At 38.1% G+C, this 60,948-nt stretch overlaps 2 protein-coding genes across 6 annotated transcripts; both read right to left on the bottom strand.

The window, feature by feature from the left end:
* Positions 1-3,284: 3,284 nt before the first annotated feature.
* si:dkey-4e7.3 (uncharacterized protein LOC402865 homolog) lies at positions 3,285-8,477 on the bottom strand. Of its 2 annotated transcripts, XM_059499344.1 has the most exons (7): positions 8,449-8,477; positions 8,307-8,350; positions 7,854-8,038; positions 7,152-7,331; positions 6,959-7,070; positions 5,693-5,829; positions 3,285-3,960 (listed from the first exon to the last, which is right to left on the bottom strand). In XM_059499344.1, the coding sequence occupies exons 3-7, from the start codon at positions 8,028-8,030 to the stop codon at positions 3,631-3,633; spliced, it is 936 nt and encodes a 311-aa protein (XP_059355327.1). In that variant the 5' UTR covers positions 8,031-8,038; positions 8,307-8,350; positions 8,449-8,477; the 3' UTR covers positions 3,285-3,630. The 2 variants fall into 2 exon arrangements, with proteins under 2 accessions (XP_059355327.1, XP_059355326.1); XM_059499343.1 differs by having other exon boundaries at positions 8,307-8,471.
* A 3,535-nt stretch (positions 8,478-12,012) lies between these two features.
* inpp4aa (inositol polyphosphate-4-phosphatase type I Aa) lies at positions 12,013-50,627 on the bottom strand. 4 transcript variants are annotated; one of them, XM_059499711.1, is made up of 24 exons: positions 50,481-50,627; positions 29,201-29,414; positions 26,754-26,798; positions 26,137-26,255; positions 25,895-26,011; positions 25,742-25,821; positions 25,524-25,632; positions 24,621-24,711; positions 23,918-24,065; positions 22,758-22,888; positions 22,563-22,667; positions 22,362-22,470; positions 21,347-21,364; positions 20,823-21,009; positions 17,517-17,735; positions 17,151-17,430; positions 16,803-16,835; positions 16,543-16,715; positions 15,778-15,901; positions 15,414-15,681; positions 14,496-14,593; positions 14,301-14,413; positions 13,980-14,134; positions 12,013-13,777 (listed from the first exon to the last, which is right to left on the bottom strand). In XM_059499711.1, the coding sequence occupies exons 2-24, from the start codon at positions 29,298-29,300 to the stop codon at positions 13,645-13,647; spliced, it is 2,955 nt and encodes a 984-aa protein (XP_059355694.1). In that variant the 5' UTR covers positions 29,301-29,414; positions 50,481-50,627; the 3' UTR covers positions 12,013-13,644. The 4 variants fall into 4 exon arrangements, with proteins under 4 accessions (XP_059355694.1, XP_059355696.1, XP_059355695.1 ...); XM_059499713.1 differs by having other exon boundaries at positions 17,289-17,430; XM_059499712.1 differs by lacking the exon at positions 21,347-21,364.
* Positions 50,628-60,948: the final 10,321 nt, after the last annotated feature.

Below are 60,948 nucleotides of genomic sequence, written 5' to 3'. Positions count from 1 at the left end.
AACGGTATCGCAAGCTCAAACTAGACTAACACGCAAAATAAAAGCAGCATTGCAGATAAATTAATAGATATGACCATGGAAAAAATGTATTGCAAAATAATTGCTTTCGCGCTGTTTCATTTTGTTTTGCAATTCTTAATTTTTGTTTGCAAAAAGCTAATTTATTTTCCTGAATACTTTAATTTTCGTTTGCAAAACTTTATTTTCTTTTGCAAATCGTAATTGTTTTGCGTATATATAAGGCGTTATTTTGACTCCATAGTCTTTTTATTAACTAACATTAACAGATTAATAAATGTATTGTTCCATGTTCATTTGTGTACCAAGCGCAAGGTTTATGCGCATAGTCCATGTCTTCTTCTCCTTTTTAAGTGTATCTCTGTGGCAGAATTACAGCGCCACATGCTGGTCTGGCATGTGTACTACATCGTTTTGTGGTTTCGTGTAGACGCGGATATTTCTTAAGACGAGGAAAAAAAAAAGATCGGATTGGGGTAAACTCCGTCTCCGTGTGGACGGGGGCGATGAAGAAACGGGTACTTACGGTTATGGATAGAAATGTAGCGGAGTAAAGAGTACAATATTTGCCTCTCAAATGTACTTGAGTAAAGTCATGAGTACTCCCCAAAAATGATACTCGTGTAAAGTACAGATCCCTCAAAATTGAACTTAAGTGCTGTACTCAAGTAAATGTACTCCGTTACTGTCCGGCTCTGGAAATAATTAAACTGTGTAATCCATATGCATTGAAAGCTCATTAACAGAAAGTGAACGGAATTTATTTAATCAACAACCTATTTTTTTTTTTTTTTTTTAATAACGGTCTGTTGTGTCACAGGAGGGTAAGGAGCCCAGTGTCTGAAGTAACTACCGTATTTTTCGGACTATAAGTCGCACCTGAGTATAAGTCGCATCAGTCCAAAAATATGTCATGATGAGGAAAACAACATATATAAGTCGCACTGGACTATAAGTCGCATTTATTTAGAACCAAGAACCAAGAGAAAACATTACCGTCTACAGCCGCGAGAGGGCGCTATATGCTGCTCAGTGTACAGTAGACTACAGGAGCACTGGGCAGCATCTCTGGCAGCATAGAGCGCCCTTTTGCGGCTGTAGACGGTAATGTTTTCTCTTGGTTCAGTTCTCTCGGTTCATGTCAAATTAATTTTGATAAGTCGCAGGACCAGCCAAACTATGAAAAAAAGTGCGACTTATAGTCCGGAAAATACGGCAATGGCTTTCTTTGAGAGCAAAAGATCCATGGAAGTACATCTGCTGGTCAAATTATTTTAGGTTTTTTTTTGTTTTGCCCCAGTGAAGCATTTATATTAATATAACTGATCAAGTAGTCGAACTCATTCCATATCGGCATAATAGTGTGTGATACAGAAATTCTATGTCCAAAGAACATGTTCTGAATGAATTATGTTACTGATACCTTATGATCAAATAGCAAAATAATATTAATAAACTGCAGACAAAGATTTTGAATAGTTAGGGTGGCTTGTACACTATATTGCCAGAAGTATTAGGACACCCCCTTCTAATGAACAGGTTTGACTACTTTAGTACTTTCCATGAGTACAAATCTTAATGTTTAAGCATACAATGATATTTTAGGGAATTGTGTGCTTCTGATTTTATACCAAAAGTTTGGACGGGACCCTTTTCAATTCTAACACGACAATGCTTCTGTGTAAAAGGCAAGGTTAAAATAAAAAAAAAGATTGATTCAGTCAGTTTGAAATATCTACACTTTTACTGTCATGTGACCATGTATTTTGGAACCACCCATCATATCTGCCAGATGGTGAAAAGGAGAAACACATGGGTAGAGTGGAAGGCACCCAGTTACTTTAAAAACTGTTTTTGGCTCATCAAAGTAAAATTTTAATATAACAGATGTAATGCTTGATACATAAAGGTTATTTAGCAACACATAAAACCATGCAAACCATTTAGCTAAATATTAGCCTGAACTGGTGAGCTACCGTAGTTATTTTTATTTTTTTCAAAATGGCAGCTATGGGGCGAAGTGAGCCAAATGTTGTGGGGCAAGTTGAGTCAGCATTTTAACTTATTTTTAACATATTATTTGTAGTTTATTTGATAGGCACAGTGTACAAGTGCACCAACTCCTTCTGTGATAAGAACCTTACACACTGACTCGACTCGGGTCAACTTACCCCTAACCCAGGCCAAACTGAACCATGGAAACACTTTTTTATAAGAAGCCATATTTTTTTAACCTTGTCATAGATGCATTCTGATCCTTTAAAAAAAATGCTAGGAATACATTCATTAGGATATGATAGAAGCTTTCATTGTGCTTCTGTGTCATTTTCCCTTATCTTGAGAACCACATAAGTAAAAAAAAATGGCTGATCTTTCCCCACTCTATAAGTATTAGACATTTAATTTAATATTTTGCAGCATAACTCTATATCATATACTAAGAAACGACTCATTTAGAACATTTGCATATGTTTTAACTATTTATAGGCCGTGTTTTTTATAAAATATGGTGCTGTATGGATAACTAACTACTATCAAGACAAGTGATTATAATGGGAAATATTCTTAATTACAAGAATTAAAATGTGACACTGCAAAATATTCTATATGATGATTTACCTGCTGGCTTGCTGGAGATTTGAATTTGTGTTTGCAATGTTGATCTGCCTTTAGCAGCCTCCCTTCGCTCTTTCTCTCTATTTTTTTGTGAAGGCATTTTTATTTTTTATTTTGTCCCAAAAGTGTGCCAACAATAGCCAATTTTGTGATATTTTATATTAGATCTGATAGGGTACAATTATTTGATTAGACATTCTAATTCTAAGAACATGGATATTTTGTTGTCAGCACTTTTAGAAGAGCTTTTAGATGCTCATAACTGACAGAAAAACAAAAACAAACTACTAAATAACTAATTCAGCGTATCAACCGCTGACTGTAATGTGGATTGTAATGCATCTACCTGTTAATGCAATGACCTTTCGGAGACTGTGGTCTCTATACTCTCCAGAGAGCGACACTCAGATTGTGAGTGATTCTGCAGAGCGGGTGGGAAACATGTAGTGGAATCAGTGGATCTTTAGCGGAGCAGTGATAGACCTTTTTGAGCTGGGGTGATGGGGGGATTGGTGAGAGGGGCACCTCAGCCTATGAGGGCAAAGGGGCAGTGGCTCTATCCACCCGGCCAACCCCCTGTGCACGGCCCTGCACCTATGGATACTAAATAACATGTTTTGTATAAAGATGACAAGACAGGACCTCAAATGTGTATTTATTATGCTTTTTAATCACTTGTGTTGTAAAAAATTTTTTATCATTGACTCATGATGATTATTTGGGAAGTGCATCAATACCAGAAATAAAAAACATAAAACAGATTTCTGGTTCTGAATGTTCGCTCATAAAATCAATGGATTCAAGAGATCAATATTAAGAACATTAGTAGTTTATCAAAATTAAATTTATATCTCATTCAACGGCTGACTGTTATTTCTGTATGGATGGTTTTTGGATTTGTTAAAAAAGTGAGCCAGTAGCAAACAATTTTCAGATGTTTATAAAATGGAAGATGTTTTTAAAAAAATATGCTATGCTATGGCTGCTAATGATCATTTATTTTAAAGCATTCATCATGAGCACTTTAAACCTCTCCAAGTCCACCTTCTTCAAGATGTGGACTTTGTGAGACTTCTTCAGGATTTCGAGGTGATCTACAACCATCATTCCCCGGCAGCAGTTCCCCGTAAGCTCTACAGTGACGGCTTTCTGTTCTGTTTCAATGATATATGTGTTGTCTATCGCTGCTGCCATGGCATAAGAATCACAGGAGATGAATCCCTGCCCATCTGTCACCTTCTTCATGGACTCCATGATTTTCTTAAAGATCTGTTTCATAAACCGAGCTTTATCTGTGTCCTGAGCCAGCCAACCATCACAGAACTCCTGAAACAGACATGTGCAGATATAACAAAACATATTATAGTAGTAGTTGCATTTACATTACACATAATCAACTATGTATATTCTTATTGGGACGGTTTCCTGGACAGGGTTTAAATTAAGCCAAGAGTAGGCTTAATCTAGAATAGTTAATCATACCTGCACTATGGAGTCCTGAAATAAAACTAGATTCATTTAAAACCAACTGTGGTAATCAGAATTAGCACAACAGGGGTAGCCTATAAAACATGGAAATGAACCAAGAAAAGCTTCAAATGTAACTTTTTTTTTACCTTTTGATCTTTAAAAAAAAATTTAACTTTTCACCAAAATCACATTATGAAAATATTTTTTCTCTAATACACATTGGCCACAATTATTGGTAGTTCTAGAAATTCTTATGTGTAAAATGTCTGAAGATCTATATTCATATTAATATGTATTTTTTTACTTTTCATTTTTACTATATTTACTTTTATCTTAACAGGGTGACTAGGAACATGACATTATCCTGCCATGACTTCCTGTTTCACAGGAATATACATTTGAGGAACACAAATGCCAAATTTGCTTATTCAGTAATCCAGTCTGACAAGCGGGTCTGTGATTAGCGCTGTAATGGCGAAAGGACCGGATGGCTGCTTGGCTGTGCTGGATTACCTCGACCCCCGAATTTCCATCCCCAGTTGCAAAGTCGTGTGTTTTTGCAGTACTGATTATGTGCTTTTGTTGCTGAGGTGTTTTTCCTGTTCTCACACAGTGCTCCCAAAGGAGCATAGTCTGGGTGTTGTCTTTTCTCCTCTCTTTCCTAATGCTATGCTGTATCTCTTCTTCCCCTGTACTACTGTATTTCACTGCCTTGTACCCACATGTGCAATGACAATAAAGTTGAATCTAATCTAATCTAATGTGTATTAGAGAAAAACAACTCTTTCCCTTCCATTTTACTTGTATTATTTTTACTGGAATAAAAAAATGAACATGGTTAACAGAGCAGATTAATTTTCACAGGCTTCTTTGTCTGAGGGTGCCAGTAATTTTGATATATAAAGACACAACATTAATCTGAAGTTAAAATTGCCTCCAGGTATAATTTAAGACTCGATTTTAGTCCTGAGTTTCTTCCAGAAAATCAGCCAATGAAATTCTAGATTAGGCCAAGTCTAAGACTATTTAAAACCAAGACAGAGAAAGCAGATTTATGTTAATCTGGTTTAAGGGACCATTTTAGTCTAGGATTAGGCATGAAGGGATAGTTAACCCAAATATAAAAATTCTGTCATTAATTACTCACCCTCTGCGTTCATCATTGGACACAAATTAAGATATTTATATGAAATCTGAGAGCTCTTTGACCCTCTCATAGACAACAAGGGTACTACCATGCTCAAAGTCCAGAAACGTAGCAAGGACATTAGTAAAATAGTCCATGTGGCATCAGTAGTTCAACCGTATTTTTTTAAAGAACAAGAATACTTTTTGTGTGTTGAATATAACACAAAATAACAACTTTATTCAACTATTCTTCTCCTCCTGTTGCTGTCTATGGGAGGGGATTCATCAGAAATATCTTAAATCTGTGTTCTGAAGATGAACGAAGGTCTTCTGAGTTTAGAGCGACTTGAGGGTGAGTAATTAATGACAGAATTGTTTTTTTTTGGGGGGGGGGGTGAACTATCCCTTTAATCTCTATCCAGGAAACTGCCCTATTATGTTTAAGAGATGAGGATCTCACCCAGGGGATTTTACTTCGTAAGACGAACTCCCAGGTTGCAATGTAAACTGGGCAAATGAATTCATTCAGAACAATATATGCTGCTTCAGGATCAGCCGCAAAGTTGAACTCTCCACACACAGTGATGTTCCCACGAGCTAAAGGTGGACAGGTGTTATTCTCTAACCTGGTTTAATTGCATTAGACATATTAAGAAAATAGGCAATACAGATCAGACTGATTTACACTTAGTGTACAAATTATTCTGGTTTAGGGCTGGGCAATATTGCATTGCATTGCATTAAATAAATAAAAAAATATGTCTTCTAAAGATATATAGTATGGGTCAACGTTTTTGAAAAGAGTCTCTTATGCACAGCAAGGCCATATCTAGTTGCTCAAAAATACAATAAAGATATATTTTTGTAAGTATGATTGAAAAAAGGAATTAATAATTTTATTTATGCATTAAATTGATCAAATTTTTATAATAATAAATGTTTCTTGAACAGTAAATCAGCATGATTTCTGAAAGATCATGTGACACTAGACTGGAGTAAGGATGGTGAAAATTCAGCTTTGCATTAATGAATTAAATTACATTTAAAATATATATTTAAATAGAAAACAGAAAATAGAAATATTTAGTAACGATTTAGTAACTACATTACTATTATTAGTAAATGCAGCCTTGTGGAGTGAAAGAGGCGTCTTTAAAAAACATTAAAAATATCTTAAAACCTGTGTAAAGGCAATTCAGATAAACATTTCTAAACACATTATAAATAACAGAAATGTATTGCTGAAAACATGTTAAAAATAATGTGAAATATGTAGTGCTGCATTTTAGAGTTCAGAGTTTTTCACCATTTTTGTGTTCATGATTTTTTGGGCAGGCTTCGATGACGCACTGCGGCCACTGAGCATGACACATTTTCTGTGGTGTGACAAACTCAGAATGCACATTTAATATTCCTTTACACAGACTTTCATTATTACAAATATTTGACTAATAGTTTATGTTGTATATAGTGATATACAACATAAACTATATGTTTAGTATATATTTTGAGTGATTCAATTTTAATGTGAACAATTAGATTAATATCAACGATGCTATTATTGCAGCTAAAAAGACATTAAAAGTCTTTCTTTTAGAAATCGTTAACTCATCGTTTCATCAAAATGGCCACTTTAATTCAATGAAATTATAAAACGAACATTGGATATATTGCCCAGCCATATTTGGATAAAAGAGTATGTGTAAAGTAAGTATTAGTGACTCACAATCTGTATTGCCACCCATAATGTAAAGGCCTTTGAGTCTCTTGGGAAATGAGGAGTCAAGTTTCACTGCCAAAGCCACATTTGTCAGCGGAGCAGTGGCCACTAAAGACACCTTTGAGAAACAGGAACAACACATGATAAAGTACTTGAAATTCAAGATAATTCCACTAATATTTCATATAATCATATAGACCTCTCCAGGATTCTCATTGACTATTCGGATCATGGCTGACACGGCGCCCTCTTTCTGGACCAGATCCAAACCAGGAGCATCAGGGTCCGGGGCGTCCCCGAGTCCATCTTTTCCATGAAACTCTCCACCACTGACGGTCTGTTCCAAGAGCGCTTTAGTTGCTCCACGGAATACAGGAATCTGAAGCAAATCAGACACACAATCAGGTTTTCTAATTACTGTATGCTGTAATGGCTGTCATGCACTGGACAACAATGCATTACTTTACAGCAAGTAACGTTATTCTTGGAGTTATTTAGCTCAAATTATCTCTGCAAACAGTTAGAATTATAAGAGAATACTGTACTGAACATACAGAAAACCGGATTATTCAAAACGCAATAAAAGTCTCTGATTTCTGTTATATCATGAACACAAGTTCTGTATGTTTATTGGTCCTCACTACTTCCTTCACCAGTTTTTCCAAGTGATGAAAACATTGCTCAATTCTTGCCGGAAATACTTCCTTTTCACCAACCAAAGGGTGAAAATATGTGCTTTTGGAATCAAAAAGCTTGCAATTAATTGTTTACTAAAATCGTCTACACATCTAGTATTGCAATTTCAAAATAAATTTAAATATTGTATAATGAACAATGCATCACTGCACAAAACAAAAGAAATGTCCATCTCGTTGTGATATGGCATATGGGACCATCTCACCTCCAGATGCTTGCACACTTTCAGGATGCGCAGGACGTTCTTGCAGACGTTCTCTAATGAAGTGTTGCCCTGAACGCAGGTGATCCCCAGGATCTGCACATCGGGCATTGCCAAAGCCATCATGATAGCCTGAGCATCATCCACACCACAGTCCACGTCCACAAGCAATTTCTTCATGCTGGCCTCTAAACAATGACATGAGAACAATTATATTAACAAATGTCTGGACTGATGAACGTTACATATTCAAAACCCGCAAGATTTTGGGGCATTGAGCAAGACACTTTCGGTTTCGCTTGTGATTGTCCCTATTGTAATTGCACTTCTGGATACTACGGGTAAATATGTCAGCCAAAATGACTATAATTATTAGATTAGTCACTAGTCCATGTATGAAAAAGGTGTCACTGTTTGTAGATGAGCTTGTGATGCAGACGAAGCCTTATAACTTACCGATAGTTGGTTCGACGTTTGACTTTGGATATTAGACAGATATTCTATTCAAGAAAAAAAATCAATAAATCTTAAGTGGATGAGTATAATAGTATAAAAAGTGGCTTATCTGAAAAGCATTAGAATGTAGAACCGAACACACGTCGCAGTTAATTTGTTTTACTCCTCCTCTATTTGTCGCAACGTATAAAGTCTCTATCAGAAGCAAGATTAGGCCAGACAGGGACCGTCTACAAAGTAGGCGTAAAGAATAAAACGATTAATGGAGATTGTGGATCTCTCGCTATTCTGAGGGGGAAAAACACTAGGCAACTAAACAAAATTACCTAATTTGTGAATAAATGTTTTAATGATTCACTCAATATTTATTTGTTTCATTAGTGGTTGAATCTTAGTTTTTGAAAGAATGTCTTAAATTATTCAAAGTCAAATACACTTTTTGGGGTGGGGGGGTTAAGCATTTTTCTAAAGATAGGACAGTAGAGAGAGAGAGAGCGGGATCGGCAGGACCTCAAGATGGAATTGAACTCGGGTCGCTGTGAGTGCAGCTGCTTGACGCAATAACCACGGGGCTAATGCCAGGTCCGGCCTGGCCAAAAAGGCGCAACCATGAGGACCTGCTCCTCGTCCTCCCTGATCTTGCACAACATCTGTGGAAGAAGGCTCACTGGGGAAATGCATACTTGCGTAGGCCCAGCGGCCAGCTGTGTGCCAGAGCGTCCGTGCCAAGGGTGCCCTCAGTCAGGTAGTAAAACAACTGGCAGTGGGAATTTTCTGGAGAAGCAAACAGGTATACCTGAGCGTTTCCAAAGCATTCCCAAAACAGCTGAACTGACTGGGGGTGGAGTCAGGCGAGACTGCTGACGTGAAAGCTCGTCGGCTGCACGAATGAGCCTGCCCGGGATGTGAATGGCTAGAAGTGACCTCATATGCTCCTGACTCCACAAGAGGAGATGGCGAGCGAGTTGCAACATGCCGGGGGAGCGTAGACCACCCTGACTGTTGATGTATGCTATGGTCGCAGTGTTGTCTGTATTGGACCAGAACGTGCTTGTCCTTAAGCAGGGCCCTGAAGCGGCAATTGACATGCCACTGAAGTTGGGGTCCTGTCCAGGAACCTGACACAGCATGCCCATTGCACATGGCACCCTAGCCCTTGACAGAGGCATCCTTTGACACCACAACATGTCTGGACACTGGTTCTAGGGGAATGCCAGCCCATAGAAATGAGAGGTCCAACCACGGGGTGAAGGTTCGGAGGCAGGCCGGAGTGACGGTCACTCGGAGCATGCCCTGTTGCCATGCCCATCTGACCCAGGAGCCTCTGAAACAGTTTCAGTGGAACCGCTCTCTTGCCCTCGAATTGACTTTCAACAGTGACTGCTCACGCTCATTCGTAAGCTGCGTAAACATGGCGACCGAGTCTATTTCCATAACGAGAAAAGAGATCCACTGCACAGGGGAGAGTTTGCTCTTTTCCCAGTTGACCCGAAGACCCGGAGGGGCAAGGTGTCTGAGCACCAGATCCCTGTGCTCGCACAACCGTGCTCGAGAGTGAGCTAGAATCAGCCAGTTATCGAGGTAGTTGAGGATACGGACACCTCCTTCCCTGAGAGGAGCCACGGCTCCCTCTGCGACATTCATAAAGACACGGGGAGAGAGGGCCAACCTGAATGGGAGAACCTTGTAATGATATTCCTGACCCTCGAAAGCAAACCAAAGAAACAGTCTGTGTCGAGGAAGAATGGAGACATGAAAGTATGCATCCTTCAGGTCGATTGCTGCAAACCAGTCCAACAGATGAATGTATTCGAAAATGCGCTTGGACATTAGCATCTTGAACGGAAGTCTGTGAAGAGCTCGGTTCAAGGCACGCAAGTCCAGGATTTCCACCTCCGTATTAACACCAGTAAGACAAAATGTATACTTTTTAGCAGAAAACCTGTTATTCAGACTCCACTTACAATCACCTGCATGAACGGTAAAGCTCTGGAGTATGTCAAAAAAATATAAATATCTAGGCATTTGGTTGGATTCATCCCTGTCATTCATTACACACATACATTACCTTCAAACAAAAGTCAAAGCTAGACTAGCCTTTCTTTTTCGCAATAAAGCTTCCTTTACTTATGCTACCAAATGTACCCTCGTTAAGATGACAGTACTGCCAATTTATGATTATGGCGATATTATCTACAGAATGGCATCCAACACAGCCCTAAAAAAACTTGATACAATTTATCATTCAGCCATCCGTTTTGCCACTAATGCACCCTTTCACACTCATCACTGTGACCTGTATAAACTGGGCTGGCCCTCCTTTCATACCCGGCGACTCCATAATTGGTTTCTCTTCATATACAAGACAATCCTGGGCAAGACACCTCTCTATCTGTCATCTCTTCTTCATGCCATTCATAACTCCTATTACACAAGATCAAGTAATTTGATTACATTTAGTACCCTCCCCCCACTTCTACTTCTTTTAGACGTAATGCCTTCCACTTTGCAGCAGTATATGACTGGAACATAATACAAACTACCATGAAACTTACATCTCTGATACCAATCTCCACCTTTAAACAAAACCTCCAAAATTACATAGTTGACTCTTGTTCCTGCTGACAATCATATAATCATACACACATACTTAAGCACTTTACTGTTTTTCTTTTTCTCTTTTTTCTTTGTTGTCTATCTTTTTTTTATTCAATTGCTTGTTCAATGTGTCATGTGTTTGACTATGTACAGTATGTTCCTATTTATTCCTGTAGCCTCTTGGCCAGGTCATGTTTGTAAATGAAAAGTGGTTCTCAAACAGTTTACCTGGATAAATAATAGCTAAATAAAATAAAACATAACACAACATTACTTGAGTGTCCAGATTTCTTTTCTCCATGCAAATTTGGCAAATGAAGTCAATCATGCATGTTTGCTTATGCAAGGGATTACCAGCTAGTGTTATTTTTTTTTCTTATAAACCTGCAATAATTAAATATGTTAAATAAGACAAATATAATTTGTATTTAATCCCATTTTATTAAACAATGTCTTTGCTACTGACCTTCGATTATCTAATTCAACCATTCTAATAGGCTTCTGCGTCATAGTCTTCATGCAATTTGTTTGAGCTCTACCCTCTACTCTACTTCGGCCTGAGGCGTATTGATTCCTCTTCGCTTTTACATTTGTAAAAATAACTTTTTTATATTAAAAACAAACAAGCAAGCCCTGTCCAGATTCAAAAAGTAACTCAAAAGTAATGTAACACATTACTTTCCATAAAAGTAACTAAGTAATGTAATTTACGTTAATATGTAACTTTTCCCAAAACATATATAGACACACAACTACAACAAAGTAAACATTTCAATACTTTTGCTTTTGTTTTTGTACATTGATAACACCTACAACTGCTTTCTAGTGTACAAAACCAATGCTAATTGGTGTGCTATACTTGCATGTTATTATTATTTTATTTCAATTTTTTAAGTCAGGAAACTAAGCGTTTCATCAGTATGCAAAGGTATAGGCATGACAGTCATAATGGGAAATTCCCAGATCCCAGCAGATCAAATATACTAAAAACTTGAATGGATCATTTTTAATAAATAAATAAATGTTATTTATATAATTAGCAATGGTCATAGTCCTGTATCTTATTATATGAACAAAGTAGTGAACAATGCAATGAAGTAGCTTGAAGTTTAATGTGGCATGTCATTTTATTTTTAAAGCTGTATGTTTGGAGGGAAGAGAGAGGCATTTTGTACAGCAAAGTATTTGCACATACATTAGAAAATAAAAACAGACACTGTAAGACCAATAGGGTAGCATGCTCTTAGTGCTTTAGCACTAACAATAGAGGATAAACTTACATGAAAAATTAAAATAAAATGACTTAAGTTGTAAAATAATTTAATGTACATTTATTAAAAATAATAATTAAGTGTAAACTTCAGTAACAATTGTAGCCTACCTTCCATGCAGTGCATCTGGTTTTAAAAGACTTTTAAATAATAATAATTTCAGCAGAGGTTGAGATCCATGCTCTTGTCTCCCAAGTTGCAAATACAAGCTTTCAGTTGTTCATTCTTTCAATATACAAACCAGAAATTACAGTCCATTTGTGCATTTATTTGTGCAGAGACAAAGGCTGATGATCATTACATGAAGAGTTAGTCTTAGCCTTTTATGATGCAATGCCTAACATGGTTTTCTATAACACTAAAATAAATAGTCTAAATGCATCCCTCTGCTTTACAAAAACAAAAGACTGCAGGAAATATTCTTCACATTTCTGGACCAGTTGCAGCAGTGCTCCTTTTTAGACCAGTACATATCAACCAATATAAATGTCCTACAAAGAAACACTGAAATATGAAAACATACAAACAGGCAATGAACATAATAGTGTCTTCTAACATATTTCCTTACAAAGAATGTATATTCACACAGTGTGCTCACTGTACAGAGACTAGCTGTGCTTGGAAACAGTATGAGGAAGCTTGTCCTCTTAAACTCTACGACCCGTACAATGCACAGTCAGAAGTGGAAAGGCCTGCCTTAAAGCACTAACACTTTCGTAAAGAGAGAGTCTTACTGTAAATAAATAAAACATAATCTGCCACATCACAAATAGTCATACACAGATTAGAAGTATCTACACATGTATTTTAACCAATGGAGGACTCTCTTAAGGCAGCTAGTATTGTGTACACTTTAAATGAAGTGAGGTTGAACATTGAGGTGCATATATGGATTCTCTAATTTAACAGCTTGATTTTCTTTATAAGTCCTAATACTGGACGACTTAGGAAAAAATCATCTACTTTATCACAGCACATACACATCACCTTTAACCTACTGAACTTCCAATCTAAAGGATGATAAAACACAGCTTTGCTTCAGTGCTGATAGTTCTGAAATTTGTTTTTTAGTACAAAGACCAAGTGTGGTACAGGAAAGTACTGAAAGATGTACTTATTAAATAAACACAGACGGAATGGATTAGATGATTTTAGAAATTCTCAAATTGAAATGAAATCATCAGTGATTTTTTTTTAAATATTAAGAGTAAGGGCCTTCTTACCTGCTTTCAGTGCAATAAACAAGTGAGCTACTCATTTATGTTCAAGTGATTTTCTTTCCCTATCTCCTTTCTTCTCAGAGCCAAGAGGTTGGGGATGTGGAAATATGAACATTGTCATCTGGATGATAACCAGAGCGTATTTCAGCATGACTGTGCATAATAAAACTTTCCTTCAGATATGTGGTGATTAAGTAAAGCGAACGAGGAGAAACATGCAGTTCTAGTCGCGAACGGACTGCTTTCAGTTCAAGTTTCCACTTTCCCGAAGGTGCCCTCTGGAGGTCTGTACGGTTTAGGGAAAGTCTTCAGCTGGAGGGAGTTGAAAGCGTATTTGCGACTGCCGACGTTTTTCATGGTGTTTTCTCGCCTGCAGCCCTCGCTGTGAAACAGAAAGAGAAAAGGTCCAATATTTATAACTAGTACTATCTTAGCGTCCACACTAACGAAGGTTAACATTCTGTTTATTGTAGTCTGCTTCTTTAAAATTCTGTCAAATGTTTTAAACATTCATAGTTATTGTCCTTGGTGTGATCCGGCCATAATGTGTGAATACGATCCCTAACTGTAAACTGTGGTCTCACCTGCGCATACAGTCCAAAGCCTGTGTGAAGACCTGCGGGGCCATGCAGTGCTCTTGCTGAAGGATCTGACATTGCTCCAGGGTCACTGACATGGCCGTACGGTCCTTTGCACTCTTGCAGCTGGTCACACGCACACCGTTCAGACGCCGACAAATCTAACAATTGAGAAAGATACCATCCTGGTAAGGTACATTCAAACTATTATAAAGAGTGAGAGAGTCTCAGATCGCAGCTCCATGAATCAAAAACAAACTGAATTGTGATTCCCAATGTTTCAGTATAGATGCAAGAGAACATAATAATAATGTTAGATCACTGTACCTCTGCTGCCTGCAACAGGATGTCAACATTCTTGCTCTTCCTGGCATTAACATTTTGACTGAGGAACTTGAGTAGCTCAGGTACACAGATCTGACTGCGAGAGCGGGGCAGACCTACGGATAGAGTAATTCAGCTGGTTAGGACTGACATAAACCATCTACCAACTTTCTTTCATGCAGAGAGTTTAGGACTCACAGTCTTCAGGCAGTACTTCTTTAAACTGATCATAATAGGAGGCAAGACGAGTCAGACTCTCCATATTCACTACTTCCTGCAGCGACGTGTCTCCAAACCTAAAGTAATACAAAATGAACATCAATACTAAAAAGTACATTATATATATAAAATGTATATTGTATATTGACAGTCCAATGAATTAGATTGTATGAATAACTGAAGAGGAAAATATCGGCTCTCATTCACTAAGCATGTATACGCACACATTGTGCATTAAATCTACATACAAATGACTTCTCAATCCATACATGATTCATCAATAACCTGTGTACTAAAATGTATGCTAAATTAATGAAAAAAGGAACTACTTAAACCTTCCGAATGCAATATTCACAATCACACTCTGGGTGATGCATTAAGATAAAAATGTTTCATAGATATCTTATCTTTAAACTATAAATTTAATTTTACACAATGAAAGAGAAAGAAAAGCTGTGAGGCTCCTCTCATAAAAACACAAAATTGCATGTGTAGCTACAGCTGCCTAATGAGATCTCTGTGATCTTTATTGACTTTGAACAGTTTTTTCCTTTTTAAATGCCAAACTGGGCATTGCTTGTGAATCTTGCTGCACATGTTTCAATGTGTATTTAAAGAGTCTCGTGTGTTTGCTGAGAGTGACAAATAGCTGTAAAGAAAGGGTTGAGTAGAAAGAGACCTGGCCCTAGAGATGGTCTGAGCATGCTTTATGCAAATACCTAACCTTAGGTACACAACTGTTCATTTATAATTCACTTACATTGGAATGAGATTAAGAGTGAATTTATGTGCTTAAGCAAGTTTTCCAGTGCATATAAATACTGATAATCCAGCTGAGCCAATGTGATTAAATCAGTCCATACAAAGAAACCAAGTATATTCAATTCATACACTTACTTTTCCGCTAGCGTTTGTTGCTCATTGATTCCTACATTGAATAATACCGGTTGAACTCGCAGCAGCATCCCATTTTGGATCTCCCGTGGTAACACATCAAACATCAGCCCCGCTAAAGGAACACGCACGTTAAACCCATCTCTGTTGCCCGTGATGACAGGCAGCATGTCGGGGCTAAAGCTGGAGGTCGCCTGGGTCACTTTAAAGGTGACATTCCGGAGGTCCATGACTCCTACACTCATGTCTTCCAGCATGGCGAGCTCCTCCCCTTTAAGATTAAAGAAGAGCTCAGAGTTCACACATTCAAGTAGGTTTACCTTCACACATGAGTGCAAGCTGAACTGAAATGTGTTTGTATGTTTACCGTAGGTGCTCAGGAGCCCCTCAAACTGGACCAGTAAACCGATAGTGTGGAGCTGTCGGAGGAAGCCCCTGTCACTGAGACAGTTCCTCAGTTTAATCACAAAGCCACAGATCAGGGCCGTCAGCTACAAAGAAATATGCATATTATTAGAATTGACATGAAATTTTAATTTACAGTCAGCTAGGGATATTGTATAATTAAAGTGTTTTGTAGAGTACTCTGTAAGCAGAAACATTTTCAATACGAAAAACCTGTAAAAATGATTAATGGTGTAAACCCCCATATGGCAAAAAAAAATAATAATAATAATTTATATATATAAATGCTAAATGCTTAAATGCTAAATAAATATTGTTAACAGTGCAGCTTAAGAAAATATTAAATGTAACATTTAATATTGTACATTTATGTTATAGTCTAAATGAACAAGATATGTTTTGGTACCATTTGTATACATTTGTAATATATTTTAAGTATATAAGAATTTTTTTTTGTTTAAACAGGCCTTGACAATTAATGTTTTGTTAGTTGTTATTTTTAATTAATCCCATTTTAAACATTACAAGCTGTTCCGCTGTATCTTTATTGGTAGCTGAACACAATATCAGATTAACTGTAATGTTCAACAAATTTAATGTAATGGTTGATGAGATTGACAAAATGTTATAACTGAGAAGAGTTTCTCATTTCTACAAAGCACATTCTATGTGGGCCTGGTTGGCAATAAAATGATGTTGTTTCTCTCTTTAAATAGTCTGTACTAACTGTCTGACAGAAAACCACATCTCTGCGGTACTGTAGTGACAAACTCATGGCGATAGTGGGAGCGCTGTCTTGCATCAGTAGAAACACCATCGACTTCTTGGCTTTGTCGCTCATCATTGCTACACACTCATTCAGAGTGGTCAGGAGGGGATACAGAGCTTCACTCCATTCACCTAGAGCCATAAACACAGACAGCTGAAACTGGACAGCCCACAAATATAACTACAGCTGGAACAAATAGTTTGCAGCGAGAGGCTTACCAGGAGAAGAGCCTTCAACACTGGGACTGCCATCTAAAGCCGGACAGAGAAAGAACAAGTGCTGTTCAAGACAACGGTGCCAATACTAATGACTTTTAAAGCCAACTCTTTATAAAATCTTGTGATGTCAATTTTGGTTTGTTAGCATATACATGCATATCAAAACAAAAGCAACTGCAAGCAGGCATTTTGCTGCAATCCATTGTTTAATGTTTATTAACACATACAATTTTGAATGGCATGCAGAATTATCACTTGTGCCACTAGAAGTGGATGTAAAACGGAAAGCATCTGTGCTATCTGAGCAGTTCTAAAAGGAATCAGAATGTAACACAGAGTGGAACCTACAGGAGCGAGTGTTAGGACTGGATGGGCATGCAGGGTTCAGTAAGGGTGATGAGGACTGAGCTGAAAGAGGGTGTGATGAGGTCAGGGGGGTGGAGCAGCCGTCACCAGGGTTGATCCAGAATGCATTGCCCTGGCTACCTCTCATGCTGGTGTTGGCCTGCTGGTCAGACAGGAAGACGTCTTCACTGCTGTCGCTCTGCGAGCGCTCTCTTGTCAGCAGCCTGTCCACACAGTGGATCACACACTCCAGACTCTTATCCACATTCAGCCAGATCTTTTCCTGAAGCAGAAACAGAAATAAATCAGCTTCTGCAGATTTGTAGGTAAATTCATGAGAAAAGAATAATGTCAGTCTCTGAATCTTACCCACTCTTCCTCCTGCCAGTTTAAGTTCGCGGATGCTCTGTTCCCTTTCCCGCTCCATTTGGCCTGTGGAGAGCCCTGGTCGTTCCTCAGGACCACACGCTCAGTGTCGTGGGTGGACGGAGAGCCTCTGGAGGCAATGAACTCTGGGCGGGCAGCACTCAGTGCCTGGATAGCTGTAGTTAGCAGCTTACTGTCACACACTGTCACCAGCTGCCGCGTCTGAGGGAGAGACAGAGATTGAGGGAGACACTTACTCATTAAGTGGACCTCAACAGCTTTTACTTTGTAGATCTGTAGAGCATGAGACACACTTTAACCTGTTAGCCAGCACCCCCCATTATGGGATTCACAGCTGAAAGTGCTCTAACTAACTTATAATTGTAACAGTTTCCTACTTCAGTGTGTTAAAAACATAATTTTGGTGTCTTTGGAAAGAAGACCCTTTGGGCTTTATTTTTTATCAACCAGATTTGATAATGCTCAAAAATATTAAAAGTTATAGACACTGAAGTGCCATGAATTGTTTTTTACCACACTTAATTATTTTTTTATTTGATATAAAAATACATGAAATGAGTCCTGGAGCAATCTAGAAAAGTAATGGGTTGAAAGACACGTCTCATGAGTTTCTATTTCAAATCTGAATAAAATATCATGAAAAATTAGACTCCTGCAAATATTTTTATGAGACTATGTCTACACCCACCACCCTCAAATATAAAAAGAAATATTTACCAACAGTATTGAAGGCTTCTACAAACTATTTAGTCAGTAAACATACCACTTTTTTTTCAATAATAAAACACTAGACAGAAACTTAGACATCATATAAGTGATTTATTTGAGCACTAGAAAAATACAATAAGAATAAAAACGCAGGAACAGAGTCGTAAAAACTGACACGTGCGAGTTTAGGTTGAGCACCACGTTCTAGTGCTGGCTAACAGGTTAAACAGCTTTCAATAGTGAACCCTTTTCTCATCCCTGGGGTTCTCAGAAGCACCTTTAAATAGTAAATGATAAAATGGTAAATGGAATCAACAATAAATATATTGAAATCCAAAATAGCATGAATTTCCAAAACACTTGGAAAGTGAACAGTAATGCAGAATTTGTGTTTTCTTTATTTCTAATAGTAATACATTATAAGTTATTTCGGACATAAACAATGAAAAATAACTAGTTCAATTTCTAGTTTATGTGACTCAAGCTAAACTCAGGATATCTTGGAAAGAGTTGTACTGTGTGCAGGTCTTGAAAACAGAACAAAAATTCAATCGGTTCACTCCGAGCAGAATCGATATTTTAACGTTTCTGTTCCTGCGTTCCTCTGATATTATTTCCGTTCCGAAACCGGTTCGGGTGGAAGAAATACCGGTTAATAACGTTATTTAAAAAAAATATATTATTTGCCTATAATTTGCCTAATAATAATATAATAATAATAATAATAATAATAATAAAAATAATAAAGTACAGCGTTTTCAACAGTCTCAACAGTTTAAAGACATCAAAGTATTTTTAAGATATTTAAAAATGTTTGGTGCTTTGTTAAAAAAAAAAACACTTGTATAAGATTGCATTTTGAGAGTGAAAAAAAAACAGAAGTCGCTTCTCAAGTCGTATTTTATTAGCCCTATTACTTTCAGAAATAATGAAGGCTAAAATGCCTTTAGGCTAAAGCAAAATGTTTACAAACATTATAAAAACATGTTCCCGACGTATCTGGATGCTAAAATATGATTTATTATATAGTGTTTGTACCTTCATCGACATAAAACATCATCCTTCACATCGGCTTTATCAGCACAGTGAGGCGCGGTCACGCTGAACGCAACAACTTCTGTACAACGGAGCAGTGTAACTTTTTATTTGTTTCTTTAACTGTATTTTATTTTGATAATGAACAGGCTTCAATATAGAGACCCACAACATAATTTAATATCCACTTGGGAGTGCAGTTAAACAGTTTATTAGGAACAATCAAAGCTGACTTTCAAACTGATTGTTTTGCATCATTACTCCAGTCACACAATCCTTCAGAAATCCTTTTCTACAAAAAAAAACATTCATTGTTAGTATCATCATCATCATCATTATTATTATTAATGTTGAAAAGAGGTGAGAATATTTTTTCAGGTTTTTTTTGAGGGGGGGGGCTGTTTTGTTACATTTACTTTTATTTGTTACATTTATATTATTTACATCAAGCTTTTGAATGGTATAGTATTGTATATTGTTATTTAAACTTCATAATGTTTCACTTGATTATACATTTAGTCAGGAATTATAGTTTGGAAAAAGTCTAACTAGTAAAATGTTTACACGTTATGTGAAAACTAGTATAAGTATATATATATATACTGTATAAAAAAGAGACTTACTCATGTTTATGATCTCTGCTGAATAAAGCGCTTCATTCTTTTTTTTTCTGAGGAAATCCAAATCACATCTATTTGGGGTGAATTATGTCTTATTCCTCTCATCGCGAAGCAAACTGTAAAATAAAAAAACTTGAAGAACAGTCTTTCTGTGTTGTCTCCTGTAGTGTGGGCATATTCAAGCCGCGCGCTTCAGTGAAACATTAGAATCTGAATAGCGCGTTCAGCGCGTGGGCTTGGTCACATTAGAAGATAATGGAGAGAGACGTGAAAAACAATCATCGCGTTGTTTTCATATGGATAACTATCACAGAATATTTGTTTTCGGCAGCACTTGTTTAGTTTATAAGTAGACAGGCTTTCTATAGATCTCTCTCTCATGTCATGTTGAGTATTCACTGAGTTACAGTTCATTTTAATGACGTGTGTCTAAATGAAGATCAGCGCAGACAAAGTCTGCAGACAGCACACCTTGTTTGTTATCTTTATTTTATAAATGCACAATGTTTTGTTGTTATTATATCTGTATATGAAAAAAAAGTAGTCATCCTTTACAGATTCGATTGATGTATTGCTCTTATCTTTACGATCAAAACTGAAAGTGTAATTTAAGTTCTTTTCGGGGTATACGCGTGAATCGACTCCAGAGGGTTAACAGGTTAATGGCCATTTCAAATTTTCGATTCTTTTCGGAAGTATAAAATTTGATTTAGTTTCTGTTTCTGTTCCTGTCAAAATTTCGTTTGTTTCTGGTTTTCGTTCCTTGAACTGGTTCAGAGCCCTGACTGTGTGCCCTTGTTAAGTTGTGTAAAGCCGGACAATCAGAATGGACTGTGGATTTCAGCCAGCTCTTGACAATTCTGTGTGAAATATGTATTAGATGGTCAGTGAATCGACTGTAAACAGTTCATGCAAATCCTCTCACCTTGTCTGTGAGGATAGCGAGGGTCCTCTCCAGTGCATTGGTTGAGCGCTCTTTGGCAGCGCGGGACAGCCGCTCAGTGTAGTAGCTGACCTGTGTCTTCAGAGTGTTGATATGGGAAATGATTTCTTTAGCTTTCAACACATCCTGTGGCTGGTACCGCATAGAAAGAGGAGCAGATTCCCCGGCACTGAAACGAGACAGATCATTAAAAACAAAACAACAACATATTCTCCAATTCCCCATTTGTAATTAATCACTTGTTCAGCTGCACAAGCTGTGACCAAGTTGACTATGAGATGGTGTGATATACAAGCACTCACAGAAAACGTACACAAATGCCAAGTGCACATAATTGGATGGGGTGGGAGAGCAGTTTAAACGTTAAAAACACAAATGTTGGTGCAAACAAGAAAGATCCTTCACATTTAATGGAAGTTAAGGCAAGGGCTCGATCCTGACAGATCATAAACAAGATGAAACACCACCACATATGAAAATGACTGGAAAACGACCCTGAAACTCACCTTTCACCCTCGCTTGAACTGATCGGAAAGCAAACAACGTAAAGTCAGTTGATTACAAATCGCAGTCGTGAGATAAATGTGAAATAAAATAATCATGTATAAAAAAAGTTCTGCTCTCTGGAACATTATTTCTACCAAAGAATAATAATAATAAAAAAATACCTTTTTCTCTCAATTCTGAGTTTATATCTCTCAATTCTGTCCATTTTCTTGCAATTATAATATGATTATGAGTTTTTTAGGGAAGCCCGTTTCCACCAAATAATAAAAAAATAAAAAAGGTAATCGAGATCTCACAATTCTGGCAGTTGTGAGTTTACATCTCTAAATTGCCTGATACAAACTTACAATCTTTTTTCTCAGAATTGTGGAGATGTAAATTCACAATTGTGAGAAATGAACTCAGAAAGGCGAGATATAAACTCTTGAGTTTATATTTTGCAATTCTGACTTTATATCTCGCAATTCTGACTTTATCAAAGTCGGAATTGTGAGATAAAAATTCACAATAACCTTTATTTTTTTATTCAGTGACAGAAACTGGCTTCCATACTTTATGTATCACAGTTCTGAGAAGAAAAGTATTGTGAGTCTATAACTCATGACTGCAAGATATAAACTTACAATTCTGAATAAAAATTCTGAATTGAGATACAGGCTCACAATTTTGAGAAAAAAAGGTTAGACTTTATTTTAAAGTGTCCTTGTTTCAGTGTAATTATACATTTAAGTACTGAGTTATATGAATTAACTACATGTACTTACTATACAGTATGGTTAGCTTTAGGATTAGGGTTACTTGCATGTAATTATGCATAATTTGTTGTTATTGTAATAGTAAGTAGTATTTTTTTTTTAGCTTTTTTATTTTGCAGCTAAAAAGCTTCCATACCTCTTGCTACCAAAATAATACACTAATAAAGAAAATAAAAAAGAATTAGAAAAGCCAAGAAACAAAGCAGGGCAGCAAAATGTATTCATATTCGTCACCAATTAATTAATAAAAAAATCGTACTGCTTTTTGGCTTCCTCAAATTTCTGAACGAGTTTCCTCAATCCGCTGCCCTTGAAGCCCTGGTGATGTGCCGCAGGGGCCCCAGTGGTCACCACGTCATATGTGCGATCTGTTCAGAGATGTACATTACATAAAGACCAACCCATTTCGACAAGAGGGATTTCAATGTTGAAAAGCAAATATTTGCCACAGATCTCTCACCGTAGCCTGACTCGCCCTGCACTCTCATCCTCTGAACGTGGAGGTTTGTAGGTATAAACTCCAGTTTCTTCTCTCCTTTCAGAGTGCTAGATTTGAAGGAAGGACCTGATGGATAGTAAATACAATGTTGAAGTCACCTTTAATTATATCGCTCTCACTTCCTCTTTCTGGTTGAGCAGGTGCCACAACACTCACCCTTGTATTCATGTAAATTACTGAGCGTCTCCTGATAGGTGAGGATGATAGTCTGGTACTGAGTGATGATTTGTCTCCTCAGATTCTCCCAGCAGGGGGACAACTCACCCAACTCTTCTAACTCACACACCCTGTGTGCAGACAGAAACGTGCAATAATAAAATAAAATATTATTTATAAATGAAATATTATATAAACTAATAGTGTTTCAGTCTTGCTAGTTAGAATCTTACAAATCAATCTAACTTCTGCAATGTCAAAATTCAATATGCTGCACAAAAGTGATTCTTGACCAATTCTTAATGAAACATAATGAAAATTCAGTAATGCACACCATCAGGCCATTCAAGATGCAGATGAGTTTAAAGTGTTTTCCTTATCAGAACAGATTTGGAGAAATTTAGCATTACATCACTTGCTCGCCAATGGATCCTCTGCAGTGAATGGGTGCCGTCAGAGTGAGAGTTCAACTGCTGATAAAAACATTACAGTTACCCCCAAGTAATCCACAATCAATTAATGTCTTGTTAAGTGCAAAGCTGCATGTTTGTGAGAAACAAATACACCATTAAAACATCCTTTATCCATAATATTGCTTTCTCCGGTAAAACGTTGTCTCGTCTGAATCAGGAGAGACATATGCATATACTCACAGATCCCAAAACAGTTCTAAACAAATACATTGTAGGAAAACAGGATGGACTTTTTCACCGGAGGAAGCCTTACCATGAATTATGATCTCTAACAAACACGCATATTTCATTTTACACTTTACAAGACTGAAGTTGTATGGATTACTTGTGGATTATTGTGATCAGCTGTTTGAACTCTGATTCTGACGGCACCCATTCACTGCAAAGGATATACTGGTGAGCAAGTGATGTAATATTACATTTCTCCAAATATGTTCAGATGGTGAAACAAACTAATCTCCATCTTGAATAGTGTGAAGGTGAGGAAATTTTCGGCAAATTTTCATTTTTGGGTCACCTATTCTTGATGTTTCAGAAGTGTACAAAAAATATAAATTAAAAAAAACTGGGGACTTTAAACTTTTTATTGTAGCTTGTATAAATACAAAGAAATTTAGGTTTTCCATTTCATGTCCCCTTTCAAAAGAGTCATCCTGAGCATGAGCACTAACAGTGAATTGCATTAACCTGGCAGCATCTTCCTCCAGCAGTAGTTTAACGAACTGTCTTGGTATGTGCAGGGAGAGCACGCTCTCTGCCATCTGCTCCAGGACACGCAGGTGGTTTCCGTCAGTCGTGGGAAATCGGTACATCCGTGAAATAGTGCCTCCAAACACTGCAATCAATCAGTCAATCAATCAATGGGTGTGTGCAGTAGTGAGAGGCTTGAAAAAAGAACATCAGTTGCATTTTACTGCATTCAATGAAGCATTAATTGGTGTTAATAAACGATTTAAACAAACAAACCCTTATTGTAACAGTTACCGCAATTTTTGGGTAAAATTGTGTACATGCTGGGTGATGCAACACTTTATTGAAGCAGAACTAAAGCTTTCAACCTAAACTTAAAGAACACTTACATTTGTTGCCTCAAACCACTATTTTATTCTTCAGAAAATGCTAATCTAGTCAAAGAACGCATTATCTATTCGCACAGAATATTTAACACTCTGCAAATAACCACTCTTGTGTTTTAATGGCTGCAGAAACCGTTTTCAGAACCTCTTTCAGAGCTTGTGGCATTCATGAGTCTTCACAGCAGGAAGTGAAGACTACAGCCCATTGGTTTGGTTATGAAGGGCACATTAGAAATAAACGGCTTCCTCCAGATGGAATGTAGCTGCAATAATTAAGATGGTTTTGTATATAGACATCAAAATTACACACTCACCTGCCTTTAAAAGAGCGTCTTTACATAGAGATGCTGATTTTGCTTTTACTCCCATGGATTCGGTCAGACTTTCATCAACAGGTAATACCATCTATGAGAAACACGTGAGCGATTATACAGAAGACTGTCATGCTCTACGTGACAGAGAATTACATAGACACAGTTATACAAACTAAAACAGACTCCTGTCTCTTTAACAGAAGTGCTAGATCTCTTTTTAAAAAGAAAAAAAAACTACAACTGAAAGTCACTGTTGTTATCATGGACTACAACTGATCACTAAAACTAAAACGATTAGAAAACATGAATTAACTGAAGTAAAATAAATATTTCTTGAAATTCAATTGAATATAAATACAATTATTTGTTTAGTTTCATTTAGTTTAAGTTGAAGAACTTAAAAATTAATGAAAACTATACAGACATATTTTAAAATCACAAAATTAAAAATAAATAAATAGAAACTATAAAAATAAAAAAACCATTCATAAATACTATAATATTATATGATGATACTAAAATACTATATAAGACACTATTGATACTAAAATAATAATGCCTTCGTCAATGGACAATGGATATATATATATATATATATATATATATATATATATATATATATTTGGATTAAGATTAATTTAATTTTAATTTTAATTTTTTTGTGAAAGGTCATGTATATTATCAAATCTGCATTTATTTAGATTTTTACAGTAAAAACAGTAGAATTGCAAAATTATTAACATTTAAAATTACTATTTTCTATTGTAATATATATATATATGTATATACATATACACATATATACATATAAGTAATTGAAATATTGGTTTTGGACAGTGGCCAAACCTCAAATCAGTCGAGGACTAATGTATAGTGTGAAGAGCAGCATGTGTTAGCACTCACCCTGCCATTAACGGTGTCTGAACGTGCCAGAGGAGCTCGCTGGTCTCTCCTCTCCTCTATCTGCCATCCAATGATGGTAATGTTACCCATCCGCTCGCTCTCTGCTGATCTGAGCCAATGAAATGCCCACAAATAGGTGTCAGACTACATTTACTGTAATTCCTAATAAATTCTATGGGATTACACATCAGCTTTGTGCCTATATTGATCTCACATACTGCAGAGTGAGGTGTAGCCTGTGGTGTTTGTCTTGAAGCAGCTCTTTCACTGTAAACATAGCCGAACCGAGCAGGTACATCTAATAAAACAAAGAGTTTATGAGGTTGAGCAAAACAGTGCAGAATGTTAAGAATAGCAGGTTTCTGTCTTACAGTCCCCGGTGAGCGGTCCTTCACATCGTAGACAGACAGTTTGATTTTAGTCTGCTGGGTAATCAGAGATTCCTGGAAGAAGGCAATGCTGCTCAAGAAGATTGGATTACTAGTGCCCTAGGAAAAAAGAGAAATGCATGCATTAAATTCACCTCAATATGCAAAATCTGATAATAGGGGCAGTTTTACATGCTACATGGTTCCACATGTTCCAAAACCTAGTAATATCTACTTATCCTCACCTCTATAATTTCAGTCTGTGCATGTTTGGTCCAAAACGCCTGAGGAGGGGTGGTGCAGCTCACTGCGACAAAGCTACTGGGCTTACGGTCCAGTGATGGAGTGATCAGCTCACTGCATGCTGGGAAAAGAAGACAACAATTCAGTATATTAATCATGAAAGGAGAAAAGTTAAATTACATTCGTAGTGGCATTACAATCCAGTCTTTGTAAGCAACCATATGAAATGTTTCTTGTGATGCACAGTACAAATAACCCAAGGTGGCTAACTGCCATCAGCATGACGTTTCATCATGGAAAAAGTAATATAACTGCCAAAGAGTACAGCCAAAGTCAGAAAAAACCCAATGCACCTACCACAATGGAAATATTTGATTTAAGAGCTCATAGAGAGGTTGTATAAATGTTTATTGCATGTGAGCTAAGAGACTCATAAAGAGTGTATTTCCTTCACAGATACAGCAGGCTGCATGTTGTTACTGCTGGTAGCCAAAAATATAAGGTGAAGAACTTCACTGATACACACATATCCTGATGAGTGGATATTAGCTTTGGTGAAACTTTGGTCACCTTGCTGCACCTTGATCATTTTCTGATGGACTGAACTGCTGATACTCACCCAGACTGAACTCGAGCGCTGGCTCATCAGGATCCTGACTGTTTCCTAAACACACGTGAAACACAACACAGAAACTTTTTATTAGATGTACATTATCTATTACAGTCGTGGCCAAAAGTTTTGAGAATTACATAAATATTAGTTTTCAAAAAGTTTGCTGCTAAACTGCTTTTAGATCTTTGATTCAGTTGTTTCTGTGATGTACTGAAATATAAGCACTTCATACGTTTCAAAGGCTTTTATCGACAATTACATGACATTTATGCAAAGAGTCAGTATTTGCAGTGTTGGCTCTTCTTTTTCAGGACCTCTGCAATTCGACTGGCATGCTCTCAATCAACTTCTGGGCCAAATCCTGACTGATAGCAACCCATTCTTTCATAATCACTTCTTGGAGTTTGTCAGAATTAGTGGGTTTTTGTTTGTCCACCCGCCTCTTGAGGATTGACCACAAGTTCTCAATGGGATTAAGATCTGGGGAGTTTCCAGGCCATGGACCCAAAATTTCAACATTCTGGTCCCCGAGCCACTTAGTTATCACTTTTGCCTTATGGCACGGTGCTCCATCGTGCTGGAAAATGCATTGTTCTTCACCAAACTGTTGTTGGAAGAAGTTGCTGTTGGAGGGTGTTTTGGGGCAGAATTGTGAGTGAGCCCACTCCCTTGGATGAGAAGCAACCCCACACATGAATTGTGTCAGGATGTTTTACTGTTGGCATGACACAGGACTGATGGTAGCGCTCACCTTTTCTTCTCCGGACAAGCCTTTTTCCAGATGCCCCAAACAATCGGAAAGGGGCTTCATCTGAGAATATGACTTTGCCCCAGTCCTCAGCAGTCCATTCACTATACTTTCTGCAGAAGATCAATCTGTCCCTGATGTTTTTTTTGGAGATTTTTTTCTTTGCTGCCCTTCTTGACACCAGGCCATCTTCCAAAAGTCTTCGCCTCACTGTGCGTGCAGATGTGCTCACACCTGCCTGCTGCCATTCCTGAGCAAGCTCTGCACTGGTGGCACTCCGATCCCGCAGCTGAATCCTCTTTAGGAGACGATCCTGGCGCTTGCTGGAGTTCTTGGACGCCCTGAAGCCTTCTTTACAAGAATTGAACCTCTTTCCTTGAAGTTCTTGATGATCCTATAAATTGTTGATTTAGGTGCAATCTTAGTAGCCACAATATCCTCGCCTGTGAAGCCATTTTTATGCAACGCAATGATGGCTGCATGCGTTTCTTTGCAGGTCACCATGGTTAACAATGGAAGAACAATGATTTCAAGCATCACCCTCCTTTTAACATGTCAAGTCTGCCATTCTAACCCAATCAGCCTGACATAATGATCTCCAGCCTTGTGCTCGTCAACATTCTCACCTGAGTTAACAAGACGATTACTGAAATGATCTCAGCAGGTCCTTTAATGACAGCAATGAAATGCAGTGGAAAGGTTTTTTTGGGATTAAGTTAATTTTCATGGCAAAGAAGGACTATGCAATTCATCTGATCACTCTTCATAACATTCTGGAGTATATGCAAATTGCTATTATAAAAACTTAAGCAGCAACTTTTCCAATTTCCAATATTTATGTAATTCTCAAAACTTTTGGCCACGACTGTACATGTTGAAATTAGAGGAATAATCAGAGGGCAAATCAGCATCTGGCAAAATTCTCAGTTTAAGAATCGCCTCCACGTCTCAGAGGATGTGGAATTTGAATGATAAGAGGAACTTAATGAACCGCATATCTAAGAAAAGTCAAATAGCAGGGGAATTTTAATAGTCATAACACAAATTAAAACATAAATGATAATTACATTATTGATTTAGACAAACTGTGCATCTGATTTTCAACTACTGATTAGAAATCAGTTCAATTTTGATCATCACATAATTGAAAAACATCACCCACACTGTTTTCAGACAAAAATAAACATAAATATTGACATTTATTGATAATTATGGTATTTATATTTTTGTGTGTATGATAACATGTTTGCATCTAACTCATTAAGAAAAAATGAAAAATTCATTATTAAATATCTAAGTGGTTATATGATTTGAAGAAAAAAGACTAATTTAAACTTGAATCACAAATTTAAAATAAATTATCTTCTTTTGTGTTCCTCAGAAGAAAAAAAGTCATACATGTTTGGAACAACATGAGGGTAAATAAAATATTACAGAATTAAAACCTTTCAGAATTCCTTTTGAATTCTATTTAATTTTGTGATTTAATTTTTGAGTGAACTATCCCTTAAAGGTCTATTTAGAGCACCTGTGGCATTAGCATTATTACCATAGAAAATCATATCTCATATCTTTGTTTAAAAACAAAGTAAATGATTACTACCATGTGTGCATGATTATGTGTCACTGACATAATGATCACTATGGTATAAACTTGTAAAGTTTAATGTATAGGCAAAACCCCACTTAATCATCATCATAATACCTGTTAGTGCCAACCCCATAATCTCTGAGGACAAATCAAATGTGTTGGCTTGGTACACAGACCATGGCCTGTGGCGTGGACTGCGCTCTCTTCCTGCCATCTTGGCTCCCGTTACTTCAGTGACCAATGTAACTAACTCTTACGCTCCCACTTTATCTTGCTGGTAAAGGATTTGCAGTGATCCAGGCTCTGTTTCAGTCTCAAAGTTTGTATTCTAAAAGCAGGAGAGAAAAGAGGACAAAAAGGATGAGTCAACATTTGCGTCACCATCTGTCTGGAGACTGAAGAACCAGCGGGTGCTGAGGCTGTTAACCTGAGACAACCACAGAACGAGACTTGTGCTTGATCTCAAACCACTATATGTCTCTGCATTATTCATGCTGTTTCATATGAGGACATTTATAATTGAACACAACAATAGAACTGCAATCAGAGAGAGTCAGTGCCAGAGAACTGTCTTTTGTTTATTGCTGGATAATTCATGACTTGTTTCGCGAACTGGATGCTAACAAAGGATTCCCAATAACACGCAACTTCAGGCCAACACTTTATATAGACATAGCTAAATGAAGGAGCTGCACGCCTCAAATGACACCAAACATCATATAAGACAGAATACAATCATTCTTATTGCACAATCATTTGACAAATGTAGGCCTAGGAATTTATGAACCATTTGAGTAAAGAAATGATACACTTAGGGTCAAAAATTTGGATTAAGATTAATGTTTTTGTGAAAGGTCATGTATATTATCAACAATACAGTAAAAACAGTAAAATTACAAAATTATTACCATTTAAAATTACTGTTTTCTATTGTAATATATATATATGTATATTAAAATGTAATTTATTCCTGTTATGGCAGAATCATTTTGCAGCATTATTGATCCAGTCTTCAGTGTCACATGATCCTTCAGAAATCATTCTAATATGCTGATTTGCTGCTCAACTATTATCAATAATTATTGGTACTCAATTTCTTACTGCTTATTATTTTTCTGGAAATCATAATACATACATATAATCACATTAATAGAAAGTTAACAAGAAAAGAAAACATCTATTCTACCTTGTAATAGTGTTTCACAATATTACTGTTGTGTTTTTACTAGCAAATAATACTTTTAATCAAAGTTAAACGGATAATATAACTATCACAAATTATAAGAATGAAACAATAAAATTCCTGTGTGCCACTGGTATAAAATCTAAACCAAATGAATTGCTCTGAGCACACAACATTTATTTTATAAGCATTTAATAATAGGAACTAGAAGTAAACACTTATATACATTATATATATACACATATATATACAGTATAAAAACATTACATGCTGTAGTGTTTTTAGCAACTGTCAGTATATCATTCATCTTTTTATAAAATAAATTGGTGGTGGACACTTTGCCAAACATAAAGATTTGGAGACACTGTGAAAGATTATATATATAACCAAAACCTATCAAAGCAGAAAAAGTAAGACTGAAAATAAGGTTAAATGTCTTTCACCATGTGCAATAATTCACTACCAGTGATAATGGTGTTTATTTGCTTTCTCTCTCTCTCTATCTCTCTCTCTCTCTCTGTTGTTTTAGTATAGTTCCCTAAAGAAATTATGCAAATAATGTGCACACATAAAATTAATACAATAAAATCAGCTGAATTTCTGCAATTTCTGTGGTGCAACTTCCCATTCTGAGTGTTAGGCTATGAAGGATGCAGCAAACTACAGTATGCTGGGATTGAATCCTGACACAGAGAGAGAAGACAGGGTGAAAGAGGCTAAATCCGTGGCGGATGGAAGGTTTTTGGCTGTGGCAGGCAAAGCAGCAGGTAGTGGGCTGCGGTCTGCGTCTGAAGGGGTGGACGACTGATTCAGAAAACACAACCAACAACCCACCAGCCATCCATCTGCCTGATACAGTCCACCAGAAACCGCACAACAAACAACTCATTTATCATAATGTGTTCACAGCAATCAAGAATAGAAATGACCATCATCTCCCGCCTGCAGTTAAAGACCTCCAAAAACTGCAGCAGATGATTACCACACTCTCATTAGCCTTGACATTTCACGCTTATTAAACACCAGTCTCTAAAACGATTTCTCACAGACCTCATTCAGACTTTCATTCAGTTGTGATTTAAAAGAATCTCTCCATGCCAAATGCACCAATTTGATACGGATTCCATCAGGAGAATATATGGAAACACAGATGAAAGCAACTGGTTAGATCTTTGTTGGTGTTAATTAAATCATCTTCCACCTCAAGGATCGTGCTGTGGTCACTGCTCACTAAACTGAATCAAACACAAACACATTTAACAGATACAAGCCGCTTCTTCCACTCATAATGTGACATCAGACAGATTTATGGAGTGACGAATGAAAATAGGGGATGATTAGAAAGAAAAATATGAAGAGGTTAAAGGTTATGACAGGTTAATTAAATTATGGGGATATTATATTTATTTTTAAATATAAATATATTATTTCAATTTCAAATAAATGCGTTTTTTTAACTTTCTATTCATCAAAGAAAAAACATCATATAAACCTTCCATTGATGAATGATTTGTTAGGATAGCACAATATACAACTATTTGAAAAGCAGGAATCTGAGGGTGCAAAAACATTGAAATATTTAGAAAATTCTAATCAGAAAGTCTTTAGCAATGCATAAATCATAAATGTACAAAATATCTTAAAATATCTATTTTTTTTTTATAATTTTGACCCATAGAGTGTATTTTTGGCTATTGCTACAAATATACCTGTGCTCCTTAAGACTGGTTTTGTTGTCCAGGGTCATATATGATCATTTTAAGACATTATTGACAAAAAAATTGAAACTATATATTGGGCTGTCAAAATCTAGCTGTTTTTGCATCTCGTCCTCTTCTGGAGGAGGTCTTTTGCTCAGTGAACAAGTACAGCACAGGGGTGACCGAACAAACCGTTTCTGACTTACTGGATGCCTGTAACATGATTTTACCCAAAATAAAAAAGGACCACAGTGCGAACATAACCTATTGTTAAAGGCTAAATTACAATGGAAAACGTACTCGGTTACTAAACGTAACCTCGGTTCTCTCTAGAAGAGCTCTCTCGTACTGCGTCTTAGCTAAGATGCTACGGGAAAAGTCTCTTTTCACGAAATACTGAAGCAAAAAATTATCCTTAATTTTGTATTTTTGTAAAGCGCATTTGCAGCAGTACACAGCCATAGGCGAGACGGCTCGTTCGCTCATTGGCATGTTCTGCGGCAACTGCACAGCCTATCGAGCGCGGGCTGATGCAACATCAGACCAATAAGGGCGCTACGCGCCCTTCTTGCAACTTCCCGTCAAAACGGGTGTGGCCCAACCTATAAAAGGAGCTCGAAAAGGCTGACTCACCTGATTTATTTCATCGCCGAAGCGAACCAGAGTGAATCGTGCGCACGGCAGAGGACGCAGTACTCGTTCGCTCTTCTAGAGAGAACCGAGGTTACATTTAGTAACCGAGTACGTTCTCTTACGAGAGCTCTCTCGTACTGCATCTTAGCTAAGACGCTACGGGAACCCAATGCAAAACACTGTGCGCGCAGGGATCACACACCAATAAACCTGAAGCAACGCCCAGGATTTACAGTGCACAGTCACCTGAGGGACTCACAGAGAGTCCAGGACAGAAAAGGGGGAAAGCCCTCCGTCCCATATCTAGCAGCATCCGTAGATGCGGCAATATGACATCACACAGCCAAGGCAAAGCCTGACCAATGTGGCAATGCAGGTCTTACTTACGCAATACTGCTCATATAACAGTAGGCAGCGCATAGCGCTCATGAACTCAGAATTCCCCTCAGGGCCCTGATTCGACTATACCGACAGCAGCCTTGCTTGCAAGGCGGGAACCTCCAGGTTATAGAACCTGATAAATGTAGACGGCGAGGCCCAACCTGCCGCCATACATATATCCTGCAAGGAGATCCCAGTAGACCACGCCCACGACGAGGAGACGCCTCTTGTGGAGTGTGCTCTGACGCCCAATGGGCACTGATGGCCCCTGGAAGCGTAAGCTAACGCTATGGCGTCAACTATCCATCGGGATAGAGTCTGTCTCGAAACAGCCATTCCCTTGGAACGTCCACCGAACGAGACAAACAGCTGCTCCGTCTGCCGAAAGGCAGCAGAGCGAGACACATAAGCTCTTAAAACCCTGACAGGGCAAAGAAGACTCGAGTCTCTATCCTCTCCTGACACCGGCAGGGCTGACAGGGCAATAACCTGAGCCCGAAACGGCGTGTTGAGGGATTTCGGCACATAACCGTGCCTAGGTTTGAGTATGACCCTTGAGTCATTAGGCCCAAACTCCAAGCACGACTGGCTCACCGAGAGCGCGTGCAAATCACCCACATGCTTCACCGAAGCGAGAGCCAACAAGAATACTGTCTTGAACGACAGATGCTGAAGGCTAACCGATTGGATAGGCTCAAAAGGGGGACCCTTCATGGCCTCCAAAACCGCCGCGAGGTCCCACATAGGGACTGACGGAGGTCTGGGAGGATTCAGCCTCCTAGCTCCTCTGAGGAACCGGATGACCAAATCATTCCTTCCTATTGACTGACCGAGCGCTGTTTCAGAAAACGCTGCGATGGCCGCCACATAAACTTTGAGCGTGGATGGGGCTCTGCCCTTATCCAACAGCTCCTGTAGGAAGGAGAGAACCTCTGTCACCTCACAACTAAGGGGTGAATATCCTCGAGCTGTGCACCAGATGGAGAACACCGACCACTTCGAGGCATACAGACGTCGTGTCGACGGAGCTCTAGCCTGAGTGATGGTATTCAGCACTCCCACTGCGAGATCAGCGGGTAACCGTTGAGCGCCCACACATGGAGGGACCACAACTCCGGTTGAGGGTGCCAAATCGAACCCCTGGCCTGCGAGAGGAGGTCCCTCCTCAACGGTACTGGCCACGGGGTGACATCTGCTAACTGCATAAAATCTGGGAACCATGGTTGGTTCCTCAAAAGAGGTGCAACAAGCAGTATTGAACATCTCGTTTCTCTCACCCGTTCTATCACCTGTGGAAGGATGGAGACGGGAGGGATAGCATAAAGCGGGCAGCACGGCCATTCCCGTGACAGCGCACTTTCGTTCTTGGAAAAGAACGCAGGGCAGTGAGCGTTTTCGTGGGACGCGAAGAGGTCCACCTCCGCCCTGCCAAATCTCTCCCACAACAGCCGGACTGTTTGCGGGTGTAGAGACCATTCGCCTGTAGGAACATTGCCTCTGGACAGCCTGTCTGGACCCAGATTCTGTAGCCCAGGCACATGCACTGCCCTCAGCGAACGCACATCGCGCTGAGCCCAAACCAGGAGGCGTTCCGCTAGCCTGTACAGGTTTCAGGACCCGAGACCGCCCTGGCGATTTATGCAGGACACCACAGACATGTTGCCCGAACGGACTAAGACGTGGTGATCCTTGATTTGGGGACAAAAGCGCATCAGCACGTTGTCCACTGCCAGAATTTCCAGACAGTTGATATGATGGAGCTTTTCTCGTTCTGACTATAGGCCAAAGGACGGTCTGCCCTCGAGCAGCGCTCCCCATCCCGAAGTGGAGGCGTCCGTCGACACCATCTTCACATTCGGGGAAGTCCCCAGGCTTACACCTGATCGGTACCAACCGTTCGCTGTCCAAGGTGCCAGAGCTGTGACACAGCTCTGATTGACCTTGAGATGCAGCCGGCCAGACGCCCACGCTCTGCGCGGCACCCGCGTCTTCAGCCCGAACTGCAGGGGGCGCATGCGGAGCAGGCCCAGCTGCAGAGCCGGAGATGCTGAGGCCATGAGGCCCAGCATCTTCTGACAGTGTTTGAGCGACACGGTCGCGCAGCAGCGGAAAGAACTCGCTGCGCGCTGAATGCCCATCACGCGCTGTGGTGACAGCCGCGCCGTCATGGAACACGAGTTCAGAACTATACCCAGAAACAGAATCGTCTGACTGGGGTTCAGCGAACTCTTCGCCCAATTGACACTGAGGCCGAGCTTCTCGAGGTGATCGAGTAAAACGGCCCTGTGGTCCACGAGCTCCGCTTGTGATCGGGCCAGAACCAGCCAGTCGTCCAAATAATCCAGCACTCGCATGTCTCTGAGTCTGAGAGGAGTGAGCGCTGCATCAATGCACCTCGTAACCGTACGAGGAGCCACGGAGGACTGTAAACTGGTATGCCTGGCCCTCGAAGGCGAATCTCAAATATCGCCTGTGGTTTGACGCTATCTGTATTTGAAAATACGCATCCCTCAGATCTATTGACATGAACCAGTCCCCTCTGCGAATCTGCGCGAGGAGTTTCCTGGTCGTAAGCATTTTGAAACTGCGTTTCATCAATGCCTTGTTCAGCTGTCTTAGATCCAGTATGGGCCTGAGACCCCCGTCTCTCTTGGGCACCAGAAAGTATCTGCTGTACAGCCCCCCCTCGCTTTGAGCTTGAGACACAGGCTCTACAGCCCCTTTGCTCAACAGTTTTGATATTTCGGCCCGAAGTATGTGTGCTACTTCTGTTTTGACCGTAGTTTCGACGCGCGCTGAAAAGCGCGGAGGGCGTCGAAAAAACTGTAGCGAGTAGCCTCTCTTTATAATGCCTAGCACTTCTGTTTTGACCGTAGTTTCGACGCGCGCTGAAAAGCGCGGAGGGCGTTGAAAAAACTGTAGCGAGTAGCCTCTCTTTATAATGCCTAGCACCCAATCCGAAACCCCTGGAAGCGCTGACCATGCATCTGCATGAATGGCTAAGGGCTGGATGCGAAGAGCGCTCTGTTGACCGAGCAACGGCGGCGCTCGGGTGTGCTGCGCATTTGAGTCGGGGAGCGCGCTGATCACAGCGGGCAGATCGCTCCTCCTCGACCCCGTCCCGGCGCTTAACCGACTGGGGGAAGGCTGAGCAGGTCCCGTGGGACTCGATATGTCTGCGAGAAACTGTGGGCTGCATATGTGCACATTTACCACTTTCAACTCGCTGTCTGCCTGTGCAGAGCGTACGTGCACGGGCCTCGTTTTTACAGAAGCCACGCGCCGTATGTGACATAGTGTATGTGGGCACTGGGGAGTGGGCACGTTTACTATGCGGCGCGCTCGACCGATCTGTGTCGATCTTATGTGCGCGAGCCCTGTGTGCAGGGCTGTGCTTACATGTGGAGATGGGCACTGAGGAGTGGGCATCGTCACTGCATTTATAGCACCATCGGCCGTGGCCAGACGAGCGTGCATGGGTTTTGTTTTTACAGAAACCACATGACGCGTGTGACATAGTAAATGTGGGCACTGAGGGTATCGTCACTACATTTATAGCACCATCGGCCGTGGCCGGGACACCAGAAATTACACCTTTTTCGGGAAATATCTGGGTAGCCGTGATAACGGTTTTTGTGTGCAGGCAAGCGGGCAACAGTACAGGCTTGGGTGAGAGCTCGGCCACAGCGGAACTCGTACACCTGCGCTTCGATGAAGCAGCCATCGCGAGTAGTGCAGACGCAGCGTCACACAGCAGGCTTCAGATGGCAACACCGCTTTTGCCGCCGTCCAGCAGAGGGCGGACAAAGGTGCGTCGCTATCGCCTGTTCCACCGGCGGAAGTGACTGGTAGTTCCTGTTTTTAGCATCATCAGTGTGGAGAATGCTAGTGAGACAGACGAACGAGTTCGTGCTGAATATGGAGCGTTCCAAGCCTTTGCCACCTCTTCGTGAAGCTCAGGAAGAAATGAGGCGGGCTTTGAGAAGTACGCTCATCCGAAAGGGAAATACCATCCAGCCGGGAACGAGAGGGGGGGGGGCACTGGTGCAAACCACTCGCGGCTGAGACTCGTCGCGGCCAACATGAGCATTCGCCCCGGCTCCTTCTCGATGTCAGCTCGTCTGCTGGGCTTCTGAGCAGAAGGCGCGAGATCCTCGGAGCTCGCCCAGCCCTCACTGCCCGAAGCTAGCAGAGAGCACGTGTCCTCTTCCCCCGACGCGGCCCTGAGATCGACTTCCTCGGACGACGCGCCAGCAAACAGCGGGCGCTGCCCACCGGGAAGCGATGCAGGGGGGGCCGGTGAAGCAGGGCGAACCGCCGAGCTCGGTTAAGCTGAAGACGGTTCCGGAATCCGCTGGAAGCGATGCTTTTACGGCGCCTCAGTGCAGCGGAGAATGCAGGCTCAGAGAAAAAGGCCAGGCGAGTCCTCAGAGTCACCATGGCAACAGCTGGCAGTGGGGGCATCCGCCGTCAGCGAGCGCGAGCGCTGCATGATCTTCACCCAGGCAGGAGACACAGATGATGTACCGGTCTCCCTCGCTGAGTGGGGCTCTGAAGAGCCGCAGGAAGGCATCTTAAAAAAGACGCGAGCTCTTTTACGAGTGTGTGTCGCAGGGCGAACACACACACATAAAGAACAGCTGGATATAACAGAATTGAAAGGATATAGGCGCCGGATAGCGCAGCAGGAACGGCAGTGGAAGGCGGCGATGCCAGCAGCTTCAGAATGGCTCGTCCTGCTGATATGCTTTCTCAGACGGCGCTTGCTTCCTCCGTGATCCAGCGATGCGTGAGCTTCGCTGAAGAGATGAAAAATCAGGTGAGTCAGCCTTTTCGAGCTCCTTTTATAGGTTGGGCCACACCCGTTTCGGCGGGAAGTGGCAAGAAGGGCGCGAAGCCCTTGGCGAAGCCATTTTCAATTATATGAAAGTGGAAGTAACAACCAACACTGGTTCAAAGAAGTCATGCCTGAAAGCTCTTTGTGTAAAAATGGAGATGACTTACGAGCGAAGTCGCAAACAGGACTGCTTTAAAGGGAACTACTGTAGAGTACCTGAAAATGGTGCATGGGTCAGCCATATCTGGAGCTTTAAGCAGCGCTGGACAGGACCAGTGATGTGTTGCACCAGCCTGACGCTGCACATTATCCCAGAATGTTCAAAGACCAATCAGCTATGAGCCTTTCTTGCTGTTGTAGATTTCAGGAACAAGAAAATGATTGAATAATTATGCATCCTCCTTTGATTCAACAGAATCCATTGTTATAAGATGAATAGACTTATGTGATTGTTATATAATGTTAGTATTGTGACCACAGTCTATGATTGTGACAAGCACATAAATATTGCTAGAAAGAAATGATTCAGAGCATTTTTCCTTTGAGTTTTTGAAAAGTTGTGCGTACATATGGCAATGTTGTCAAAATGATAACAAGGATCTGTGAAAATTACTAAAAAAACATTGTATTCTGCATTCCAGGCCAGTAGATGGCAATATCATTTTATAAAGAAACACTACTGTATGTGCCTGGGTATGGAAGCATATGGGTAGCAATATTCAATTTGGAATGTAATATGCAAAAGGACAATGCAATATGTAAAATGGCAATGCATTTCTGTTTTTACATTTACATTTTCCAATACATTTGTGCAACGTTTGATGAAAAATGAAAATGAAAATTAAATGACATAATTTTAATTTGCCATTTCATACACTAGTTTTAATATGTAAAATAAATACTAATTGTAACGCTTTATAAGTTGCAAAATGAAAATGAAAATGTATTACAGAAATGATTAGATATGTATAACATGTTCAAGCAAAAACTGTGGCAAAATTATCATTCAAATGCTATTTTTCTTAATTGCATTAACACTCACAGTCAAGACACTTACGATTGCATTTTTGTTCAGTGTCCCGCAACGAATGTAGCAAAATTCAATGTGCACATTGAAAATGCATTCCAAGCTGATCACGTGTCCGTCCCCTCCCGCCATGTCAATCACTGCGTGAACAAGGCGGGGCTCGCAGAAGGTCAAGTAATACATTTTCTGTAATACATTTTCATTTTAATTTTGCAACTTATAAAGCGTTAAAATTAGTATTCATTTTAAAAATAAAATAGAGCAATGACATTTAAGGTAAAGAAAGAATACATTTAGCAGCATTATCTCAGTTATCATAAAAAACATAAGAGTAATAAATGTATCTTGATTCTGAACTTTGAATAAAAATATGAACAGCGATTATATTAAACAATGTTTCTGAACTCAGAAGATTAAATGTCAAAAGATAAATAATATTAATTTAAGCAATGGCATTCAAGTAAAAAAAAAGAAGAAAATGTGCAATTAGCAGCAATATCTCAGATATTGTAACTTATTCTGTGAGTTGTGCAACATTTTCTTTCCGAGGAGAAAACTCAGCCAGTGAGGTTTATTGAGCGTCATCTTTTTCTACCAGTTGTGGACCAGTGATGCGCGGGTCCGGTTTTTTTCCAACCCGCCGGTCCCGCTTTTATGAAATTATTTGGCCCGACGCAGCCCGCAAATAAAGTACAATTTCTTTACCCACCCCGACCCGCGCATCGGGGACATCACGGAAGATACGTTGCTACTAGACTCATATTTCTTGTTCAATGAAGTTCCTCCACAGCAGCGCGCGAGCACGGCGCTATTAGCAGCGCATGCACAGCTCGTGAACAGCTCTGTGAACTGTTTAATCCTGTCAAAGAGTTACTTAAGATATGACGGAGCATGTGATTTGTTGAATGTAGTGAACGAATCCGCCCTTCACTGAACGAGATCGAGTGATCTTCTCGTTCATGAACGAGTTTGATGAACTGATACATCTCGTTCGTGAATGAATGTAAATCTTGATCAGCAATCAGCAGATACAAAGCGCAGTTATAGGAGCTGTGCAGATACGCTCGTTTTCATATTTAGCATACAGAACATAACTCCACGTTTTAATCCCCGATTAATGTGAATATTATATATGATGACCAAACAATTAAAATGTTAATTATGCAAGAAAACCTCGTGCTTTGTTCATCTGAACAACTTATTAAAACTATTTAATGCGATTATGCACACATTTTAGTAAAGCCAAATCAGTTTAGTAAAGCCACTAATACAGCCATCTCGCTGTAGTGCTTTTTTGCTGCTTGCGTGTGGAGAAAAAACACAGACGTCCATAGGGAGGCACTGGAATATAGAAGCAGATTAGTCTCAAATAGGGGTGCACCGAAATTTCGGCCGCCGAAAATTTTCGGGCGAAATGGCATTATCGGTTTCGGGCCGAAATAAAAAAAACAGCCGAAAACGTAAACCGAAAATGAATGTCACCCGCCTCTCCCATCCGTGCGCAAGCGCTTAGGTTTCACTCACGGTCAAGCTGTTATCACGCGTCTGCCTATCAAAGATTAAGCATGTCAAAGGGCTGTCACAATCAAAAAAAGCTTGTCACAAAAGCTGCACAATCGATCGGACCAACCAACACAAGTTTCGAAAACGAAAACAGGGAATCGATTTTAACGGCCTTCTCTCGGAGCGCGTCCAGCTCGTCACTATACGCTCGCAGCGAACGCGCGTCACACAGCAACTGCAGGTTCTGACACACACACACACACACAGACAGAGCCTATTAGTGCATAATATCAATGTAGCCTTCAGTAATGTTTTTCATTGATGTTATGGCAGTCCACATTGCTGACTTGTGCGGGTCTCAAGCGCCCTCTTTACGTTCGCCCTAATGCCTGTTTAGTTGTCGGTGGATTTGCCTATATTTGGCGTTGAAAAACGGATCAACGCCAAATATAGGCAATTTACTAACGATTCAATGAACACTTTGCCTATGTCTCAAAAATCGAACAGGATTTTTTTTTTCACAAAAGTGACAGCCCTATACGAGAGGACACCAAAGTTGCAATATGTAACATTTGTTCTGCAAAAATCTCCAAAATTGTGGATTTTTTTGCACAATTTTTAAAAAACTATTTTATTTGATGGAACATAAAACTTGAAGAATAATTATTATTTATATTTATTGTAAAAAATATTTTATGTTTTGTTATGTAACTGTTAATAAAAGTTTGATTATTATATTGTGATTTTTCAATTCAGATCCATTAAATCCAAGCAATATATATATACGTTTTTAAAAGAAGCCATTTTCGGCTTCAGTTTCGGTTTTCGGCCAAGTGCATACTAAATTTTCGGTTTCGGCGCAGAATTTTCATTTCGGTGCATCACTAGTCTCAAATATAATTCACGCAAAAAACACGATTCACACATGCGTAGACAATTTCACATGCATGAAACCTAATTCACGTACACACAAAAAAAATTCACATGCGTGAAAAAAAAATATATTCACAAAAAGCAATTCACAAGCGCAAAATAAAATTATATATTTATAAAATACATTTCACAAATGCAAAAAACTATTTGTAGATATACAACTGTGCACAAAAACCTTTGAATGTTTAAAATGTACGAGTGTCTGAATGTACGAATCGTCATTTACTACAAATCCACTCGGATTTGTGTGTGTGTGTTTTTGAGACTTTCCTGGCAGAGCTCTCTTCCCACAGTGGGTCTGTCGTACTCTTTAGCCAATCAGATGCGAGCTTACCATTCAACCAATCATATCATAAGCCACTGAGTGCATTCAAGGAGCACGATTCTGCGCACCTTTAGCGCAATATGGATTAATTAGAACGGAAATTAAGCCTTTACATCAGTAATCCAGCATGGCGAATGAAGAACGGGAAGCACAGGTAAGAGTTTAGTTTATTTCATAAAAGTCTGAGTTTACACATTTTATCGTTTACACATTCAATCAAGACAGTTTTTCTAGTTAGAAAACTAGTTAGAAAAAAATACAGTTGTAACAGGACAGTTAGCTACAGTAATTATAAATTAAACTGCAATCAGGATAGTAAAAAGAAAGACCTGTAAAGACAAAAGTAACATTTTGAGAGTTGTGAAATTATAATTCTAAATAATCTTGTTTTATAAATTGATGTCTGTTAGGTCAGTGTGTACGTTCTTACAGTAATACATTTTAAAACATGTAGCCTAGTCATTGTTAACCACTACGTTGAAGCAATGTAGTTCGATCAAGATAAACAACATCACATATTTAGAAATGTTGTTTAATTTGTAAATATATTGTCTGTACATTGTAATGCATCTTTCTCTTCTTATAATTTAGGAATATCTAAAGCAGTATATTCTTCAGCGACTTCACGATCGTTTAGTTCAGGGATTCCCAAAGTGTGGTGCGCGAGAGGAAAAATGTAATGGCGGTCTGTTTTTTTTTTTAAATGAGATTTTTCCATACAATAAAAAAACATGAACAGTAAACATTTCCTTTGTAATCGCTTTTATTTAAAAAAAACTATAATTTATTAGTTTTCGATGGAAACGTAGAAGACAGATGCTGTCTTCAACGCACTGTTCTTCTTTTATGTACTGCAGGCTAATATGCGTGCCAACTCGTTTCATTTATTCCATAATATATATTATAAATATGCTTAACTGGCTGAAATCAGAGAAACTTTCAAGTCGGACATCTTATGATAAAGTTGTTAGTCAGGAGGAGAGGGGCCAAGAGAGAGTGAGGATTTGGAGGCAACAGAGACGAAGAGAATAGAGAAAGAAAATGAGCAAATAAAAAATCTGGAGGAAATCTCTCTCTCGCCTTTTGCGCTGCACTCGAAAAGTTCCAGATGCATCCTCTTTCATTTTATTTTATGTTTGAGCCTATGCTCTTTGAAACTTAATTATGTTGTGGATCGTGTGTAGGTTATTTATTGTCGCACTTGAGAAGTTTCAGATTGATCCTCGTTTTTATTTATTTTATATATTTCGGAGCTTATTCTCTTTGTGATGTGGATCGTTTGTAACTTCATTGCAATTTAATTCAATGTACTGTCGTTCTAATTTCCATAACCGTTATGTTATGCAGCGGTTCCCAAACTTTTTTTCCTGTGCTCCCCCTTCTATGTCCCAACCGGGTTGGCGCACCCCCAATCCCCACTTAAAAAAAAACGCAACAAAGCTGTCTTTTATCGCCATATAAAGAGTCATGAACAAAGAACATCAACAAAGTTTCAATATAATGCAACAAAGCACAAGCTTCCACTTTTAAGAGGACGAGTGACAGACACAGGCTCAGTAACAGAAAGCACGGTTATTTTCAGCCGCGTAAAAGAAACAATATGCTAGGCCTATTAAATGACCATGGAGCTAGCAGCAGCATCATCTCAACCCGCGGCCTGTCACAAATTCAAATGCGTCCCACCATGCTGAACACAATTAATTTTTTTTTTCAGTTTTACAATTATTATTATTTTTTACATTAATTTAAACATTTACTTAAGAAATATAAGCTATAGCCTAATGTTTTTTTATGTTAAATTATTTTGTGTTTCATATATGATTTTCAGACATGATCAGACCTACTCATATAACATTACTCATTTAACGAACACATACAAGCGCCCACTTTGGCAGAATTCAATCAACAGCCATTAGTTCGGTAAAATTGAGCATCATAATGGACAAATTTGTTTTTAAGGGAGAAAAAAAAGAAATGTGACAAATGCCAGCGAATGAACACGTATAAAAAATAATAGTCGCAGTATCAGTAGTGAAGGAGAGTGCTGGATTTTCGGTTTGCCCCGCATTTTACTTGAAGTTCAGGCAAATGGGAACACCATATATTACATAGCAATCATCCTTAATTGAAGAAATGTGGCAAAACATCTCTGGAGAGAACCTTATATTATTAAATTCGAATGTGCTTTCCATATTTGGATCAACATAGACTACATTTGTGTACGCGCATTTTCTGCAATGTCGCGTCAAGTCATGCTCCCGTGCACGTCTTACAGACTGCTTCTTAAGCCATATGTTAAACTTTCTGCGTCCGTGGGGAGACCGTTATGGAAAGCTAGGTAGGCGTGACTTAATCATCGTCATGGGAGAGTGTGTGCGGAGGCTCTGAGAGGACGAACGCGTACCTCACATTTTTTTTTTATGACCGCGCGGACAGGTGCGCGTGGTCAGTAGGCTTCAGAAGCACAGTTGCACACGTGGAGGCAGTGTGAAGAAGCCCATTGCTACTCGAACCTGTGCTTGCACTTGGACCATAGTGCGGCCCAGTGGAAAAAAAGGTTGAGAACGAGAATCACTATAACATATATAGTTACAAATTAAACAACGTTTCTAAATATGTGATGTTGTTTATCTTGATCGAACTACATTGCTTCAACGTAGTGGTTAACAATGACTAGGCTACATGTTTTAAAATGTATTACTGTAAGAAAGTACACACTGACCTAACAGACATCAATTTATAAAACAAGATTATTTAGAATTATAATTTCACAACTCTCAAAATGTTACTTTTGTCTTTACAGGTCTTTCTTTTTACTATCCTGATTGCAGTTTAATTTATAATTACTGTAACTGTCCTGTTACAACTGTATTTTTTTTTTCTTGATTGAATGTGTCTTGATTGAATGTGTAAACGATAAAATGTGTAAACTCAGACTTTTATGAAATAAACTAAACTCTTACCCGTGCTTCATTTGCCATGCTGGATTACTGATGTAAAGGCTTAATTTCCGTTCTCATTAATCCATATTGCGCTAAAGGTGCGCAGAATCGTGCTCCTTGAATGCACTCAGTGGCTTATGATATGATTGGTTGAATGGTAAGCTCGCATCTGATTGGCTAAAGAGTACGACAGACCCACTGTGGGAAGAGAGCTCTGCCAGGAAAGTCTCAAAAACACACACACAAAAATCCGAGTGGATTCGTAGTAAATGACGATTTGTACATTCAGACACTCGTACATTTTAAACATTCAAAGGTTTTTGTGCACAGTTGTATATCTACAAATTGTTTTTTGCATTTGTGAAACGTATTTTATAAATATATAATTTTATTTTGCGCTTGTGAATTGGTTTTTATGAATATATTTTTTTTTCACGCAGGTGAATTTTTTTTTTGTGTGTACGTGAATTAGGTTTCATGCATGTGAAATTGTCTACGCATGTGTGAATCGTGTTTTTTGCATGAATTATATTTGAGACTATCTGCTTCCATACTGGAAGCGTGCGTTGCACATACCAACATGAAATACGTCTCTTACAAATCTGTAACGCAGTCATTCTTTGAAGTATCGATACTAATAAATTTAGGAATCGTGACGTTTTTAATTTCCGAGAATTGCGATACTTTTGAAGTATCGGTGCACCGTGCAACACTAGTACACTACGGTTTAAAAGGTTCAGGTCCGAAAAAAAAATCCAGAAAGGAAGCATTAAATTAATGAAAAGTGACAGTAAAGACATTTATACTGTTATTTCTATCATAATAAATGCAGTTCTACTGAACATTATATTCATCAGAGAATCCGGAACAAATATATAGGTTTCCTCAAAAATATTTGCGGCACAAATATTTTCAACATTGATAAAAAAAATTTTAAATACATTATTCTGGAGCGAAAATCAGCCAAATTGATTTCTGAAGAATCATGTGACACTGAATAATGGTGCTGAAAACTCACCTTTGTCAGAAAACAGTTCAAATGTAATCACATTTTGCATAATATAACTGCTTTAAATAAATGCTTCCATCCTAAGTGAGCATGAGAGTAAAAACATATATAATAATCCCACTGACCACCAAACCTTTGAATGGTAGTGTATAATAAACAAAATGTAAACATTCATTTCAAACAGTCTGTGAAAATAAACTAATTGAAGTAGTTCGAAATATGGCTGTAGATAAGGTGAAAGCTTAATCACTGTCACACACTTTCAATCTAGACTGCTCTGTTGATAATAAAGAGAGAGTAATTTATTTCTGGCTAATCATAGCACACTGGGACAAAGGACAACTCCTGTTTCGGTATACAACTACTGTATTATTATGACATCATCACTGTTTGAAGAGCAATATTTTCCTTTCTTCTGCACAGTTTTCTACTAATAACTCAGCTCAAACCATATTCACACACAAAGACCTGTTTGATAACAGCTTGTTGTTTTTGTGAATAATGGGTTATGGACAAAACACAACAATCAGTCCACATACAGACCCTGCCATGCACGCTAACGCAGTGTCACTCTAAACTGTCAGTTCACAGTCTCGCACAACCACATCCTGACCTTTTGCTTAATCAGGAAGTATGAGCGACTTTCTCTTCAGCTGAGACTTTCTGTTTAACTGTTACCTCAGCTGTGTATACATGCTACAGTCCTGCATTTTCAGGACTATTAATCAATAGCTCTGTTAAGGTGCTGTTTCTTGGGTCCTAAAGCAGATGTTTCATTCATCCAATGCCATGCAGATGTTTCATACAGTGCAGGCTTGACACAACACCCATCAAGGGTGAAAAGGGGGGGCTCATAAGAACATTTTTAAACCCAAATTATCAAATGGGACAGCTTACAGTCTCATGGACTTCATAGATGAAAAATGCAAGTTTACAAAGAGCACTTTTCGGGAGAGAGAGCCTATCTATCTCTCATGTTGTTTGTATTCAAAACACATGACAGGAAACTGGAAATGGAACAAAAACAATACCAAATGAGTTCTGGAAGTATTGTATCCTTTGAAACAATTTGGCAGGGAAATCAAGTAGAAGAGATCTAAAGTAATTATGGCATGGACACACTTTGAGCATCTCTGAAACTAAAAGAGGAACAGAGGCGGGCAATATTACAGAGGAGGTGGTACAATCAAAAAGGGAATTTCATATAATGCTTTCATGTCTAAACACAGATTAGAGTGAGATTAATCTTGATGCCTACTAACATTTGGTCAGAAAACAGCAGTCATTTACACCTTGAAGTTGTGTATTTGTAAAATAAAGCATAAACTACAATAATAAGCCAAGAACTGAGTTAAGTTTCTATTTATGTGAGATCTTATGTGCATGACAATCATACAGAGGAAATGAATCCATGCGTGAGAGTGTTTCTGCATGATCAGCTCTTTATGTGTGCTTGTGGGCCTGTGTATAAATGAACTAATCCATGAATACACTTCCATTCAAAAGTTTATAGTACATACGTTTTTTCTGGAAAGGAAGATATTAATACTTTTTTGTCACCAAAGACGCAGTAAATTAATAAAAAGTTACAGTTAAGAGATTTATAATGTTACAAAAGATTTATATTTAAAATAATTGCTGCTATTTTGCACTTTCTATCCATCAAATAATGAATTCATCAAAGTATTCAAGAAATAATAAGCAGCACAACAATTTTTAACATCAAATATGATAAGAAATGTTTTTTAAAATTTTAAAATATGTAATTTATATTGTAATAATATGACTATTTTTACTATATTTTTGTTATTATAAATGAAGCCTGGGTGAGCATAATAAAATTCATTAAAAAAAAAAACATTTTCCAACCTTGCAGTTTTCACTTTTTATCTATTTTTGTTTTGCAGAAAAAAAAAGATTGGATGCATTTCATACTGAAACTGTGCATCTCTCAACTTTCATAAACATAAAGCGATCAGGGCAAAGTCTTTATATGATAAAAAGGTCATCTTCAATACAAATAGCTCATTGAAAAATCTAAATTATGTCAATATCTACTTACCTTCTTGTCAATCGAAACCTATACAGCATTATTTCCAAAGGAGAGGAAAATAAATATTTGGAAGAATCTTTACACAGCTCTTTGTCATAAAAAAAAAACATCAAGCTCCTCCATTAAAGTAGTTCATATGACACATGCAGAAGTCCTCTAAAGCCATATTTATATTATAAATTGATTAAAATTCAAATCTGAAAACCAAACATAGACTCCAAACTCTTCACATCATGATTGACATCATTGTCAAATGTCTCTGGTTTTTATGTGAGCTATAAACAAGCGTGACATGGCAGGGCAAATATGTGGAACGGAGAATGACATGAATACATATTGACAGTATTCATTTTTGGCTTTACGCCTCCAATAGGTTCACTGAAGCAGAGTCTAAAAATATAAACAGAACCGTAATTCGGCATTTTTAAAAAATTGTGTTTTTGCTATTTAATCTCTGTTTTGATTGGATTCATATCAACTGTAATTAAAGCAATTCTAATCATAATGAATACCCATTTCCTTCTAATGATAAATCACTGCCTGGGTAAGAACAGGATTATACATGCTCTCCTTTCATCTCTAGACCTTACATCATTTCCTTTGGTTGAGCGAAACTCTGCTTCTCCTATGAACGAGCAGCCAATCTCTCTTAAAAATATGGGTCATCGCTGTCCATAACAGACAGTTGAACGGTGTGAAGATGTCATAACAAGTCAAGAAGGGCAGACAGAGTCTGACTTGCAAAGAAGATATAGGATGAGAGTAACATATGTGCTGTATTTGTGTTTCATGCATGAATTGGCAGAACAACAGTAAAGCACTTGTCATTGGCAGCATCTGTCTCACAAGAAAAAAACCACTGTGACACTCTTCAGACCATGAAATAAAGTACTATTTGTTTTAAACCTACGCAGCATCAGTTGTCTTTGTAAAGGCCGGTGATTACCTCTTGCAGTGAGAGGTTGATGAAAAGACAGTGGAATGAACTATTAGCCTAAATGTCTGATTGGTTTATATAGAATAGAAATAGGAATAGAAACAAAGCTCCAGGCTTTTCATTATAATTATTTTTTACAAGACATTGAAATAGCATTATTACCTTTTACATCACTTTTTTTTCTTTATTATTAGTTTTCAGACCCACCTTGAAAACATACTGAATTACATAAAAGGGGACAATGCTCGGATCTTTTAATTATGCTGATTACAATGCACTACGTCTGACTTGGGTTGATGCCCAGTTATGTGACATGATATAAACGTATCCTGGCTCTCATCGTAAACCTTGGCTGCATCCTAAACCACATGAATGAGTAAAGCAACACAACGGTGGTAGGTCAACATGACAGCTGTAGTATATCTGGATTACACTCATACTATATCAACCATAGTTTTTTTAATGGTTGTGAAGTAAATTGCCTACTTATTCCCAAAAAGTACCTCTTCAGAGTATGCAATTCTGGACGCATGCCTTTGGGTTTTTTAGGGATCAAAGGCCAAGTGATATAACACATCAGAAATAAATGTTATATGATTCTTGCAAAAGGTGTTTAGCCTACAAATGTTTCAAATATTTTCATACGCTCTAAAAACTGCTGGGTTGAAAACAACCCAATTTGGGTTATTTTGGCAACCCAGCGCTGGGTCAAAAAGGGACTAACTCAACGCTGTGTTATTTTAACCCAACCAGATGGGTTATTAGGTTTAACCCAGCATGCTGGGTTGCTTTTTTGTTTGTTTGTTTGTTTAAAATTACTACATTGCTAGGCTAAAATGAACCCAAATTAAGCTAGGCATTAAACCTACAAATCTTGTTCATTTTAAAATCACTTTTACACTCAAATAATAACTATCAAAAGGTAAATATTTATTAAAAACAGGAGAAAACTGTCAAAAAGTGACATGCATGTAAGAAGAAATGCAGAAAAGTATGGCATTAACAGCTACTGAGTTGAAGCATTTGTTGAATATAACTTTTAAGATCAAATGTGACTATATTAGATAAAGATATTTAAAAGGTGGCATAAATGCAAATCTTTCCTAACTGTATTTCAAATTCATATACTAAAACAACATAATTGCATTCATTTATTTTAATAGTACCACTGTTTAGAGAACTCTAGTAAGTTATGCTTCAGTAAGTAAGCGAGGTTTATTACCTACTAACAGTTCAGGCTGATTCAGAATGGTTTTCTGACTCAAAAGGAATTACTGATAAATGTATTAAACTGATAAAAAACAGACTGATAAAAGTTAGTTCAGTAATGGGATTGTTCGCTGTGTTTTTGGAGGTAGCTCCAAAGATTATTTTGCTGAGTGTATTTTATAACAGTTGTTCAGTCTGCATGGACAGAAGAAAGAAAAATCCGTTTTTCTAAAGTCTAGGTTTCCATCTCTAGTGTGTTCAAGACGCATTGTTTAATGTCAGCAGGTAATGTATGACCCAACTCATTCTTTTACCTCCAGGAACATTACTGGAGCATCCTGCAACGTTATTGAGCTAATGAAGCAGCTAAAAGCTGAAGGCAACGCATCTCGGCAGCTTGTAACGTCGTGACACACGTATAACGCACTTATGACGGAATATAAAGCGTGATGACGACTGAATTGACGGTTGCGTCTTCCGTTATGTTTTATAATGGCACAAGAAAATATTTGAAAACACACCGTCCGACCTGCCAGTCATCACTCGCACAAAATGTATATCACACCGTATCACCTTCTGTGTGCTTATCAAAAAAAAATTTAGTCCCTTTTCCTCAATGCTTCCTTCCAAACGTTTAACGTAAATATGTAACGTTACGTTACTACCACTCGACTGGACAGCAAACATCACCAGCATTTAAAAGTGCAGCAGGGGTCACTTACGTTTCAGTCACCGATATGCTCCATGATTTTAAGACAGCATGCAGATCCGATCAGTGTTTTGATGAGACCTCCGCAATTCTTTCACTTGCACTGCACTCTGGACTCGCCCTGGTGTGACGTCACCGCGCGTTACGTCACAGTTGTTGTTCTAAAGACACCGCCTCCGTCGCCTCGTTCACAGATAGCGTGAGTCAGAGAGCATGCAGTCTCCTTTTAAGATTTGAAAAAATAATTAAAGAAGATTTTTATTTTAATTTGTTTATTTGTCTTGCCTGTATTAAAGAACGTCACATGAAACGAGCTCGTGACAGTTTCGATAACGGAAGACCTTGACTGCCATCTAGTGGTTGCAGCCTAAAGCACTGCTACATAATGAAAGACAGGTGGATGAGGTGAAATATTTCTGTAAACCCCTACTGTATCTTATTCCATTCTGTATCACCTGTCATAATAACATAGCAATATAACATGCACGAGTTTGAATAAAGGTGAAATTAGCTATATTTAAATTTTTGTAAAGAGTAGGCCTACCTATTTTTTCAGTATATGGATAACATTACAAGAATAAAATAAGAAAAGATCAAATAATTGTATAATTACTATTTTAAAACCTCTAAATCCTTAAATTAGCACGGGATCATAGAAAAAGGGGCTTTCATTAACATTAAAATTTTACATTTAGTCATTTAGCAAAAGCTTTTACAAAAGGGGACAATAGAAGAAATCAAAAACCAACAAAAGAGCGCAAGATTATGCAAGAGCTATGACAAGTCTTAGTTAGCCCAACGTAGTACAGTAGCAAGGTTTTAGAAATATATATATATATATATATATATATATATATATATATATATACATATATATATATATAGAGAGAGAGAGAGAGAGAGAATATTATATATATATATATATATATATATATATATATATATATAATATGCACTTGCATATTATTGCGCTCATTTGTTGGTTTTTGATTTCTTCTAGTGTCCCCTTTTGTAAGCCCCTTTTGGATAAAAACGTTTATTTTGTATTTTGGTAGCACTAATATACATACATACATACATACATGTGTATGGTTAGGGTTAGGGTTAGGGTATGTAGGTATATTAGTGCTACCAAAAAATACAAAATAAAAGTTTTTGTTTACATAATATGTGTGCGTGTGTACTGTGTATATTTATTATGTATATATAAGGACACACATACAGCATATATAAAAAAATTATACAAATAAAATAAAAATAACAATAATTGCATCTAAAATAAAAGTTTTGTTTCCATAATATATGTGTGTGGTTCGGTTCTCGGCTGGAAAAGGGTGGCATGTCCCCTTCAGGTTGGTGGAGAGCTCTTGCCTCAAATAGAGGAGTTCAGATATCTTGGGGTCTTGTTCACGAGTGAGGGAAGGATGGAGCGGGAGATGAACTGGTGGGTAGGTGCAGATTCTGGTGTGTCGCGGTCGGTACCTGTCTGTCGTGGTAAAGAATGAGCTGAGCTGAGAGGCAAAGCTCTCGATTTACCGGTCAGTCTACATTCCTACTCTCATCTATGGCATGAGCTGTGGGTCATGACCGAGACGACAAGATCCCGGATACAGGCTGCCGAAATGGGCGCTCCCTTAAGAGATAGGGTGAGGGGGGAACCGTGGACGTTTTTCACAACCTCTTTTTTGCCCCTACTGGTAGAAAAGGGAATTGCATGTCCAAATTTAACCTTCTTTTTGTAATAACTTTCTACAGCAGGGAGACAGAGATATGAAACTACTGTCAATCAATAGAGGGAGAGAGTGGAAATTTTTCACAACCTTTAATTTTACCCCAAGTGGCTGATTAGGAAATTGCATGTCCAAAATTAACCTTCTTTTTGTAATAACTTTCTACAGCAGTGAGACAGAGACATGAAACCAGTGTCAATCAATAGAGGGGGACAGTGGACATTTTTCACAACCTTTCTTTTTACCCCTACTGGTAGAAAATGGAATTGCATGTCCAAATTTAACCTTCTTTTTGTAATATCTTTCTACAGCAGGGAGACAGAGACATGAAACCACTGTCAATCAATACAGGGAGAGAGTGGACATTTTTCACAACCTTTCATTTTACCCCAAGTGGCTGATTAGGGAACTGCATGTCCAAAATTAACCTTCTTTTTGTAATAACTTTCTACAGCAGCGAGACAGAGACATGAAACCAGTGTCAATCAATAGTGAGGGACAGTGGACATTTTTCAGAACCTTTCCTTTTACCCCTACTGGTAGAATAGGGAATTCCATGTCCAAAATTAACCTTATTTTTGTAATAACGTTCTACAGCAGGGACACAGAGACATGAAACCAGTTCAAATCAATAAAGGGAGAGAGTGGACATTTTTAACAACCTTTAATTTTACCCCTAGTGGCTGATTAGGGAATTGCATGTCCAAAATTAACTGCCTTTTTGTAATAACTTTCTTAAGCAGGGAGACAGAGACATGAAACCAGTGCGAATCAGTAGAGAGAGAGAGTGGAAATTTTTCACTTCATTTCATTTTACCCCAAGTGGCTGATTAGGGAATTGCATGTCCAAAATATCCTTTTTGTAATAACTTTCTACAGCAGGGAGACAGAGACATGAATCCAGAGTCAAATCAGTGGAGAGAGAGAGTGGACATTTTTCACAACCTTTTTACCCCTACTGGTAGAAAAGGGAATTGAGTGTCCAAAATTAACCTTATTTTTGTAATAACATTCTCCAGCAGGGACACAGAGACATGAAACCAGTTCAAATCAATAGAGGGAGAGAGTGGACCCTTTTCACAACCTTTCTTTTTACCCCTACTGGCAGAAAAGGGAATTGCATGTCCAAAATTAACCTTCTTTTTGTAATAACGTTCTACAGCAAGGACACAGAGACATGAAACCAGTTCAAATCAATAGAGGGAGAGAGAGGACATTTTTCACAACCTTTCTTTTTACCCCTACTGTTAGAAGAGGGAATTGCATGTCCAAAATTAACCTTCTTTTTGTAATAACTTTCTACAGCAGGGAGACAGAGACATGGAACCAGTGTCAATCAATAGAGGGGGACAGTGGACATTTTTCACAACCTTTCTTTTTACCCCTACTGGTAGAAAAGGGAATTGCATGTTCAAATTTAACCTTCTTTTTGTAATAACTTTCTACAGCAGTGAGACAGAGACATGAAATCTGTGTCAATCAATAAAGGGGGACAGTGGACATTTTTCACAAGCTTGCTTTTTGCCCCTACTGGTAGAAAAGGGAATTGCATGTCCAAAATTAACTTCCTTTATGTAATAAATTTCTATAGCAGTGAGACAGAGACATAAAACCAGTGTGAATCAATAGAGGGGGACAGTGGACATTTTTCACAACCTTTTTTTAACCCTACCGGTAGAAAAGGGAATTGCACGTCCAACTGTAACTTTCTTTTTGTAATAACTTTCTACAGCAGGGAGACAGAGACATGAAACCACTGTCAATCAATAAAAGGAGAGAGTGGACATTTTTCACAACCTTTCTTTTTACCCCTACTGTTAGAAGAGGGAATTGCATGTCCAAAATTAACCTTCTTTTTGTAATAACTTTCTACAGCAGGGAGACAGAGACATGGAACCAGTGTCAATCAATAGAGGGGGACAGTGGACATTTTTCACAACCTTTCTTTTTACCCCTACTGGTAGAAAAGGGAATTGCATGTTCAAATTTAACCTTCTTTTTGTAATAACTTTCTACAGCAGTGAGACAGAGACATGAAATCTGTGTCAATCAATAAAGGGGGACAGTGGACATTTTTCACAAGCTTGCTTTTTGCCCCTACTGGTAGAAAAGGGAATTGCATGTCCAAAATTAACTTCCTTTATGTAATAAATTTCTATAGCAGTGAGACAGAGACATAAAACCAGTGTGAATCAATAGAGGGGGACAGTGGACATTTTTCACAACCTTTTTTTAACCCTACCGGTAGAAAAGGGAATTGCACGTCCAACTGTAACTTTCTTTTTGTAATAACTTTCTACAGCAGGGAGACAGAGACATGAAACCACTGTCAATCAATAAAAGGAGAGAGTGGACATTTTTCACAACCTTTCTTTTTACCCCTACTGGTAGAAAAGGGAATTGGATGTCCAAAATTAACCTTCTTTTTGTAATAACTTCCTACAGCAGGGAGACAGAGACATGAAACCTGTGTCAATCAATAGAGGGAGAGAGTGGACATTTTTCACAACCTTTTTTTTACCCTTACTGGTAGAAAATAGAATTGCATGTCCAAATTTAACTTTCTTTTTGTAATAACTTCCTACAGCAGGGAGACAGAGACATGAAACCACTGTCAATCAATAGAAGGAGAGAGTGGACATTTTTCACAACCTTTCTTTTTACACCTACTGGTAGAAAAGGGAATTGGATGTCCAAAATTTACCTTCTTTTTGTAATAACTTTCTACAACAGGGAGACAGAGACATGAAACCAGTGTCTATCAATAGAGGGAGACAGTGGACATTTTTCACAACCTTTCATTTTACCCCAAGTGGCTGAATAGGGAACTGCATGTCCAAAATTAACCTTCTTTTTGTAATAACTTTCTACAGCAGTGAGTCAGAGACATGAAACCAGTGTCAATCAATAGAGGGGGACAGTGGACATTTTTCACAACCTTTCTTTATACCCCTACTGGTAGAAAAGGGAATTACATGTCCAAATTTAACCTTCTTTTTGTAATAACTTTCTACAGCAGGGAGACAGATACATAAAACCAGTGTCAATCAATAGACGGGGACAGTGGACATTTTTCACAACCTTTCTTTTTACCCCTGCTGGTAGAAAAGGGAACTGCATGTCCAAAATTAACCTTCTTTTTGTAATAACTTTCTATAGCAGGGAGACAGAGACATGAAACCACTGTCAATCAATAAAAGGAGAGAGTGGACATTTTTCACAACCTTTCTATTTACACCTACTGGTAGAAAAGGGAATTGCATGTACAAATTTAACCTTCTTTTTGTAATAACTTTCTACAGCAGTAAGACAGATACATGAAACCAGTGTCAATCAATAGACGGGGACAGTGGGCATTTTTCACAACCTTTCTTTTTACCCCTGCTGGTACAAAAGGGAACTGCATGTCCAAAATTAACCTTCTTTTTGTAATAACTTTCTACAGCAGGGAGACAGAGACATGAAACCACTGTCAATCAATAGAACGAGAGAGTGGACATTTTTCACAACCTTTCTTTTTACCCCTACTGGTAGAAAGGGGAATTGGATGTCCAAAATTAACTTTCTTTTTGTAATAACTTTCTACAGCAGGGAGACAGAGACATGAAACCAGTGTCAATCAATAGAGGGGGACAGTGGACATTTTTCACAACCTTTCTTTTTACTCCTACTGGTAAAAAAGGGAATCGCATGTCCAATTTAACCTTCTTTTTGTAATAACTTTCTACAGCAGTGAGACAGAGACATGAAACCTGTGTCAATCTATAAAGGGGACCAGTGGACATTTTTCACAACCTTGCTTTTTGCCCCTACTGGTAGAAAAGGGAATTGCATGTCCAAAATTAACTTCCTTTTTGTAATAACTTTCTATAGCAGTGAGACAGAGACATGAAACCAGTGTCAATCAATAGAACGAGAGAGTGGACATTTTTCACAACCTTTTTTTTACCCTTACTGGTAGAAAATAGAATTGCATGTCCAAATTTAACCTTCTTTTTGTAATAACTTTCTACAGCAGGGTGACAGAGACATGAAACCACTGTCAATCAATAGAAGGAGAGAGTGGACATTTTTCATAACCTTTCTTTTTACCCCTACTGGTAGAAAAGGGAATTGGATGTCCAAAATTAACCTTCTTTTTGTAATAACGTTCTACAGCAGGGAGACAGAGACATGAAACCAGTGTCTATCAATAGAGGGAGACAGTGGACATTTTTCAAAACCTTTCATTATTCCCCAAGTGGCTGATTAGGGAACTGCATGTCCAAAATTAACCTTCTTTTTGTAATAACTTTCTACAGCAGTGAGTCAGAGACATGAAACCAGTGTCAATCAATAGAGGGGGACAGTGGACATTTTTCACAACCTTTCTTTTTACCCCTACTGGTAGAAAAGGGAATTACATGTCCAAATTTAACCTTCTTTTTGTAATAACTTTCTACAGCAGTGAGACAGATACATGAAACCAGTGTCAATCAATAGACGGGGACAGTGGACATTTTTCACAACCTTTATTTTTACCCCTGCTGGTAGAAAAGGGAACTGCATGTCCAAAATTAACTTTCTTTTTGTAATAACTTTCTATAGCGGGGAGACAGAGACATGAAACCACTGTCAATCAATAGAACGAGAGAGTGGACATTTTTCACAACCTTTCTTTTTACCCCTACTGGTAGAAAAGGGAATCGGATGTCCAAAATTAGCTTTCTTTTTGTAATAACTTTCTACAGCAGGGAGACAGAGACATGAAACCACTGTCAATCAATAGAAGGAGAGAGTGGACATTTTTCACAACCTTTCTTTTTACACCTACTGGTAGAAAAGGGAATTGGATGTCCAAAATTAACCTTCTTTTTGTAATAACTTTCTACAACAGTGAGACAGAGACATGAAACCAGTGTCTATCAATAGAGGGAGACAGTGGACATTTTTCATAACCTTTCATTTTACCCCAAGTGGCTGATTAGGGAACTGCATGTCCAAAATTAACCTTCTTTTTGTAATAACTTTCTACAGCAGTGAGTCAGAGACATGAAACCAGTTCAAATCAATAGAGGGGGACAGTGGACATTTTTCACAACCTTTCTTTTTACACCTACTGGTAGAAAAGGGAATTACATGTCCAAATTTAACCTTCTTTTTGTAATAACTTTCTATAGCAGGGAGACAGAGACATGAAACCACTGTCAATCAATAGAACGAGAGAGTGGACATTTTTCACAACCTTTCTTTTTACCCCTACTGGTAGAAAAGAGAATTAGATGTCCAAAATTAGCTTTCTTTTTGTAATAACTTTTACAGCAGGGAGACAGAGACATGAAACCACTGTCAATCAATAGAAGGAGAGAGTGGACATTTTTCACAACCTTTCTTTTTACACCTACTGGTAGAAAAGGGAATTGGATGTCCAAAATTAACCTTCTTTTTGTAATAACTTTCTACAACAGGGAGACAGAGACATGAAACCAGTGTCTATCAATAGAGGGAGACAGTGGACATTTTTCACAACCTTTCATTTTACCCCAAGTGGCTGATTAGGGAACTGCATGTCCAAAATTAACCTTCTTTCTGTAATAACTTTCTACAGCAGGGAGACAGAGACATGGAACCAGTGCCAATCAATAGAGGGGGACAGTGGACATTTTTCACAACCTTTCTTTTTACCCCTACTTGTAGGAAAGAAAAATGACTTTTCTTCAACAGTTTTGTTTCAACATACCGGTTGATCAAAACATACTTTAACATTACAACAGAAATTTTTATTTAGTTTTATTCATTTACTTTTAGTAGTTTTTTTTTTTGCAACACAACATTATTTGTATTTATTTATTTATTATCTATAATAAATTTATTTTATTAATTAGATAATTTATTATTATTTATTTATTATATATATATATATATATATATATATATACATTACTCTTTTTTCTATTTTATTAAAAGGTTTTTAGAAGTAAATCAATAACTATTAACATTTTACAATATTTAAAGTCTAACACATATAAAAGCTAAAAACTATTGAATAAAAACCAAAAAAGAGCTTAATTGGAGAAAAACAGGTGTTTGGCAGTAACATTAAAGTTACACACAGATTTTAAGATTTTGAAATCATGTGCCTCAAACTTATGGGACATATCTAATCAAAATGTAGCTATGTAAGAGAGAGGGACACATTAATATTTCCTGTTCATAAATGTAGGGGTGTAGTTAAAATCAATCTCGGCCAATACTGCAAAACATTTGCAAATTTACAAATAAAATATAAAAGATAAACACACACACACACACACACACACACATATATATATATATATATATATATATATATATATATATATATATATATATTCGAACATCACTATTTAAAAAAAAAATCCAAAATTTGTTTTTAAATTAAAAAATTATTTAACATTTAAAAATTATTTTATAACATGAAATTTAGAGGTTACGGTTCGGGGCAGCCACCAGCCATTGGAAAGTACCCAAAAAATTATAATTATGATACAGTTTTAAGTTTACTGATATTTTACATTTTATGGGGGGTTTAAATAAATAACACAAGGATCTTGGTAAATATCTAATGTTTGAATACTTAAATGCATTTTTCAATTGTTTTTTGGTTTTGGGACATTACTTGGCACCAATTCTGTGCTGCTCATATTCATATCAGACATTTAAGTTGACAGATGAAGGCTGTGATACTGTAGTTGTTCACTAGATGGATTCTAGAAGATACAATGACCAACAAATACATAAATTATGTTAGTATGTACTGTAAGTATAGTATTATTACTGCACTACTAGATCATTAAAATAATTTAAATAATGTTTTTACAAAATTACTAAGTTTTGGTAGTATTTTAAAAATAGGTCTAATTTGTTAACACTATTTAATGCATTACTATACATTAACTGAATATGAACAATATATATTTTTGGAGCATTTATCAATCTTTTAATGTTTTAATGTTACTTGATTTATTTTTCTTCATGTTGATCCACGGTACATTAACTGATGTTAACAGATACACAACTGAAAGTTAATAATGTATTTTTAGTATGTAATTATAGAATTAATACTATAAAACATATTGTTCAAGTTAACATGCACAGTTAAGTACTGTTAACATATTAAAGGAACATTCCACTTTTTTGGAAATGGGCTCATTCTCAAACTCCCAGTTTATACCATTTTTGAATCCATTCAGCCGATCTCAGGTTTTTGAGACCAGCAGCATGGCATTCAGAAATGACCAAAGAGTATGGATATTTTTCCTATTTAAAACTTTCCTCTTTTGTAGTTATATTGTGTACTAAGACCGGTGGAAAATGTCAAGTTGTGATTTTCTAGGCCGATATGATTAAAAACTATACTCATTCCGGTGTAATAATCAGGGAACGGTGCAGCCATAACATGAGCGCAGCAGTCGCAGTGATATCACTGCAGTAAAACTCAACTTATTAACTCTGGGGGAGTTGGAGAATGAGCATATTTCCAAAAACGGGGAGTGTTCCTTTAAACCTTATTGTAAACCATTATTAAAGGTTTATATTTTGTTGTCTGTGTGCATGGTGTTTAACCATTTCATTGCTGTAACCCTGTAACCTGCTGTAAACCAGACTGCCAAACGGTTAATATCAATGCATGCACACCTCTTTCCCAATGACACTAGAGGATGGTGGTTGCACTAGTGACTTGGGCTCGTCATTGCAGCTTGAAACATTTTGTACTTTAATTTAGTAATGGCATTTCCACCAGGGAGATTTAAAAGCAGTGTCAGTTAATAGAGGCGGACAGTGATCAACTTACACAACCTCACATTTAATCCTTACTGTTGCACAAGGTAGTTGCATTTACAAATTGTACCTTATTTACATCCTGACAATTACGAAATTTATGTAATGCAGAATGATCCTGTTAATACTGTAAACTAATTTGAAACGACAACAGCCAACAGTACAATAGCCTTTTTGACTGAACTGGTATTTATACACTGATCAAAAATTTATACTGATTTTAAAATTTACTGATTTTAACATTTATATGGAGCTGATCAAAACAAAAACAACAACAAAAAAACATTCAAGAGTAAACAATATATTTTAACACCTACACTTGTAAAGTACTTTTTACTTATAGAAAACACACAATCACTTTCTCGTCTTCCATTTTTGTACCTCTTTTTAATTCATTCCGAGACAGACAGAGTGGTACCATTTTTTACAGTTGCTGCACTGAATCTAGTGGAAATAAAAATTGTCACAAGTAAACTTAATTTTTAATTATATTGAACATATGTTACGTTCGGGAACCCAGGGAAACACAGGAGACGAGAGATCCAAACGCACTGTGAGTTTAATGGGTAATCCAAATTCAGAATCCAAAAAGCAGGGGTCAAAACCAAAAATCCATCCAAACAAACAAACAGGAATAGGAATAGGAACAGGAATAGAACTTGAAACTCGGAAGGCGAGGAAACTGGGTGACGGAAAGAAAGGACTCCATGAAAAACAAACAGAAACAGACCGGTTAATATAGGCAGTGTAATGACTATCAAGTGAAGACACCTGAGTGCAATTAACAGGAGTGCAATTACTGTGATGAAGGGACAAGGCTTTGTGGGAATTGTAGTGCCTGCGGTGAGGTGCCTATGGGGAAGTGAGACCACTAGCGGAGACTCAGGGAAACAGAGACCAGACAGCGTGACAACATATTAATTATTATTAATTTCAGCTTAAAATCATCAA

This window comes from Carassius carassius, chromosome 19, assembly GCF_963082965.1.
Source record: "Carassius carassius chromosome 19, fCarCar2.1, whole genome shotgun sequence".
Taxonomy (NCBI): domain Eukaryota; kingdom Metazoa; phylum Chordata; class Actinopteri; order Cypriniformes; family Cyprinidae; genus Carassius; species Carassius carassius.
Note: the sequence above shows the minus strand (reverse complement) of the source record. Positions and strands in the feature narration are given on the sequence as shown.

Excerpts from the sequence above, each read along its gene's own strand:
- inpp4aa (XM_059499711.1), bottom strand. The coding sequence starts at position 29,300 with ATGGCAGGAAGAGAGCGCAGTCCACGCCACAGGCCATGGTCTGTGTAC. Across the intron at positions 22,471-22,562 it reads GCAGGGCGAGTCAGGCTACG|ATCGCACATATGACGTGGTG; the intron begins GTGAGAGATCTG and ends ATCTCTGAACAG. Across the intron at positions 15,902-16,542 it reads ATGTGGTTTTCTGTCAGACA|CTGACGGCCCTGATCTGTGG; the intron begins GTTAGTACAGAC and ends ATTTCTTTGTAG.
- si:dkey-4e7.3 (XM_059499344.1), bottom strand. The coding sequence starts at position 8,030 with ATGAAGAAATTGCTTGTGGACGTGGACTGTGGTGTGGATGATGCTCAG. Across the intron at positions 7,332-7,853 it reads AAGTGTGCAAGCATCTGGAG|ATTCCTGTATTCCGTGGAGC; the intron begins GTGAGATGGTCC and ends GATTTGCTTCAG. Across the intron at positions 7,071-7,151 it reads TCAATGAGAATCCTGGAGAG|GTGTCTTTAGTGGCCACTGC; the intron begins GTCTATATGATT and ends TGTTTCTCAAAG.